This window comes from Convolutriloba macropyga, chromosome 10 (assembly GCF_964194025.1).
Source record: "Convolutriloba macropyga chromosome 10, txConMacr16.3, whole genome shotgun sequence".
NCBI classification, from domain to species: domain Eukaryota; kingdom Metazoa; phylum Xenacoelomorpha; order Acoela; family Convolutidae; genus Convolutriloba; species Convolutriloba macropyga.
The window spans coordinates 32,555,265-32,627,353 of record NC_134477.1 but is presented as its reverse complement, the minus strand read 5'-3'; the positions used below and the strand labels follow the sequence as shown (position 1 = coordinate 32,627,353).

Below are 72,089 nucleotides of genomic sequence, written 5' to 3'. Positions count from 1 at the left end.
ATCCAATTTGTTTAGAAATGAATAAGTCCACTTTTCTTCTAAATATCTGTAGATTATATTTTTCAAAGAGCGTATATTTCTTTCCGCAAAAGCAGACTTTTTCTCACTGAATGTACTGTATAAATGAATTCCGCGTTCAGTGAATAGGGCTTTGAAGGCACCTAGGAACTCTGTACCATCATCAACCCAAACTTTCTCAGGTTGTTTATGCTGATCATCTTTTTGGAGACCTGTGCTGTCTCTGTGGCATATTTTGTTTTCAGTGGCTCAAACCTGAGATATCTTGACAAACAGTTAACAGCCACAAGCAGATATTTTACACCACCGTGGTATTTTCCAAGTTTATCAACATATGCTAGATCTACGGACCAGATCTCATTTATGTCGTTAACAACAACTTTAAGCCTTGGAAACCTGAGGCGACGTGATCGGTATTTGTTAAAAGATGGTTTCGTTTCCAGATACATTTTAATTTTCTTCATTGATAATTTACTCAAATTTTGCAATCTCTTTGCGCTTCCAAATGACGCAGGACCGTTTAAATAGAGCTTGTCAAGTTTTCGCACATCGTCAATAGATATCCCAGTCTTTTCTACGCGCCTCTTCCGCTGTCTTATCTTTACTTTCATCGACTCTTGGCTTTGCATGTTTCTTCGTTGGTTCAGATCGTCTTCCTTCCTGCTCTTTTTTTGTTTTTTGCTTTAGTTGTTTGGATGCAGTTTCCTTTTCATCTTCACTGTAAAACTGATCTATAACTTTTTTGCGTGAGTATTATAAACCAAGTCAGCTGATATATCAAGTTCACTCAAGATTTTGGTATACTTTGACAAGTCAATTTTTTTGTGGGTTGTTGTAAATTGTACAAAAAGCTTGTTACATCTACTCCTTGAGGCTCATCGTTAATGTGCAGAATGTTGGTCTCTTCACTAATAGAAACATTATTTGAATTAAAAATTTTATTTAGGATAATTGCAGCTCTTTTTATTTTGTTTTCATCCACTAGTTTCAGTTCTAGCATTATTGAGTCGAATGCTGAATCCCTCCCTTTTTTTCACTATTGGCTCTAATTCACTGTCATCGCTAAAAAACGATTCGCTTCTTACATCGTCTGCATCACTTGTCACATCACCGCTACTCTTTGTTCTCTTGATCGACCAATCAGTGTTAGTGTCCGCATCTTGTACTTTTTTCTCATTATTTAGTTCAAAATTGGGATTAGTCCTCTGTAGGAGTGCTAACTGAGTTGGTTTTTGCAGATGCATTGGATTATCAAATATTTCTTCCTTGGTTGGGTTTTTTGAAATGAACATTCTTTTAGGGATCAAAACAAACTCTCCTGCATGCATTATTCTGCCTTCAAGTAAATATAGCACGACAATCCCAACGCTCGAATGAGTTCTGGTTTTTTGGCTAAAACGTTTAGCTTTTTCTCCAAAGTTGTTTTCTTTGATAATATTTGTTGAAATGATTTCTCCTGATTTTTAAGTAACTGCCTGTTCACTGGAACGTTGCCATTGATCACATTGAGCAAACACTCACAGAGAAAGTTTATAAAGCTATTTGGTGCTTGTTTGAGGAACTTTCTGAAATTGCTCTCGGGCAGCTCGAGCATTTGCTTTAGCATACATAACTCTTTCTCTCTCATCTGTCAAAGTAGTGATAACCGCTTTGGAGGACGGTAGATAAAAAATTGTTGGACCTGGTTGTACAATATTTGAACAATAACGCAAGGAGTCTGATGTTTTTGGATCTAAGTCAATGAGTAAGTGTCCAAAAGGTTGTTTTGTTGCAAGTTCATAGCTTTCCTTCAAAAAATTTGTATTGTTCAACTGTTTTCCGACATAGGTGATCTGCTGTATGTCTCTAGGTGATTTGAACAAAATGATATGGGTTGTGTTCAGATCAATCGTTCGCGACCATTTACTCTGTTGAAATAAGTTATGCTTAACATAAATCACACTAATATTTCTATGGCGTCCCGCAGTTGCAAGTTTTGAAAATTCTTTGTCATTGAAAATTTCTTCACACGAATCGTCAAACACAAGCAGACAATTTTCCAGCTGAGAAATGAATTCGAATCCAGAAAACTTAGTGAAAAAAATGTTCACTTTACGCTCTATTGTGCTGAACTTTGGCTGCTCGTGTTGATAGAAAAAGTAAATAGAACTAAAGGTTGGATAGAAAGTGTTTCTCAATAAAATTTGGAATATAAGTTCTGTTTTTCCAGAACACGACGGACCACAAACAGCCTTAAAAAGCCTATCGCTAGTGGATATTATTTTGTTCATAGCTTTGGATTTGGAAGAGCGTAGCCAACTGTGCACGAAAGCAATGAAAACCAAAATGTTGATTCCTCACAATCAAGTTGGGAAAACACAAGCTTGGTTAAAGACACTACAATAAGAAAAAGTATTATCAAAATTTGAGTAAAATAGACGACTTTGGAACGTGGTTGCCGAGAATTTAAAAACTTCCACGAACGCCTCTCATGATTTTCCTCATCAAAAACTAAAGCATTCAAACCCCCTACATTAGCGGAGTCTATCTGGACTTCTTTAACACACATTTGAAAATAAGTTATTTGGAAAAATGAATTTACACTCTGTTTTTTAGTTTAAATTGCATTTTTGTTAGTCTCTCTTTCAATCCAAAAGAATTCATAAGTAGTATATCTAGAGTCTTTGTCGTCTTTTTTGTAAGTCACTTTATAGTTTGCCTGCATTCCGTAACCACTTCCATAGTAGACAATAGACTCTACGTTGCCTTCACTGACCAACATTTTAATTTCATCAGGGAGATTGTCATCGTCCACAGGTACTTGAACTGGTGCTGGCCACTTGGGCGTAGGTAAAGGGGTTAGTTTCAGTTTTCTCATTTTCTGTTGTAACGACATGATACATTTGAAAATATTCAAGTAAAGAAAGATATTTCTTCAGCGTCTCAATTTCTTCAGTGTTGCAGAGAATCTGTTGTTTTTGCAGAATATTCTGTCCCCGTGGTTCTATTTTTTCTTCTTTTAAAAAAGTCAATGTGAACTGATTATCATTCGTTATGTAACTGCGTACTGTCAAACTTGGAGATAAATTCACTTGAAGAACTGACGGAGCTGCTTTCTCCACTCGACGGCTCATTGGATGGCAGAGAGATCCAATAGAAATACAGCTGTGCTTTCCTTTTAGCACAATGTTTCCTCTTTTGCTTTTCCGGTAGGTAGAAAGAGTGGAGAGCACAAGTGATATTATCAATTGGCGATTTAATATCTTCAACTTTCGGACATAGAAGAGTTTCCAAATCTATTACCTCTTTCTGCAAGAGAGTTTGGAGTGATTCTGTTTTCTCTTTCCCTTTGGCATAAAATTTCCCTAACGGAAACCGAAGTTTAATGGCGACAAAAATTTGTGATAGAAACCAATAAGGATAAGTACCGCTGTTCCAAGACAAACCATGTAAAAATTTAGTAACCCACTTATGAGATCTCCTGTCACTAGCGGAAAGTGAGTTGTAGGAAACTGGCGGAAGAAAAAGAATTGAGTCCGAATAATTATTTGAACAAAGCGATAACTCTTTTATTATAAAACCAGTTTTCTTGTAACGAAAACCTTCAAAATCCAATATCACTATTTCTTGTTTCAGCATTCCAACAAAGTGAACAATTTGTTTTTGAACGTCTTCACAAACAAACAAAAAGCCAATCCCGTGATGTGACCCAAATACTCGTTCGTAATTGGACAAGGTAACACATAGAAGTATCCAGGGCCTTTACGACTGTACTCTGCTATAAAACCTGACGCATCGTGGAGTATTGCATGAAGTCGAAGTATTTTGGACGATTTGAAGTAGTTGTCCAGCGACGAATTATCAGTTCCAATTAGACCTCCATACGGTCTCAGCTTCAATGTTGCCTCGAAATCAATATCAGGGTCAAGGTATTGGCAAGCAGCTAGAAAATACAGAAACCTTTCACCGTTTTTTGGATAATTGTTCTTTATCTCCAGGTAAATTTCATGAATGTTTTTTAGATCAATGGTTGCTATCGTTTTGGCCATCCTTTTCAACAAATATTATTCTGGCAAAATGAATCCTAATCGTACCTCATAGGATTGACCACTCCCAACCAAAGTATATTCACACAAATACATGTAGCAAAAAAACCGCTAACATGAGGGATCTTCCCTCACACTCGCGAAGTATATATACCAACAATAAGCCGCCAGACAGATACATGTAGCGCAATTACCACTTTCTTAACATAAAAGATCTCCCCTAAGGTGTTAGTGATTCCCCTCTGCCGATAGGATCTCGAAGGATCTCCCCTAAGGAATCAGTGATCCCCCTCTGCCGAACGGATCTCCAAAGGATCTCCCCCCCCCCCCCCGATCTTCCTGTATATATACGATACTACTAACAAATATGTTCAATAAAATATACAGTGAAACAAATAATAAAATATTAGAAACGTAAAACAATTTTTCCTTTGTTGCAACCTATGCATGTGCTCTTTTTCTGACTGCAATAATCTTCTTCTCTTTAAAAATGTTTCTAAACGAAGTTAATCTGAATGCCAGCAGAAAACTAAAATCGAAAGACCTAAAACTTTTTTTAAAATTTGTTTATATGACAACAAACCGTTTTGTTTCAACATCTCAATTAAAACAAAAAAATTAGTTACTTTTATTTATTATGGAACAATTTAAAAATTGTTATATTCTATAAAAATCATAGAAACAATACTTGTCTAAATAAAATTGCTCTATTGCCTTGCAGGCCGTTTTTGAATTTGAGGTTTTTAATTGACTATTTTAAGAAAAGTATTAAAAATGCGGATAATCAAGAAACATTCCTTGATTTGTCTTTCTGATAATATACACTCAAACACACAATATTTGAAGCTAGCGATCTGCAGCGACCCAAATTTAACCAACTGGCAATTTCCTCTGATTCAAAAAACAGCAAATTACTCAGTTTCAGATGAGATCAGAAGTGCTTTAAAATTTTTAACTCTTTGCTTTCTTATCTTTCATAAATAAAAAAATTTTTGAAAGATGAACGCCAACACTTGACAGCTCTTCTCTTGATCTCGGTGTGGATGCGGAGACGTTCTTTCACAAACTGAGAGACGATTGGCTTGGGTTTCGTTTTCCAAAGACAATTTGGGGTTTAGCTTTCATAGAACACACATGAAATAGCAGTTGGGTTTCCAATGTCCCAGAACCACTTCCAGACAAAAAAATCAGCAGCAGGAGGAAACAAGGTAATGTATCAAAATTTGTTTTCGTTCGTGCATCTGATCAAATGTGGTTCCCAGATCCTGCAGAAGACAATATACGAATGTGCCAGATTAATTTAGAGAGACTTTATACCCTGTAGATTTTGTGTGTAAACACAGAACCGATTTTGAAATGTTCCGGAATATTCCTCGCTTATACCGAAAATTTGAGAGAAACAACAAATTAAAATAAATTAGTTGCTTTGAAAATTGCGCTTTTTACGTTTCTTTTTAATAGAAACGATTTAAGTCTATAAAAATTAAAAGCTCCTTTTTAGCCCTTTGCCACGCTTGGAGATAGTGCGAAAAGTAATTTCATTACATCTTTCAATTTGGAATTCACTAAAAACAGAAACATAGTAGGCATCAGCAAAAACATACTTTTGGTCGTTTTTCTTTATGAACTTTTGGGTCAAAAACAACATATGTCTTATTGTTTGTGTTCTGGACTTTTATGGAATTAAAATATTAGATCACAAAAACCTTAATAAAAACTAGATAGCAATTTTTTATTTTATTATCCAGCTGAATACTATAAGATGGACCTGCTTTTTATTCTTGATTTCTCTTTATGGAACCTTAAAAAACTACTCTTTGTTAAAATTAATTTTCATCTTTTCTAGTCGAATCTTTTGTTTATCTTTTTATGTTTCCGAGTTTCTCTGTAGAGTTCATTTGGAAAAACCCACAACATTTACGCCTCACCCCAACATATTTTGGATTTCCACAACATCTTTTCGAACTTCACGCAAGATCTCTGATTCTCTAAGAACCACATTGCCGCTTTCAAGGTCTTTGATAGATCTTTCCTTGTTTGCTATGTCATCGTTTGTGTTTGAAGAGGCAGAAAACAATCAACGAGCAGTTCAACTAGAAAAAAAACCTAAAAAGTTTTGTTGCTTGGATGCAAACACCTCAACGATTAATTTTTGTTACATACTCACTACAAGATTTATCACATCTTGGCTTGGCCTTTCGTGTCTTTTTCACAATCAACCAACACATTTCTGATGTCCACTTCTCCTGGTTCACTTCTAACTTGCCAGAGATACATCAAAACTTGCAATTGTTTGTCAACAAGATGTTCAAAATTTTGCGAAGTTTATTGCTTGAGAACCCAAAAAAGTCATACTAAAGACTGTCTGTGGTCCTCACAGAAACAGTTGGATTCACACAATGTCTTTTCTCAAATAATAGAAACCCACGTAGAGCAGTTCCAAATTTGTGTCGTCCTTTCTTTGCCCTTCCTTGTCAAGTTCTGGCAAAACTTGAGTTGGATCTTTCCGAAAACATGAAAGTCTTTGCGAGGGTCTCCGTATTGTGGTGAAACACCGTAACAAACTATCTGATTGTCTGTTCTTGCTATTTGAGTTCTATTCTTAAAAATAAGGTCAATTTTATTTGACTGAATTTTTGTGGTCTTTTAATTCTCCTGAATATCTAAGCTTTTTGGTCCAATCGAAATTTTTTGCACTTCCCCAATACTTGGAATAACACATTGTAGCTGAAATTGAATTTGCTGAGAATTTAAAAAACTTGGAAAAACACTCAACTGTCCTTCAGCTGTTTCCCCCCAATTCTAGAGTTTTTTCCAAAAGATTTTTTTCATAGGTCACGAAAAAGAAACAAATCATGTCTTGCAAAACTTTTTGATTGTAAATTTTTGTAGAACAGTTAGCAGTTTTTGAAAACATTTAATGGTTTAATGTTAAAAATTTCGTTTAAAGCTGAAATGTGTTCAAACGTCTGGAATGTTAAAAATGGACTTTTTTAAAAAAAATTGTTACTGTAAGGTTTTTGCAGTTTCTTCGATTAATTTTTTAATTAGGCCTAATATGTCACCAGTTATCCTAAAAACTGATGAGAACATAATTTCCACCAGTTTGACATTCATATAATTCATTCATATCTAGCACTTTTAATATTTGTTTCATTGATAAGAAAAAAACTCGTAGTAAAATCTTCTCCTGTTAATTTTTCATACAAATATTATTGATTTTTAAATTATAACTTGAAACTGAAAACCAAACCCTCTCATTTTTTGAAATTAATGAAACATCCAATACATGATCGCCACAATAAATCAATCTCACCATTCAGAGATTGCATCAATTAAAACCGTATCTAATAACGCCAATTGCAGCATGACGGCAAGATCGTTGCAACAGCGCAAAAATTCAAAGAATTAATGGTTAAAGAATACACTATTCTCTTTTATGAAAATTGAAGGTTGATCTGAAATGTATAGTTGCTGAAAGTGACTCGAACATTTTGGAAATATATGAAACTGGACTGCTTTTTGATGAAACAGAAGTCCGAGAGACGTCTACATAACGTTTTCATGCGTTTGAGCTTAAAACTGAAATTAATATTTCACATTTGTGGACAAATGACAACTCGAAGCATTTAAAACAGAAAACCACGTTTCTCTGTGAATTAATTAAACATCAACACTTAGGTGCCTTGAAATTATGTTTTATCAGCAACATAATGGTATCTTTCGCTAATAAATTTATTTCGCCCAGGTCTGGGTGCAGACTCATGAAAAGAATTTGGATGCCTAGTGGTGGGGATGAATATTGCGTAAAATTACACGGTCAGTCTATCAACTACCTGAAGTCAACCTAAGGTCTTTTGACGGGCCCAATTGAAGGCTTTTCATACCCAATTAGAGTCGAGCAACGTCTTCTCATGGGTCCACCATTAGTCATCACATAAGTCTGTTTTTCTGAGCTTTCGGAATTCTAAATTTTTTTCTGCTTATGTACATACAGAAGCAGCACCGGGGTAATACTGACCTGGGCGGATACCCATTTTCCAAGACAGCATTACCAACCGTTTCAATCAAGACGCAGAGTACTGGGTAAGGCAGCACCTGTAAATAACTCTTAATTTTTTCAATTTTTCAGTCCAATGGTTTTATAATCTGTGTTTTTGGTTGATTCTCATTATTCATTTTTTTCAGTCACTTTGTTGAATCATGTTTTGGTAGATAAATTTCCAATAATTCTCATCTACGAAACACGCTATTCCTCATAAACGCTTTTTGTAAAAATCATTGTGATAAAAAAATTCCTGTAGAATAATTGAAAATGACCAAATTTTGTTTTGGCAGAGCCCTAAACTAGTGGATCAAAAGAATGGCTCTGATAAAAGCACTGGAACATTCGTTTGAATTTTATATTTTGAAAAATTTTGAGCAATTGATTTTACTTATAATAAAACGTTCGGCAGTACTTGTTGTTGAGAAGTACTGGCGAACGTTTGCACATCTTGTCAAACCGATGGAACACAAAAAAAATCCAAAAAAGGTTCAATGTTTTTTTCAAACAGAATGAATCTGCTCCCGGTACAGCTAATAAATCCTCAAGACAACGCCTGTTCGAACTTATCTTCTGCATAAATGGACAGCCCTTATGAAAAACACTTAACTTAATTTTAATCACCGGTTTCTGAAACATATAAGCGTAAGAGAAAAAGTAAGGAGAGTTCAAAAAATTATAAGCACCTACAGAAAGTTGTCATTAGATTTCACGCACTCAATGTAAATGTATTTAGAGTATTTGAAGTAATAACTTGTCACACACTTAGTATTAAAAATCCACCCTCAAGGTAATTGTAATTTACGCTTAGTATAAGTAAAATGCATGCCTTTGATATTTACAGCCTTTATGTATCCGGATATCTACAAATTAAGGAAATTAAATTTCAATCTCTTTGATTTTTTCACAACTATACCTCGGCTGTGAAATTTTGATACACAAATTATTAAAACTACTTACAAAGCTACGTTTTAATTTGTTCAGCTAACAATTGTAAATAGACTTCACGTAATTTCTCTTTGAAAAAGAGAGCAAGTAAGTTTCACAAATTCGTAGGCGTTGTCCACGATCCCCATAGGTCAACATAGTTCGCTTAGGGTCAAACAACTCAAAATTAGGGATATTTAGGAAAAGTTCGCATACTCAGCTTGATGATTTAAGTTTTGGAGAATTTTTAGAGCCAATACTTTGAGAAAAACCATCCAGTTTTAACTTAAACTGATTAAATGAATTCTTACTTAGTAATCATTTAACTCTTTTTTATTCATCTATCCGATAGAATTGCAATTTTAACCGAGTTCATTTTCCTACAGAAATTGAATTCAATTATAAATTTTAGACATCATTTTTTAGTAGATCCGAGCAAAACTTTATGAGTTAAACTTTACAAGGAACATAGTTGCAGCTGATATGCTTGCTTCCTACGGCTATTACAATTATATTAGCAAATAAACTTTTAATCCATTTAATCAAAATTATCGATTCTACAACTGCTATTGGTATTATCAGCACTTTGCAGAGCCAGTATCGAATCTCAAAGTGAGAATTCGTCCTCCAAAGTAATATTTCTAATACATGGGAAAAATTCTGTGAAATTTACTTACTTTCAAAATTTAGTCTATTTTTAAACAAGAGTTGGCGCGGATAATTGTAGGTGGTTTTCGCAATCACTGAGTTCATAAATTGCAAAATGTACTGATAAAGATTTGAATGTTTCATCGGTCATTATTGTTCCGACCCCACTTGTGGGGGGAGGAACTATATACTCAAATGGGTTTTTTTGTTCAGACAATTTTGGCCGATTGATATATTAGAGAAATGTGAGTGGTATCAATAAAAAGCTCGTCCAGCGTAGAATTCGAAATTGAAAGAGTTTTTTTGAAATTCGTTTTTTTTTTTTCGAGGAATTATCGGGAATTAAAGTTTCATGTGAACACGGGATATTTGGTTCACTTTTGTTCACTTTCGGCGTAGTTTTTGTTCGAATTAACATCTTTTCTATAAAATTATTAATTCAAAATTACATTTGACTCTTTGAAATGCATCAATTTGGTGTTCTTAAAAAATGAAAGGCGATTAAAAGGACTAGTTCTGATCTTATAAGGAAATTTACTACCAAAAAAAATCGAATTCTTTTTGAGAGCTGTTTTTTAGAAAAATTTTTGTTATTCTTTGTTTTTTTAAGTCACTAAGAGAATAGTCACCTTTCATATCTAGGTTCCGTTTATGAAAAACCTCGTTTTCAGGTCAATGGAAAGAAAACTAGCTTTCAAGGAACCGCTCAAATTTTGTTTTGGCTTCGACACTTAGTGTTAGTAAATTTTAATGAAATTTTGATTTTATTCTTGAGACTTTACTGAATTTTTGAAGACCTATGCAATAGACACGTTGACTAAAAGTGCAAGTGTCTTCCTAATGAATGTAAAGTTACCTTATCTAGTGCTTTGAGTGATCAGCTAATGGCTGTTAAGAATTTAGAAATAATTTTTGGAAAAATTATTTTTGAATGTTAGCCAATCCTAAACTGATATTTTTGATCTCTATTTCAGTCTCAGTAATGACAGCCGACGTTTTTTTACTGCAACAAATAATAATCCGGTTAGCTTTTTAATCTTTAATTATGGGCCGTATGACTTCGATGCGACGAGTTTTCAGGTAATTTTTTAAAAATTTTTGGATAATTTTTTTAAGTAATTTTTGTTTTCTTTTGGAAATTTATCACATTTTCCTAAGTTTGATAGTTCTCATTGGCTCAGAGAAGACATGAAGAGTACCATTTTTTTCAGAGAAAAACTTGAAGATTAAGTGGCTTCGACACTTTCTTCCCGCACTTTTCTTCCCGCACCCTAATGAATTATTTGTTAATGTTTTCATAGTCATAAGACTTATTCTGATGTCTTATTGCAGAATGGTACACAACAAAAAACATTTTGTTTCCTACCTAGGCATAATTTAGCGTATTGGCTGACTTCCGTTGAAGGCTATTGAATTTATGTCGTTGATACTACGGGTTTTCTCAAAGATTTCGTAGTTTTAAAATATTTGTTCATATTTGTTGATTTTTTGAACTCTTATGTTAAGGAAAAAAATCCTATTGATGCCAAAAAACTATTTATAGGTAGGAAACTTTGTTCTAAAAAATTCCTTTATTTAATGGTTTCGAGAGTTTTGTCTAATTTTTTAGAACTTGCTGTTTCTTTTATTCTTTATGTAGTCGTAATTTGCTGAGAGGTCTTGAAAGCTTCCAATTGAGGATTGAATGAATGATATTGCTCTATGCAGACAGTTCACAGCAAGTAGTCTTACAGTTCAAATTTTCATTCGTTTTCAAATTAAGTTTTATTTTTTCGTTTTTTTTGTCATTTGTAAAGTTTCTTGTATGGATTTTGTTGTTCTTTTCGTCGATATTTAAATTTTTCTCATCATTGAGAGGTCCCATTAAACTCCTTGTAATTCAAAATTAACACTTTTGGTTGATATTATGTCGTAACTGATTATTTTTTGTGGGACATTATGCGTTTTCATAAATGCTATGTGAGTGGTCATTATTTGTATTTTTTCTCTTCTTTTACCACATTCGCGTAATAACAGAGCCCAATTATTTTCAAATGAGGTCCAAGTAAATTTTTTAAATTGTTCAGTATAATTTCAGTTCAATTAGTTTAGATAGCAATTGAAATAAAAAAACAATGATAAGATAATAGCTAAGGATTTTAATGGCTTCAATAATTTATGTCTTCGCAGACTGTTTGTTTTTTCTTGAGTTTTTCTGTATCTTTAGTCCATTTCTTAGTCTAACCAAAGACAAGTTTTATCAGTTTTGTACTGACTTTTTAGTGAATTTATCGAGAATTATTTTGTGAAAAGCTAATGATTTTTAAGACGTTTGAAATTAATTGGTTTAAAAAATGTTGATAGATTTTAGAGTTTCGCCTCTTTTTTTTATTTTACTTGTTACCTAGTCTCATTAAGGACGAATCCATTTTGCTGTATAGTTGAAATAAAAGAAATACTGTGCAGTTAAGATTTTATCTGATTGCATTTTGACGTTGTGTACTAGGTGCTTTTACATTTAGATATTGAGTTTTTGCCGTTTGTTTTTTAGTTTTGTTTATTTTGTTTGTTTCATCCCGTAGTTTTCTTATTGGCAGGTCTCGTAAGCGCTGTAATGAGGCATGGCATTATGTACTTCAATTAGTAGTTTGGGTGTGAAACGATTTTTTAAAACTCAATTATTTACTGTTGGTTATCTCTTGATTTGGTTGACAAATAAGTCGAAAATGTAGATCAGCTCGGGTCGGAACTTCATGTGCGAACACACAATAACGAGCCCTCTTGTATGAATATAATTCTATGTAGTCACATTTCGCGTTTTACAAAAGATGGTTGTTTTCTTATTCGCTTATTCTTAATGGCATATTTTAGGTAATTTTCACGTAATTTTTGGTAATTTTCTAGTCCTCAAAATCACAAATTTTCTAATTTGGTATCGATTTTGTGGTGATATGTTGTTCTTTTGCCTTTCAGTTTTCAATATTTCTATATTTCCAAAATATTACGTTGAATTAATTTTAACACGAGTACTCAATTTTTCACGCGAAAGATGACAGTTGCCGCGATATTGATTTCCACAAAATAAGCTGAAATTATATATAAGTAGAAAACTGTTTGACGTGTGCCTTCATTGACTTCCAGAGTTACAAATGAAGCTCAAGGAAATCATCAATATTTTGGGTGAAAAATTTCTGGTACTGGCAGCTATCAGTGGGCACAAATGTGAAATTATGGATAATCTTGCTATAAAAGCAAAAGTTTCTCTCAAATTTTTCATTATTCAAGCGAAATTCAGTTTCAGCTATCTGGTTAAATTTAGGCGAAGCTCAGCAAAAATGCTTAAACTTTCAATCTTTGCCATTTTGGCAATGGCTGTCCTGGCCAGATATCATCAGGAAGTTCTTCAAGGAAAAGACGAAGGCATGGTTATCCCAGAACCAAAGGAAGCAGACGAAGAGGACGATTTCATTCGACCAGAACCAAAAGAATCGGAACTTGATCAACCTGAACCAAAGACGTTCAAATGTGGCCAGGCACCTTTGTATGAAAATCAGAGAATCATAAACGGGACTTACGTGCCAGCTAGAGGATCCTTTCCATTTATGGTCAACATTAAAATTGGATGGCAGCATTGGTGTGGAGGAGCAGTCTATGACAAGTTCACTGTCATCTCAGCCGCACACTGTTTCTGGCATGGTCAGAACATGCACGATCTCAAACTGTTCTTCGCTGACTTCAACCAGAAAGTAGGATACAATTACGAAATCGGGCAAGAATTGAGGAAAGTGAAAAGCATTACAAAACACCCTCAGTACGATCAATACTGGCAGAACAATGATATCGCTATTTTGAAGATGACAGAGGAGTTGCCCTTCACTAATAAGATCCAACCGATCTGCATGCCCACAGTAGAGGTCACAGGGGGCGAAGATACAATCACCATGGGCTGGGGTTACACCTACGGAACCAGTGATGACAACAAACTCACCTACGTCCACGTTCCTGTGATTCCTCGAGAAACCTGCAGAAAAAGGGACTGGTACTCTGTGGCAGTTAATGAGCACATGATATGCGCTGGATACGAAGAGGGAATGATCGATAGTTGCCAGGGTGACTCCGGTGGTCCTCTGGCTCTGAAGAACTCAGAAGGCGCCTTTGAGTTGATTGGGGTGGTCTCTTGGGGTTCCGGATGTGCCAAGAAAAAGAACCCTGGAGTGTACACTGATGTTTATGACTATCGTGACTGGATTAGAGAAGTCGCTGGGGAGCCCAAGTACTAAAAATACTTCAGCTGTAAGTTCGGCAATAACCCTAGGCAAAACAAAAAAAGTTTGGTTGTGGTCAGAGGTCGGTGTTGGGAACTAGTGAAAAAAAATTCAAATAAACAGAAACATTATGTGAATTTCCCCTCTTCATTGAATTAAAATAAAAAACTATAAATAAATGATTCTAAGCTTCTGTTTTCACTTCTGAAAAGCCCGGAGAAGGCGATTAGTTACTTGTTCAAATTAACAATTTTTCAAGAGTTAAAACAACAAGGATAAGTGCTCTGCTCTTCATAATCATAAATAATTTGCATGTGGAATTAATGACAACTAATAATGACTCATAGGTAAAGAATAATAACTGATCTTGATGAAACTTTTTGGGTACTCTGATTTAGATGTGTGCATTGTCTAGACCGATTTGCTAGAGTAATATGACAAGTGAGGGGGGGGGGGGGGGGGGGTTGTAGACAACACAAAATTAATGGGTTGACAAAAAGTTTTAATCGTAGAACTTTCATATTATGGAGCATCAATTTCATACATTCAAAAAGTCCTAATAAATTGGCAGGGCTAAGGCTTTGTCATAAATGAAAGTTCTAAGAAATAAAACTTTTTTCAGAAGTGGAAGTTCTATGACTCGGGTTAAGATTTCACGGAATATCAAAATGCGAGATGGATGCAAGCTCAATTGCTTGACCATGTTCATCTCATGACATCGTGCAAGGCCTCCTAACATCAAATCCAAAAAAAAATATTTAAATTTGACAGACAAGAGAGGTGTGAAAAAAAGTAGCAAAGAAAATCCTAAAAACCACGATAGAACCTATAAGCGACAGTTGTGTCACTGTTTATTTATTGAAAATGATGCCAATACAGCACTAGTAATTTTTCCTAATACAGGCTTAGAACCTCTGATTAATGTTTGAGTCAGATGATTTTAAAAAAAAATCATAACATGATACGTTCCAATCTGTTTGATTGGCCGATAGCTTAAAGAGCTAAATACCGGCCAAAACGGGCTATTGCCATCTTTAATTTTCCGCAATTCTACACTTCACGAGATCAACGCTACTGGCCAAAAAGTTGGAAAAATTACCAGTCAAAAATTCATTGACATTTTTTTCAAAAGTCCAAAAATTTTGTGGTTTCGGACTTCCAATTAATTTTTTTTGCAACTCTTCAAATTTATTTGGGAACTGAAGAAACTGTATAAGCCCGCTTTTCTTTGTGTCAATTTTGGCCGAATCTTCTCCAGAGGATAAAATTAGAGTGATAAAAAAATTCTGAGAACCAGCATTGATCCTTAATGATATATACATTTTCTTCATCTTCAGTTTCCTCAAGCTTTCTGTAATCTTGAGGAAAAAGATGAAGCGCACTTCGTTCAACCTGTAGTTTTTTCCTTTGAAGATTTTCCTGAAAAATTATTTGTAAAAACGATTCATGATTAACTCTGTTCTCTATAGCGATTAAATATCTGAGGAAAAATTTCTGCACAAATGATTCAAAAAAAAATATACCAACTGAGATTTCAGTTCTCAGAGGAAACGCATAACGTTTATGATTTTTTTTTTCAGTTTTGAACTTTTTATGATGTTTTTCATTATAATTTAGGTCAGAATATATCAAAATGGATATCATGAGATCCTCGACAATTTAAACAAAAAAAACGGTGGTGGCCTTAATGAGGTGTAGAATTTTGTTGAAGACTGCAAACATATTTTTCACTATATTCAACATATTTTTTAAAATGCTGAAATTTCTTTGTAACTATCACTTTTCTCACTTTGAAAATGAAATTTATAACTGCCTCAAAAATAGCGTTGGATCATTTTCTCTCAAGAAAATGGTTAAAGCACCATTATTATCACTCGTGCCTTTCTGTACTGCGGCTCTGTTTCGTTTTTGTATCTTAATTGGCGCATCAACAAGTCGTCGTCGTAATCAAGATAGTCAGTTGCCGATCACTAAAGTGCTTGGGATTTTTACCAAAACTTTGATGGTTTAAACAAAAAATTTTCTCTCACTTAAATTATTAAACCGAAAAGTTTTCTAGGATCTCTAATAATGTGAGCTATTGTGGTCTTAAAATAATTGTAGAATTGTTATCATCACAACCGCACAGTTTTCAAACTTTTGTTTAACTAATTTTGGAAAATAGTTATTGGATGCTTTTTCACGAAAGAGTGACACTTTGTCTTCATAAGTTACCTTCATCATAACTCGCATGCATTGTTTCGATTTAGTATCTCTACGTCAAAAACTCGTTAGTTATCAAATTAGACTTTACTAGGAAATTTTCAATGAAGGCAGTTTCAAATAGTCGGGAACCCGGATCGAGGTTTTTGGGTAAATTTTTGTAGGAAATGCGGTGAATTTTCGTAAGAAATGCTGTGATTGCGGTGAATGCGGTGACAAAAAATATTTCACAGCATTTCTTACAAAAATTCACCGCATAAACTTTTGTGGCAAATTAATGTAAGAAAAGCGCTGAAAGCGATGAATGCGGTGAAAAAAAATTAATTCACCGCATTTCACCGCATTTCTTTCAAAAATTCACCGCTTTTGTTTTCCAACGTTTACTCAATCTACTTTAAGTTCTTTAAAAAAATAGCAGCGATGTAAGTGACAGTTGGCGCAGTGGAATAAGCAGTGGAAGGCATGCAGGAGGTCAGAGGTTCGAACCCTTGTAGGGCAGCTGCCTTTGAGTAAGAATACTGAGAAGGCGGTGAAAATCAATAATTCACGCATTCACCGCAGGAAGATGTAAGAAATACGCGGTGAAAATTTTTTTCTTTCACCGCACTTCACCACAATTCTTACAAAATTTCACCGCCAAACCTCGACCCGGGAAAAATGAAAAAAAAAATACTGGCAGTTTTTAAGTTAATTTTTTAGCCTGACCGGTGGCAAATAGTGGAAAAACAAAGCAACCGCAGTAGTTAGCACATATATACTTCAGAGGAATAATTTCTGTCCATTGTTGCTCTGATGGAATTCACCGTTGAATACTCATCATTGTATGAATAAAAAGCAAACAGCTTTAACTTGCTGATGTAATAATAATTTGAGAATCATATTTCAAAAATAATCTTATATTTGATTTCTGGATTCTGTTCTTTTTTATATAACAGTAAAAGCGCTTTTTCAAGCCTTTTTTATGATCGAGAAATGAGTTTGCAGTGCTGATAATGATCTGCTTTAAAATAAATTGGACTTATTCTGTTTCACCAGTGTTTTTTCGCTCCAAGTTTAAAATTACAAATATTTTTCTGTTATTGAGCAGGCTATTTTGTAAATCTTTGGCACGTGCACATGAAGCGAGGGGTGAGACTGATATAGCCAATAACCTGGATATGGACAAAACAAAATAGATCCAATAAAGTAATAACAATTCGACTAGTCAGAGAGCATTCACGTTTATCAAAAACAGAAGTTTTGGTTAACTGTTATAATGTCCGTCCTATTGATTTGTAATTTTTTTTATCTTCGGTAAAAAAAATAAACTATATTATTCGGACCCGTAGATCATTAAATGGTGGAAGAAACAAATATGCATCTTTTTCTCAACTTAAAAAGTTCTATATTTAATCATTAAAGATCAATTTCGTTCTCGAAAAAACGGAACGTTCCGGTGGCCAAAAATATTTAAAGCAGGTTTTGTCCCGATTTAAATTTTTTGGAGCGAAAGATAACCGAGAGATTTGCCTTGTTAGCATAGCACAAATTGTCGAAAAAATACTCTCTCTGGAAGAAGTTCCAGCATGCCAAAGCAATAAAAAAATCACATTTCGACATAATTTTTTGGCTGATTCTTTAACTTAAAAACTTTACCGTTTAAGAATCTAAACAATTTAACAAAAAATAAGACTGTATGAGAGAGTAAAAGTCCTTTTTCAATCTGTGCAGCCGTATTTCTATTTTACAGGAGATCAAAGGATAAGTTTTATAAAAGAGAAGGCATGAAAAGATCAAAAAAGTAATGAGATGTATTTTCTCTGTTTAAGTAGTTACTAAATGAATTGTGACCCTTCACAGTTAGGTGCTAATTAAATGCAAATAAAACAAATAAAACTTGAAACCAAAAATTTGTTTGGCGTGTTCATTGAAACAGCACCTAGTCCGAAACCATTTTTAACCGATTCCCCAATTAAAACAGGTTAAATTCTTCCAGAAAATGTTTAAAAAATCGGCCAGAAACCATTAGTATATGTTGGACTGTGATTTTACACAATATTCATACTTAAGTCTAGCAAAATCATAAGGTTGGCAACTCAATTTTTTCAGTTCGATAGAAAGTAACACCGTCAGCAGGATCAACAAATTGAAAAAAATATAAAATTTGAATTTCATATTTTTGGCTGCTATTTATCACATCTCAAAACTTATGGCATAGTGATGTCTCTTTCAATTATCACAAAAATTACGCAGCTCTATTCGTGGAAGAATAGTCAAATTTGTTAAAATTTTTGGAAAACATTGAAAACAGAATTTAAAGGCTTTTTCAACAACTCAGTAGACTTTTTTACTTAGCATCATTAATCTATAAACTTAATTGACGTTTTTTCTGCTAAGATTGCAGCATTGACAATTTTTAAAAATTTTTTGCAACGAGAAATAAAGAAATTAAAGGAGAAGCTATAAAAATTGTTTAGAGATGTCCGAGGTATTGGTAAAACAAATGAAATATCTAGAGCAACATTTGATATACGTAACAAGAGAACTAAATATATCCGAATAGAGAAATAACGGATGATTATGGCAACCTAAAATCATTTTGTTTTCACAGTTTATCATAGGGGTCGACACTTGCAGTGTGTTAGAGTTCAATGTACTGCCAAAGGCACGTTACTTGACATAACGATTTTCTTTTTTGATACTTTTATTTGCTCTTGTTTTACTTTAAGTTTATGTAAAACGCCCTATTTTATGCCAATACAGCATGTTTTTACATCGGGAACCTTATATCGAGATGAAGTTCCTCAACTTTTCGATTTCCATTTTAAATTAATTTGTACTCAAAGTTGCTCCCATACAATTGCCTAAGGATTAATTTCGCAAAACTAATAAACAACGATGCTTTTCAATACGCTTTTTGACAAACTTCAGACCCACCCATTTTGGCACTTCCTGTGCTTTAAGATGCCAGTCAGACAGACAGCCTGGATTTAGCTTTGAAAGTTGATATTAGTTGGCGAACATTTACCTCTTGTTCGGCAACATGATTTGAATTTAGTGATAGTATCGTAATACGCAGGGAAGCACGTTCAGTTAAAATTTTTCAGTAATAGAATCGGCTGTCCAAACTTCACATTCTGATTAATAAGTTTACATTTACAAATTTCTGAAGTCACCTAGAAGTGACCAAAAGCAATCATTTAAAGGCACATAAGCAGCAGAGGTTCAAGTTGAGAAAACAATTAGCAGGAAATGAACGTATGGATTTCAGTTTTATGCCTAAGATTAAAGTTGCCAATTTTTTCACTCTGTTGAGAATTATTTGAGTAAATTTACATAAATTATACTTCAAATCTTTGAGGTCTTCTGAAGCACAATTCCCCAACGCTAATAAGTATTGTTCATTCAATTACCTACAGTTCAGATCATTCTAGCGAATGTTTTCCCGCATCAAAAACCGAAATGGTTTTCAGAATAATTTGTTTTTGACTTCATTTTTGAGCATGGTTTGAGCATAGTTTATGAGCTCAAAAATTTATATGCTTTCCTGTTATTTTGCCTTCCTCTCAGAATGGTAATCAGAATAACAATTTGACAGCACGTTGATACATAAGTTTAGTTACGTAAAGCTTACTCGCTTGGCAAACCAATATTTAAAAGTAACATACCAAAAAAGATCTCTACTTGTTTTTGATAATTTTTGACATGGTGCAGTCAGGATCTCACCAATGCAATTGCAAAATCATAAAACAGCTCACAAACGCAACTCAGAACTCAACTGTTTTGCAAAATGCACATGACTGAATTGTTCAACTGGAAAAATAGTTGGTTCAATTGCAATGGGCACTAATTACCCAGGAAACTGTCTTAACTGTATCACTCGCTTAGGACGACAGTCTGATCAAATTTTATTACCACTCTAATTTATTTAAGAGGATACGATATTTGTGGTACCTGCAGGGTCTGATCGTGTAATGAACACCAAGAGCGCACAGCTACGCCTGAACTGGTCAATTAAATGTCAAAAGCAGATGAAAGTGGGGGATAGGTGCGTTGAAAAACAGTGGACACCAGAATTTCGCCGCACATGCTCAATAATTTATCCTAACAAGAGAAATCAAAGACGGCGAACTGTATCTAGTGAGAGCGCACCAATTGCGATAGAAATGTTCAGTTCAATCGAACCCTGGCGTCTCAAGCAGGAAGTCTTCATTCGATCATGAACTCATCTGCAAAAGATTGATTGTTTTTATGAGAAAACAAACAAAGGGGGAAACAATGAAACACTTTCACGTTAAATTAAAGAAATTTTCTAAATAAAATAGGAATTTAAGCATTCAAAAAGAAAAGACACAGGAAATCGTATTGTTTACAACGCAACTGAGCAAGATATTGAAATCAAGAAATCAGCACACTTGCACCTACGAAACAAAGAAAAGTTTCCGACCCAAGTATTTTGCCAACGAACAACAGATTCGTTACCTGAATCGTTAGCAAATTTATTACAATTTTCCAACAATGCTATATTTCGCGGACAAATTTAGCAGCTGCACCGGAGATGTTGAAATTGTTTGTTGAACTCAAAAAAACAGAGGTCGATATTTTACGGATAACTGTTTTGATAGCCTCAAATAAATAGAGATTGACTTTTCACGCATAAAAAAATTTCCAAAATTTACTTTTGCGAATTCAGACAAAATTTCGCTAGGCTACAAGATATCACAAAAAATCAAATACCAACTCAAATACAAAACTTAATTAAATCTCTTTTTCGGCTCTAAATTAGGAAAAAAATTTGTTGTCTTTAGGATAAGATCATCATTTAAGCATTAAAAAACAAATCTAACAAGTTTTGTTACTCTTTTAATTAGTTGGAACGTCCCAAAAAATTCATGTAGTCAAATGTTTATAAAACACACTGAACATCAATTGAAATTGGCGTAACAAAAGCAAATAAAAACTCTCTTGACAACCGGAAACTCAATGCTAGAGTATTGTGTGAAGCTTCACGCGGCTGTCTCGGGGGCAGCATTTAAAAAACTTATGTTCTTCTTGATTTTTGAAAACTCAAACACTTTGCCTCCATTTTGCCTCCCATAGATGTTCACAATACACTCTTTGCCAAGCGCAAAAACAGGTCAAGTAGGTTTTTTCTGGAAACTGCTATTAAGCGGTACAAAAACTTTACGATAAGGAAATGTTCGTCCCCAAATTATAACACCTCAAACTGTCATTCCTGAAGTCAACTTGACAATGGTGGAAGCGCTTGCACCATCCTAGACTAGTACACCGCAAAATGCCCTGACTAAGTAATCTGGACTTTGTAGTTCAATAAAAGCGATCTCAAAAAACTTGTCAATGTCGAGACAAGCGAAACAATTCACTTTCTTAAAGCCATTAAAAATTAGTGAATCGACGTTTCGGAAGTTGTTGTCATCCGAGAGGGACTAAAGCCTCTCATTGGCACAGGTCTCCTCTTTGAACATCTAGGGATTGTTGTAACTCAATCACTGCTTTCCGCAGAAGGATTTTCAATGAAGCCAAATCTTTTTCGGTGTCCCAATAAAATCAGCACAGCAAACATTTCTCTGTATTAATCTCATGGATTGGGGTTCAGGTATTCAGATTGTTCGTTCTAAATTTCAGCGCCAATTTTGATCTAAACGTCAAACAGATAGACCAAATCTAATCAATTTATAATATAGATTAGATATCAAAGGAAACAACTCTTGCAAAATGCACATATGACTGAATTGTTCAACTGGAAAAATAGTTGGTTCATTTGCAATGGGCACTAATTACCCAGGAAACTGTCTTAACTGTATCACTCGCTTAGGACCACAGCCTGATCAAATTCTATTACCACTACAATTTATTTAAGAGGATACGATATTTGTGGTAGCTGCAGGGTCTGATCGAGTAAGGAACACCAAGAGCGCACAGCTACGCCTGAACTGGTCAATTAAATGTCAAAAGCAGATGAAAGTGGGGAATACGTGCGTTGAAAAACAGTGGACAACAGAATTTCGCCGCACATGCTCAATATTTTATCCTAACAAGAGAAATCAAAGACGGCGAACTGTATCTAGTGAGAGCGCACCAATTGCGATAGAAATGTTCAGTTCAATCGAAGCCTGGCGTCTCAAACAGGAAGTCTTCATTCGATCATGAACTCATCTGCAAAAGATTGATTGTTGTTATGAGAAAACAAACAAAGGGGGAAACAATGAAACAATTTCAAGTTAAATTAAAGAAATTTTCTAAATAAAATAGGAACTTAAGCATTCAAAAAGAAAAGACACAGTAAGTTGTATTGTTTCCAACGCAACTGAGCAAGATATTGAAATCAAGAAATCAGCACACTTGCACCTACGAAACAAAGAAAAGTTTCCGACCCAAGTATTTTGCCAAAGAACAACAGATTCGTTACATGAGTCGTTAGCAAATTTACAACAATTTTCAAGCAATGCTATATTTCGCAGACAAATTTAGCAGCTGCGCCGGAGATGTTGAAATTGTTTGTTGAACTCAAAAAAACAGAGGTCGATATTTTACGGATAACTGTTTTGATAGCCTCAAATAAATAGAGATTGACTTTTTACGCATAATAAAATTTCGAAAATTTACTTTTGCGAATTCGGACAAAATTTCGCTAGGCTACAAGATATCACAAAAACTCAAATACCAACTCAAATACAAAACTTAATTAAATCTCATTTTCGGCTCTAAATTTGGAAAAAATTTTGCTGTCTTTAGGATAAGATCATCATTTAAGCATTAAAAAACAAATCTAACGAGTTTTGTTACTCTTTTAATTAGTTGGAACGTCCCAAAAAATTCATGTAGTCAAATGTTCATAAATTACATTGAACATCAATTGAAATTGGCATAACAAAAGCAAATAAAAACTCTCTTGACAACCGGAAACTCAATGCTAGAGTATTGTCTGAAGCTTCATGCGGCTGTCTCGGGGGCAGCATTTAAAAAACTTATGTTCTTCTTGATTTTTGAAAACTCAAACACTTTGCCTCCATTTTGCCTCCCATAGATGTTCACAATACACTCTTTGCCAAGCGCAAAAATAGGTCAAGTAGGTTTTTTCTGGAAACTGCTATTGAGCGGTACAAAAATTTTACGATAAGGAAATGTTCGTCCCCAAATTATAACACCTCAAACTGTCATTATTGAAGTCAACTTGACGATGGTGGAAGCGCTTGCACCATCCTAGACTAGTACACCGCAAAATGCCCTGACTAAGTAATCTGGACTTCGTATTTCAACAAAAGCGATCTCAAAAAACTTGCCAATGTCGAGACAAGCGAAACAATTCACTTTCTTAAAGCCATTAAAAATTAGCCAATCGAAGTTTCGTAAGTTGTTGTCATCCAAGAGGGACTAAAACCTCTCATTGGCACAGGTCTCTTCGAACATCTAGGGATTGTTGTAACTCAATCACTGATTTCCGCAGAAGGATTTTCAATGAAGCCAAATCTTCTTCGGTGTCCCAATAAAATCAGCACAGCAAACCTTTCTCTGTATTAATCTCACGGATCGGGGTTCAGGTATCCAGATTGTTCATTCTAAATTTCAGCGCCAATTTTGATCTAAACATCAAACAGATAGACCAAATCCAATCAACTTATAATATAGATTAGATATCAAAGGAAACAACTCATGAAAGAAGCCCTTTTGTAAAAACCTGACAACACTTTTTGTCCATATTTTGTTCCCTCAATTTTAACTGCTGAACCAAATTATACAGACACCCAATACTGACATTTTAGAGAACTCTTTCTCCTAAACAATAAGTGATTAAAAGAACCCACAGGAGAATCCATATCAATTCTGAACAATCAATTTGATGTAACAGTATTGCAGCTAGAACTTCAACAAGATGACGCGAAGCTAATTATTTTTACTGTCTCTTGGTGGCGACATGACAAGCAGATCTCTAGTTTAAACGGTTTCTATGGGAGCACCACAGCCGTGGCCTTAGAAGTTGAGAAAGCAAAAGATTGTCTACACATTGAACTAAAAGTTTTTTTTTGTTTCAAACGAAACTTTAGTTGTCAATAGGGTCAGCGAAGATGGTATTTGATTGCCTCAAGAAAACAGACTGGGATGATTTCTTCGTGAATTTGAGAAAATTTTATCGTAAGAAGTCTGAAAAAAGTTGCTGCTTTAAGAGATATCACCAACAAGCAGTTGCCTACTAATAAGCCAAAAATGTCCGAAAATCTTTCTCTTCAACCAGTTGAAACACTCATCGAATGAACAACTGTATTTCAATTCTGGCACAATAATTTTTGTCAACCACTTCTTCCATTATTATAACATCCGAAATATTTACTTAAACCATTTTTTTAAACTTTATTTTATTTTGAAATGGCATAGCGGAAGCAACTGAAAACAGTCTTTACAAACTGCATTTCTAAATGAGAGTACCAAATGCCAACTGTCTAGATGGTGGACCGTGAGTATCAGAGGAATTCACAATCAACAATTTGCCGGACAAAAATTTGATTTCGTTTATTGTATTTATGGATACCCTAATGAACTGGTAATTTCTCTATGTGGCATTTTGTTTAAATAATTACTAAACCAATTTTGACCTTTCACAATTAGATGCATTATTTAAGCAAATGAAGAAACTGTGATTGAAAATCAACAGCTATTTCGGCGTTTGCATCGAAACAGCAACTAATCCGCAACATGGCCGAATCCGCAATGAAAAGAGGATTTCTACTACAAAAATTCCAAATATCAACAGGAAACTGTTTGAATAGTTGTATAATAATTAGGTTAACTGTCTAAATTTTGCAATTCAAGATCAGTAATACAGTCAGCTGGATCGACAGATTGAAAACTAAAAAGTTTTATACTTTTTATATCTGGCTGCTATTTATCACAACGCAAAATTTATTGCATAATGATTTATCTTTCTTTTAGCACAAAAATTTCAACTAGACCTACGCGAATATAAATGCACATGGTTAAATTTTATGATACAAAACAGAAACAACTTTGGACTCAATGATTTCACGTAAGAGCAATTCTAATAATCAGAGAGCATTTACTTTTAAAAAATTAAAGATGTTTAGTTTAACTGTTATAATATTCACCGCATTGATATGTGGTTTTTCTTTATTGTGTTTTTAAAAAAATATGATTCAGACCCGTTGACTGTTTAATTGGGAACAAGTCGATGGAAGTAAAAGAATAAGCATCTTTTTCAGCCTCTAAGGTTCTACTTCCAATTATTAAAGATCAATTTCTTTCTCGAAAAAAACAAACGTTGAGTTGACCAAAAAATTTTCAATCCAGGTTTCGAAACCGAGAGATCCGCTTTTTCAACATAGCAGAAATTATCAAAAGATTGCTCTCTTTGGAATATGTTCAAGCATTCTAAAGCAAAAAAAAATGACGTTATGTTTTGGCTAACTCTTGAAAAAAACAGATATTTTTTGTGAAAAGCACACATTATGAAGGAAAAAAAGTTATTCCCACTGTGTTAGCAAAAAAACGGGATATCTCATTCTCTCTGCTCAGAAATAACCATCACAAACTCTGAAAAAAAGAAAAACGAGAAAATTGACAAATTTTGACGTCTTTCTTCAGAGTTTTAATTATTTTTTGTAATCCCAATCAACATTCTTTATCTTCTGTCTACAAAAACATCTGTCCGAACTCAATTATTAGCTACAACTTTCCGAGGTATGGAGAATTCCAAAAATTTGTCATTTTTGAAATTTCCTGCAAAATGCACTTTTCAGATTCTAGATTAACCACTCAACCATTCGAAATAGTTTTGCTGAGAATACGTCAGGAGGTGGCAACTGCGAGTTTAAGTAGTTACTCGACCAGTTTCTATTTATCTACAGAACAAAAAGATAAAAAGTTTTGCTCCAATCATCTTTCCATCTCTCTCGATTAAATTATTACTGTCTAAGAATCTAAATAAATTAAGAAAAGAATCAGACTTTAAGATAAAGTAAAAATCCTTTCTCAATCTGTATGGCCATATTTACATTTTACAGCATAACTTTTAAAGGATAATTTAAAAAACAGAAAGTATAAAGAGGTCAAAAACGATTTCACAAAGGACAACTAATGTAATAAGTATTATTTTCTCTGTTAAAGTAGTTACTGAATGAAGTATGAACTCTCACAATTGAATTCATTTTAAATGCATATCAAATAACAAAGATTGGAAACCAAAAATTCTATGCGTAATTTTCATTGTAACAGCAACTGATCCGCAACAAAGTTTGACCAAATCTGCAATGAAAATTGGTTTTTTCCTCCAAGAAAAAATTCTGAAAATCAACATCCAAAAGTTTCTATTGGTTCAACTGCAAATTTACGCAGTAATCATACTGAAGTCGTTAAAATATAATAATGTTATCTATCCAATTTCTTCAATTCGATATACATTAATACCGTCAACAAAAACAGCAAATTGAAAAAAAATATTAAGGAAGAAAATCTTTGTTAAGGCTGCTATTTTCACATCTCAAAACTTATGGCACAATGATGTCTATTTCTTTTATCGATTCACAGAAATAATTTCAAGGGACATTGAAAAGAAAATTTCTGTGAATCGACTTTTTTAATAACTCTGTTAGGATTTAAAAACTTTAATAAAGACTTAAGAAAATAAAAAAGGTTTTCCAACCAGTCTGCTGAGAACAACAAAATTTTTAAGTTAACATCATTAATCTACAAACTTTCTCGACATTTTTTCTCCTTAAAATTTAAGACAATAGAAAAGCAAACTTGCCATCATAGCAGCTCTAACAACCGAATATCCTGCTACCTTCGGCCCCTACCTTTAAAAACTTTCCTTTTCCTGTTCACAAGGTGGAAATAGTTTTTATTTCTTCACAAATTGCCTCACTACTTTTTTCAATTTGTACGCTTGCGATAAAAACGTTTTTGTTGAAAAGATCTCAACAGTAGAAAAAACTGTAAAAAAATTAAACTCAACAGCATCATTTGATATACATAACAAAAACAAATTAAAAATAGGCAAAAAGAAAACAAAAGCGTGGCTTTTGGCAAGCTAAAATCAGTTTTTTCTCAGTTGATCAAAGGGGTTGACATTTGCAGTGTGCTAGAGTTAATTGTGTTGCCAAGGAGACATTATTTGACATAACCGATCTCTTTTTCGATATTTTGTTTTGTTTGTTTATGCGTTTTCAGAAAATTTTTCAACTGTATCTTAGGCCAATATGACTAATGAAAATTTCTTTACCCCTCAGAAAACACAAAAGTGAATGCATCCATTCCAAAACATTGCTTCCAAATTAATTTTGTAAAACTAAAAGTCAAAGTAGCTCTTTCTGGCTGAATAAAAATAAGCTTTTCGACAAACTTTAGACATATGCTGGCACTTTCTTTGCGGTAAAATGTCTGGAACAAGCAATCCGAGAATTACGTTCAGATAGTTGAAGGCAATTTTTTGGTAGTGGAACGGTGATGCAAAATTCACATTCTGAATAATAAATTTAAAATGAAACGTTATTGTCAATAAAAAATCATGTCGGGAGGATTTCAAAAAATCACCCAGCCGAGGCCAAAAACAATAATTTAACGACATGTAGGCAGCAGATGTTCCAGTTGAAAATAAATTACTTTACCGCAAAAGAATTGTACGGTTTTCAATTTTATAACTGACATAAATGTTCCCATATTATCATTTTGATAAGAATTAGTTGGGTAATGTTACATAAATTATACTTTGTGGTCGTTGTTTGAGGTCGTTCGTAGCACAATTCCCCAAAGCTAAGCATTACCTGCAGTTCAGGTAACTCTAGTGACTATTCTCCCGCAACAAAAAACATTTTTTGTTCCAAACGGAAAGTTTTTGTTATCCTTTTTTTGCGATCGTTCTTACACTCAAAAATTTTTCTGTTTTCCTGCTCTACTGATTTACACTCAGAATCGTAACCAAAGTGAGAAATCGCTCATCAAATCATTATATGTTTAACTTCGTTAAGGGTATTCGCTGAATAAAATCAATATTTAAATGTTACAGCGCTTACTTACCAAAAAGATCTCTTCTCGTTTGTGATAGTGTTTGAGATGGCGCTGTTAGGATCTCACAGACGGAATCGTAGAATCGTAAACACAGCTCACAAATGCAGCTTAGTACTGATCCGTTGTTCCAAATGAGCACAAAGAATTCACTTGAAAAATGGGAGAAATAGCAGTTCAATTACGATTGCCACCCTTTGCCATGAAAAGTCTTAACTAAGACCGTCCTAGGACCACAGCAAGGTCATTTTCTTAAACCACCTGAACTTTAACCCATTTAACAGGATAGGAAATTTAGGGCAGTTGCAGAGTCTGAACGTGTGAGAAATGCTCAGAACGCACAAATCCGGCTGATCTGAAGAATTAAATGTCAAAAAGCAGATGGAAGTGCTGAATATGTGCGTCGAAAAACCGTGGAAAAAAATCAAGCACGTCGCCTTATCTAGACATCAGTATGATAATTCTTTTTATTTTTTAGTCGCTTCCGCAAGCAGACAAGTCAACTAACAAAGCAGTACATAAACTATTTTTTCAAATTCCTATTTATGAAAATGTGCTACTGTCTAGATGATTTGTCTATTGTCATCTCACTAAACTTACTGTACAGTTGACGGCCGCTTAAAGGACCCCGTTGAGCTCTCCAGCTTCTTTTTTTAGTGGGTATGTTAACATAAATCTCCAGGACTTATTTGAAACCAAAGCCGTACACAGTCTATATAGTGTACTGAAATTGAGGTCCGGATCACTGTCAGTCTATCAGTTTGGTAGTTTCGCACAGCGCGTACACTTAGCTCAATATCGAAGTAGGATTCGTTTAGCGAATTAAATATCTCACATTTGTGGACTAGACTGGATAAGAAAAACAGTGTAGAATAATTACTTGAATTTTGCAAGTGAACACGTGATGCAAAATAAAGAGAATGCGTTTCGAAAGAGTCATATAATATGTGAACAAAGAAGTCCCTGATGCGGAAATGAGAGCAACAGACATACATTTGAAAGTATGAATAACTTGGAATGCTAATTGAACTTATCCTGAATTCTAAAAATCGTCTTTCAAATCAAGTACAACAGTAAATAAGGTCATCGTATATGAATTTCCCTGCACTAAATTAAAAATAGTTTACTATGTACAATAATTCCCCGTTTTTGACGAAATTAAAATAGCACCGTTGAAAAGATTTTCTAAATAACTATATTGATAACCTAATAATACTTATTCACCGATTATATAACAATTACCTATATATATATATATATATATATATATATATATATATATATATATATATATATATACATATATATATATATATATATATATATATATATATATATATATATATATGTAGATATAGATATATATATATATATATATATATATATATATATATATATGTAGATATATATGTATATATATATATATATATATATATATATATATACATATATATATATATATATATATATATATATATATATAACGATAGCTAGTGATAATGACTACATTAAATGAAGTTTAAGATTTCAAAGTTTTATTCCATATGGAAATCTGCCTCATCAATAATGAAATTATCATCGGGGCTGTAATCGGCTGGTCGAAACCGTGGGTCCGTAGGGGATACAATACCATTGATTTACAAAATATATGGATTTGGTATCGGATCAACTTTCGCTGCGGTATCGATTGTGGATTGTATTACAGAAGGCTAGATAGATTCGGGTATTTGGGGCTCTTTTAAAGAACCTTGTTAAAGAACCTCTCTACGAGGTGAAGTCGATGGAATCTGCAATTCATGAGTCACAGGCGACAATGGCTGGAAAGCCTCTCGAGGAGCTGACGCTGATAGGATTTGCACTTCGTGAGATGTGGGCGGTAATTATTGAATGGTATTTGTTGGTTTAGATGTGATAATCGGTTGAGAGACTGTAAATTGCGAAGCGAGATTCATCTGAACTTTTGGCATCCTCATAGCGCAAGCGATGTTAGACATAGTCGATGATTTTCTGCTTGCAGTATCTCGTTTTCCGTCCTTCTTCTTTCAATTTTCTTTTTTGATACGTGTAGTTTCTTTTGTGTGTTGTAATATCTTGGCTTCTACGGACTTGGCCTTCTCAAGGAGACGAGGACTTCGTCTGGTGATGTAATCTTGGAGTTTCGTCTTTCTTTCGTTTCTAGTAGCAAATTTTGCAATATCGCTATTGTGGACCGTTACATCTAGTTTTCCAGGTTCACAAATGACAGAGGTGAAATGATCTGTCTTCTGTACTATAGATCCAATGGCCAGTACCTTGTAAAGTCCATCTGAGTTCTTTTTAGATCTTTGTTAGGGCGACGTTTTTGAGCTATATTGATTTGAACTGCGGATTCATTCAACGGGATTGCGCGGTTTGAAGAGCGAAGAAAAAGGGGTTTATTGTCTGGGAGTTCCTTGGGGGTTACCGTTTCCTCGTCTAAATGGTGATTTAAGATTTCATCATAACATAAAACAGAATATTTAGCTGCGGTGCTAATATTGCTAAGCGGAGTGTTAGCACGGCGACCAAAGTTGAATTCGAAGGGCGTAATCCCAATAGTTTTGTGGTTGCATTTGAGAAGCTGTTTTAGTATTGTTTTAAGCGCTGCTTTAATGGTGAAGGAATTTGTTTTTCTATGAGTGTGGTACCTTAAATCGTAAGGTAGGTAATTGAAGAGCTAATGCTGGTCTGAATTTCCCACACCGAAATGGAGGTGCGATTCCAATAGAAATTACGTTGTTTGAAATTGTAGCTTTCAAGATTATTGGGTGAAAAGGTTAAGATTGTAACTCAATTCTCGAATTGGGGAATACTGACTCAATTCCACTGACAAACTATTCTCAGTCCAAAACAGGAGAGACTGACAATCAACTGGATTTAAGATTCGGAAAAGAATGAAATTATGAGAAATGAAAATAAAAGAATGAAATTATGAGATCTGGAAAAGAATGAAGGAGCAACAAAAGTGGGACGTATAGACATATTTGAACTTTTGAATTTTAGTCGGAAGTAAAACTTACCTCAGTGAATAACTAGAAGATAACGAATGAACTGAATGATTTTGTGACAAGTAATAAATTAGTGCATCTTTTGATTCTTCCATATGTATATAACACATATCCGCGACTTCCACACTGCAAGTTATCAAATTTTTACATATAAATAACATATTTACTGGTTACTATAAATAATATTTTACGGTTAAATTTTATGACAATGGTTCTGAGTTCGAAACAACAACACAAAATATTGGAACCGCGATGCCAAATTGATAAAGTGAGAGTGCGAATGAACAGCATATAAAGAATATTTTAAACAAATTGTTAAGTTTGAACAGAAAATGTGACACGAATGTAGTCGTTTTTATGAAATGAACAAAAGAATTGGGTTAACATGAAAACTGCCTTAAAATAAATTATCATGATAGCAAAATTATCACAATGAATGACAATTTAAAACATTGACAAAAAATAAAATTATATGAAATTAGAATTAAAAGAAACAAGTAAATGGAACTGATTTGAGTGTTTCATTTGTATTAAATTTGATTTTCAGCATCAAATACGCTCATGCTAACCTGTCTTTCGTGATAATGACTACATTAAATGAAGTTTAAGATTTCAAAGTTTTATTCCATATGGAAATCTGCCTCATCAATAATGAAATTATCATCGGGGCTGTAATCGGCTGGTCGAAACCGTGGGTCCGTAGGGGATACAATACCATTGATTTACAAAATATATGGATCTGGTATCGGATCAACTTTCGCTGCGGTATCGATTGTGGATTGTATTACAGAAGGCTAGATAGATTCGGGTATTAGGGGCTCTTTTAAAGAACCTTGTTAAAGAACATCTCTACGAGGTGAAGTCGATGGAATCTGCAATTCATGAGACACAGGTGGCAATGGTTGGAAAGCCTCTCGAGGAGCTGACGTTGATAGGATTTGCACTTCGTGAGATAGGGCGGTAATTATTGAATGGTATTTGTTGGTTAAGATGTGATAATCGGTTGAGAGACTGTAAATTGCGAAGCGAGACTCATCTGAACTTTTGGCATCCTTATAGCGCAAGCGATATTAGACATAGTCGATGATTTTTGGCTTGCAGTATCTCGTTTGCCGTCCTTCATCTTTCAATTTTCTTTTTGGATACGTGTAGTTTTTTTTGTGTGGTGCAATATCTTGGCTTCTGTGGACTTGGCCTTCTCAAGGAGACGAGGACTTCGTCTGGTAATGTAATCTTGGAATTTCTTCTTTCTTTCATTTCCAGTAGCAAATTTTGCAATATCGCTATTGTGGACCGTTACATCTAGTTTTCCAGGTTCACAAATGACAGAGGTGAAATGATCTCTCTTCTGTACTATAGATCCAGTGGCCAGTACCTTGTAAAGTCCATCTGAGTTCTTTTTAGATCTTTGTTAGGGCGACGTTTTTGAGCTATATTGAATTGAACTGCGGATTCATTCAACGGGATTGCGCGGTTTGAAGAGCGAAGAAAAAGGGGTTTATTGTCTGGGAGTTCCTTGGGGGTTACCGTTTCCTCGTCTACATGGTGATTTAAGATTTCATCCTAACATAAAACAGAATATTTAGCTGCGGTGCTAATATTGCTAAGCGGAGTGTTAGCACGGCGACCAAAGCTGAATTCGAAGGGCGTAATCCCAATAGTTTTGTGGTTGCATTTGAGAACCTGTTTTAGTATTGTTTAAAGCGCTGCTTTAATGTTGAAGGAATTTGTTTTTCTATGAGTGTGGTACCTTAGATCGTAAGGTACGTAATTGAAGAGCTAATGCTGGTCTGAATTTCCGACCTTGAATTGGAGGTGCGATTCCAATAGAAATTACGTTGTTTGAAATTGTAGCTTTCAAGATTATTGGGTGAAAAGGTTAAGATTGTAACTCAATTCTCGAATTGGGGAATACTGACTCAATTCCACTGACAAACTATTCTCAGTCCAAAACAGGAGAGACTGACAATCAACTGGATTTAAGATTCGGAAAAGAATGAAATTATGAGAAATGAAAATAAAAGAATGAAATTATGAGATCTGGAAAAGAATGAGGGAGCAACAAAAGTGGGACGTATAGAAATATTTGAACTTTTGAATTTTAGTCGGAAGTAAAACTTACCTCAGTGAATAACTAGAAGATAACGAATGAACTGAATGATTTTGTGACAAGTAATAAATTAGTACATCTTTTGATTCTTCGATATGTATATAACACATATCCGCGGCTTCCACACTGCAAGTTATCAAATTTTTACATATAAATAACATATTTTACTGGTTACTATAAAAAATATTTTACGGTTAAAGTTTATGACAATGGTTCTGAGTTCGAAAGAACAACTTAAAATATTGGAACCGCGATGCCAAATTGATAAAGTGAGAGTGCGAATGATTAGCATATAAAGAAAATTTTAATCAAATTGTTAAGTTTGAACAGAAAATGTGACACGAATGTAGTCGTGTTTATGAAATGAACAAAAGAATTGCGTTAACATAAAAACTGCCTTAAAATAAATTATCATGATAGCAAAAGTATCACAATGAATGACAATTTAAAACATTGACAAAAATTAAAATTTTATGAAATTAGAATTAAATGAAACAAGTAAATGGAATTGATTTGAGTGTTTTAATTGTATTAAATTTGATTTTCAGCATCAAATACGCTCATGCTAACCTGTCTTTCGTATTCAGCATAAACTTACTCATAGTCCTGAGGGGAGTTTGTAAGTGGTTGCATTGGCGGATCCTGTGGCTGTCTACTGGATGTTCGAAGGAGGTTTCTACTAAAGGAGATTGTAAAGCTTCCTCTCGATGACAGAATTAGTGGTCCTCGCCCATTTAGGCATTGGTACAGCTTCTTGATTGCTCACCAAACAGACTGCACTTTCAAACCTTTATTAATGCGGGGCTCGACGATTGCGCTTTCTTTTCGAAGCTTTGGGGCTGAAAATGGTTAATGCTGTCAAAGTATTCGGTGTTGCTGACGATTTTTGGATTCAGCTTGTAGAAGGCTGATGCTTGGTCAGTTTGCTCGTACTCATGGCTCTGGAAACGATACTATTAGCCGAATACACTCCCGAGGTATTGTCCACCTGTCAATTGCAAAACTTTACATCGCCCCTGTACTTCGACATCAACTCCTTTTAGTGCAATAAAATATTCACCTCTGTAATTTCATCGTACTGAAGAGGGCGTCTTTGTGCATATTGCCAAAGTTCTGTGTTGCGTTCGGCGTTTGTACCAAGCTTTGCGATATCACAATTTCGTACTTTCGAAGGTCTCACCTAGATCTTTTAGTTACTTTCCTTACCAATTTTATTTCCAGTGAATTTTCGGTTAGTAGGATCGGGTTGGAAAGTTTCGTGTGAAGTATGAAACGAGATACCGCTTTGTTCTATGAATTTGTCACTTCATTTCCCGTCACCCAACCGTTATCGTCGAGATAATCACTACAGGAACCGTATCAGCTACTAAATATTGACTTAGAATATTTTCATATGAAAGATTTTAATATTTTGGGACTGTATTTATATTACTAAGTTGTGTTTTTGGTTTCGTTCCAAAGTGTGCTTGAAATGGTGTCACATTTTTTCCCTTTTGTTTGCATATATGTAATTGGTGTACAATTGACTTTATAGCATCTTTAAATGTGAATTTATTATTTCTCTTGGCTAATTTCAAGCAACTTTATCGACTTTTAGTTGTTTGTATCAAACTCTGCACTAATCCAATAGCTCTAGGATTGTTTGCAGGTGCTTTGACAATGTTAATAGTATTGTGTTTACCGAAATTTTTAACTTTATTACCTTTAAGGCAACGTGCTTGGTTTAGTCTAACATTTCCAGGAACTCGGTCCACCAAAGTCCAATTGAATTTCTTCATTAGGTTCAGAACAGCTTACATGAGGATGCCATTTCGAAGCGGGTTTTATTGGTTTAGGATTCTTGCCAATCTTCGTACACGATTTGCATTTTGCAGCATTGATCAACATCTCCCGATGCATATTTAACCAACATGCATTCTGTCCCAGTGTTATCATGCCTCAGTTTCTTGGCTGGGTCAGATCCAGAGACTCGAATACTGCATCTTGAATGGAGATGGGAATCGCTACCCGTTCGTCAACGCACACACAACCCGATCTGAGGGCCTTCGTTGGACGACCGCGTAGAGTTTGCCCCAGAGTCATGTGTGGACTGGAAATTTACCCGTCCAGTTGATGATGCACAGGTAATTTGGGGGGTTGTATTCGATGCGATCTTTTTGAAACTATTTATAGTTTGGTTTTGTGGTTCGTGTACATCGGTAGTATAAAGCATCAGACCTGTGCGAGTATTTGAAGCAAAAACCATTTTGAATTTGTCTGTTTTTTGAGCATTTGAGGAATGTGGTGTCATTTACTGTGTTGAAGTGCTGTGATTGACAACTTAGTGGCGTTGAAGTTATACAAAAACGCTGCAATTGTTTCAAAAATGAGGGAACTTGTTGCAATTGCAAATTCTCAATCATATTTGTTTCTAGCTTTTGTTTTTTGATTTGTTAAGAGAGAAATGTAATCTACCAGGCCCATTTTTGGGCCTGGTATATGTTCAATGTTAAAATCAAAGGGTAATAAGCTATCTACCCAGCGACTCAATCGACTGTTGTAATATTTGTTGGATCTAGGTTCCTTCATGATTGATAATAATGCTCTAGGATCAGTGATGATGGTGAATGATTTTCCAAACAGATAGTTTTTAAGATATTCAATAGACCACACCGCTCCTAAAAATTCTTAGTTCGTTAATAGTTCTTACTATACGGTTCTTCATTTGAATTAAGGAGTCAAGTCACAAATGCAATTGTGTGCCAAACTGTTGGTAAGCGTTGTTCTATTGCAGCCACTAATCCAGCTCTCGAAGCATCGCATTTGATTTGCGTTTCCATGTGTGGATATAGTGTGTGTGTTTTCTGTAGCGTTCGCTACTTTTACTCTATGTGTTGCAAGTGATAATCAAGTTCAATAAACCATTTGAATTTAGTATTCTTCTAAAGAGTGGTCAGAGTGAATGACAGAGTTGAGTTAGGTTGGGATTTAATTCACCTAAGTAGTGCACAGACCCTAAAAACAAACGTATCTGCTTTAAGTTTTTAGGTGCTGTTAGGTTTAAAATAGTCGATGTTTTAGTCTCAAGTGGCGCAATTTCACATTGAGTAAACTTAAAACCCAACCGGTCTATTTCGGTTCTTGCTTGGCCACCAATATTGTTGAGCCATACAAACAATTCCCCAGCTGCCCGGCTGACTATCTTGAAGATCCTCAATGAGGGCTTCCTTGAGCTCGTTGGGGATAGCCACCTTCTCGGCCATACACCCAGTCTATTTCTGTCTTAGTGAAGTGGCACTTAGGTAGATTTTTGCTCCAATTGTCTGCATCTTGTTTTTTCAAACATTTATAGGCTAACTTTAATTGACCTTCTATAGATCCTCGAATGACAACGTTGATATCGTTCAAAAAGCAATGTTTATTATCAAGTCCAACTAAAGTAAAATCCATTGCCTTTGGGATGATGCCGGCATGACGGTTAAACCATAAAATCCGGTATTAAAACGATACGTGCCTGTGCATTCACTACTAACTATATTAGAGCTACATTGGCGGGAGTTTTAATTTACTGTATGCGTACGTCAAATCCAGTATTGAAAAGCGTGCTGTTTCCTTCGATGCATTTGTATGTAAATTTTGTGGAGTTGTATCAATTAAGTTATTTATATTAGGCATTTGAAAGTTGTTTTTATTAATTGATTTATTCAATATTTTTGAACCTAATGCTAATTTAACAGTTTTATCTCTCTTAACAGTTATGACAATTGGAGACATGAAGTTTTTGTCAGAACAACTATTCATTTTTATTATATGTTTTTCCTCTAAAAAGCTTTCTGTTCAGCAATCACTAAAGGTTGAAGATTTATAGGGACTCGTCGTCCTTTTTGATGTGTTGGTGTGAAGCGTTTGTGAAATGTAGGTTTAACTGCGTGTTTTAAATATTTACTCATTCTAGAAATGAGGCCTGGGAAATCAGGGGCTATTTGTTTCTTGATTAAACATTGATTTTGACTGACGATCAATAGTTATTTAGATTCTATTAGTGAAAATCTAAGTTGTGGGAACAAATCCCGGTCGATTATAGATCTGTAGCCATCTTCTACGACGGTAACGTTCACATTCGTAGCTAACCAATCGTTACCCTTCACTGTAGTATTTTTACAGGAATTGGTATTTACAGGAATTTTGACAATGACTAGCCGTCCAAGCGTATCCACAGTTTGTACAAATTACCAAATTGTAGGTTTAGATTTATTCGTTGCCGATCTAGGTCTATTCCACGAGTTTTGTATGCTGTATATAGAAGTGTTTGCAATTTGAGTAGAAACAGTATATGCCGCCGTTCCCGATTCTTTCAACTGGATTTGAATGCCCATTTCAATGTTTACTGCCAGTTCCTCGGCCGTCCCTGTCTCTTTCAACAGCTCTCTTTGTGTTTCTCCAGTTTGCTTGTTGGCGATATATACAACCGTAAAATTTCTCTACTGTCACCTCTTTGAGTTGTTTTTCTGTGAGGAATGTATAACGATCAAATGTTATTTTGTGAAAACATTGTCAAAGCTAGCCCAGAAGTCCTTCGTAGAAATTTAATCAATCTGTGCTGTTGGTTCTTGAGATCCAAAAACCCGTCGGTCTTCCGTGCCTAGACTAATGTTTGTAAGTGAGACGGCTTTGTTATAACAAAATATCCGAGGCCTAATGCCACACAAGATTCCCGCTGCTTCAATTTTTTGGCATTTATTGAGCCACGCCATTTTTGAGTTCTTCGTTACGAAATTTTCTATCTCTCTCAATTTGGGCGGTGCTGTTGTCCACAAAATCCTCTTAAATCGGTTCGCTCTTTTTGAAAGTGACTTTGTCCGGGGGTGCCTCTCGTAATAATTTGATTGGATGCCTTCTTCTGCGAGTATTGCCAGCTTCAGGATGAATTTACATTGTTCCCATCTCAATGGGGGTTCTAGTGTTTGTAGTTCCCAAAATGGTTCTATCTAAAGATGGGCTCGTTCTTTAATTGCTGGCTGCGCCAAGTGATAACTTAGAACGTAAGGTAATTAATTGAAGAGCGGATGCTTGTCTCAATTTTCGACACTGGATTCGAGGTGCAAATCCAAAACAATTTAAGTAGTTTGAAGTTTTAGCGTTGAAATTTATTGTGTGAACGTGTTACGATTGTAACTCTATTCTTAAATTAGGGAATACTGACTCAATTCCACTAACAAACTGTTTTCAGTCCAAAACAGGAGAGAGTGACAAGCAACTCAATTTATGGTTTAACTGACAAAGAATGAAACTAGAAGGAAAAACAAAAGTGGGACATATGAACATATTTGAACACTTGCCTTTTTAGTCGGAGATAAATCCTACCTCAGTTAATAACTAGAAGTTAACGACTGAACTGATTGATTATATGAGTAATAGTTCAGCACATTTTTTGATCTTTTGATATGTATATAGCGCAGTGTGCTTCTTTAATACATGCAAAGGCGTTCTCTTATAGTACTTAAGAGTCTTTCTACTAAACCAACTGCCCGGAGTGACCATTTGCTCGGAAATAAATTTATTTATTTTTTACACAAAATTTGTTTTTACTTGGTTACCTATAAGACAGCGAGCTTGGTCTGTGGAGTTTTATATAATTGTCGAAAAATTTTATTACATTAGAAGCACTTGCAATTTCCAAAATTTCTGCGGATGAATACTTAGAAAATCAGTCAATAAATGTTAAATTAAAAATTTCATTTGTTAATATTTGTTGATAGTTCTTTTCTATTGTTAATAGATCTAAGAAAACAATTTCTATTTCTTGGTTAGGGACGAAACATGGTTTATGCGATTGATATTGATTAGTAATATAACTGATTTAGAGTTTTTACCAATTGCAGTGCAGGATTTATACTCTATTGAAAAGACAAGGAGATCGCGTTTCATGTTTGGCCACCAATATTGTTGAGCCATACAAACATTTCTCCATCTGCCCGGGTGACTAGTTTGAAGATCCTCAATGAGGGCTTCCTTGGGCTCGTTGGTGATAGCCACCTTCTCGTCCATACACACACAACTACTACTAACGTGGAGGTCACACCAATATGTGTGTAGATAGGGGTGTAATTGTTTCAACCTGTCCTCGTCCGGGGATGCCTCTCGTAATAATTTGATTGGATGCCTTCTTCTGCGAGTATTGCCAGCTTCAGGACGAATTTACATTGCTCCCATCTCAATGGGGGTTCTAGTGTTGGTAGTTCCCAAAATGGTTCTATCTAAAGATGAGCTCGTTCTTTAATTGCTGGCTGCGCCAAGTGATAACTTAGAACAAATTTTTTGTTCAGCAATCACTAAAGGTTGAAGATTTATAGGGACTCGTCGTCCTTTTTGATGTGTTGGTGTGAAGTGTTTGTGAAATGTAGGTTTAAATGCGTGTTTTAGATATTTACTCATTCTAGAGTTGAGGCCTGGAAAATCAGGGGTTATTTGTTTCTTGATTAAACATTGATTTTGACTGACAATCAGTAGTTATTTAGATTCTGTTAGTGAATATCCAAGTTGTGGGAACAAATCCCAGCCGATTATAGGTCTGTGGCCGTCTCCTACGAAGGTAACGTTCACATTCGTAGCTAACCAATCGTTACATTTCACTGTATTATTTTTTACACGAAATGTCTTGATTAACTCATTGGAGAATGTCTTTAGATCGTGAAATTCTGGTGTCTGTGTCCGGTAGATTTCTATACTATTCAGTACTACTGCGTTTCCTAGACTCTTATTAATAGTAGTGCAAACGCTCCACCAATCCACTAAGGCCTTTCTTTCAGTGTTTTCGAAATGAATATGCATGTTGACGGGCTCCACTTCTCCGAGACTGTCACTAGTTGGCATCTTACATTCTGTGTTTCTGTATCATCGCATCAATTTGATTCACTTCTTCCTCCACCGTTGCAGATGTGACAATGGTAGCAGCTTCTGAAGACGCATCGTCAACATTGTTGACGCGTTGTTTCGGCATCATTTGATTCTTTGCTTTTTGCAAAGTGATTTGTGATCCCACAATTTATGCAGTTCTTTTTCCATGCAGGGAAATTTTGACGATGACTAGCCCAACAAGCGTATCCACAGTTTGGACAAATTGTCAAAATGCAAGTTTAGAGTTATTCGTTGTCGATCTAAGTCTATTCCACGAGTTTTGTATGCTGTATATAGAAGTGTTTGCATTTTGAGTAGAAATAGTATATGCCGCCGTTCCCGATTCTTTCAATTAGATTTGAATGCCCATTTCAACGTTTACTGCCAGTTCCAAAACTTCCATGGCCGTCCCTGTCTCTTTCAACAGCTCTCTTTGTGTTTCTCCAGTTTGCTTGTTGGCAATATATACAACCGTAAAACTTCTCTACTGTCACCCCTTTGAGTTGTTTTTGTGTGAGGAATGTATAACGATCAAATGTTATTTTGTTAAAACATTGTCCAAGCTAGCCCAGAGGTCCTTCGTAGAAATTTGATCAATCTGTGCCGTTGGTTCTTGAGATCCAAAAATCCGTCGGTCTTCCGTGCCTAGACTAATGTATGTAAGTGAGACGGCTTTGGTATAACAAAATATCCAAGGCCTAATGCCACACAAGATTCCTGCTGCATCAATTTTTTCGCATTTATTGAGCCACGCCTTTTCTGAAATCTTTATTACGAAATTTTCTATATCTCTCAATTTGGGCGGTGCTGTTGTCCACAAAATCCTCTTAAATCGGTTCGCTCTTTTTGAAAGTGACTTTGTCCGGGGGTGCCTCTCGTAATAATTTGATTGGATGCCTTCTTCTGCGAGTATTGCCAGCTTCAGGATGAATTTACATTGTTCCCATCTCAATGGGGGTTCTAGTGTTGGTAGTTCCCAAAATGGTTTTATCTAAAGATGGGCTCGTTCTTTAATTGCTGGCCGCGCCAAGTGATAACTTAGAACGTAAGGTAATTAATTGAAGAGCGAATGCTTGTCTCAATTTTCGACACTGGATTCGAGGTGAAAATCCAATACAATTTAAGTAGTTTGAAATTTTAGCGTTCAAGATTATTGTGTGCACGTGTTACGATTGTAACTCTATTCTTAAATTAGAGAATACTGACTCAATTCCACTAACGAACTGTTTTCAGTCCAAAACAGGAGAGAGTGACAAGCAACTCAATTTATGGTTTAACTGACAAAGATTGAAACTAGAAGGAAAAACAAAAGTGGGACATATGAACATATTTGAACACTTGCCTTTTTAGTCGGAGATAAATCCTACCTCATTTAATAACTAGAAGTTAACGACTGAACTGATTGATTATATGAGTAATAGTTCAGCACATTTTTTGATCTTTTGATATGTATATAGCGCAGTGTGCTTCTTTAATACATGCGAAGGCGTTCTCTTATAGTACTTATGAGTCTTTCTACTAAACCAACTGCCCGGAGTGACCATTTGCTCGGAAATAAATTTATTTATTTTTTACACAAAGTTTGTTTTTACTTGGTTACCTATAAGACAGCGAGCTTGGTCTGTGGAGTTTTATATAATTGTCGAAAAATTTTATTACATTAGAAGCACTTGCAATTTCCAAAATTTCTGCGGATGAATACTTAGAAAATCAGTCAATAAATGTTAAATTAAAAATTTCATTTGTTAATATTTGTTGATAGTTCTTTTCTATTGTTAATAGATCTAAGAAAACAATTTCTATTTCTTGGTTAGGGACGAAACATGGTTTATGCGATTGATATTGATTAGTAATATAACTGATTTAGAGTTTTTACCAATTGCAGTGCAGGATTTATACTCTATTGAAAAGACAAGGAGATCGCGTTTCATGTTTGGCCACCAATATTGTTGAGCCATACAAACATTTCTCCAGCTGCTCGGGTGACTAGTTTGAAGATCCTCAATGAGGGTTTCCTTGGGCTCGTTGGTGATAGCCACCTTCTCGTCCATACACACACAACTACTACTAACGTGGAGGTCACCCCAATAGCTGTGTAGATAGGGGTTTAATTGTTTCATTGTTTCAACCTGTCCTCGTCCGGGGGTGCTTCTCGTAATAATTTGATTGGATGCCTTCTTCTGCGAATATTGCCAGCTTCAGGATGAATTTACCTTTTTCCCATCTCAATGGGGGTTCTAGTGTTGCTAGTTCCCAAAATGGTTCTATCTAAAGATGGGCTCGTTCTTTAATTGCTGGCTGCGCCATGTGATAACTTAGAATGTAAGGTAATTAATTGCTTGTCTCAATTTTCGACAATGGATTCGAAGTGCGAATCCAATAAATTTACGTAGCGTGAAATTTTAGCGTTCAAGATTATTGTGTGAACGTGTTACGATTGTAACTCTATTCCTAAATTAGGGAATACTGACTCAATTCCACTAGCAAACTGTTTTCAGACCAAAACAGGAGAGATTGACAAGCAACTTAATTTATGGTTTAACTGACAAAGAATTAAATTAGACGGAAAAACAAAACTGGGACATATGAACATATTTGAACACTTGAATTTTTAGTCGGAGATATGACCTACCTCATTGAATAACTAGAAGTTAACGAATGAACTGATTGATTATATGAGTAATAGTTCAGCACATTATTTGATCGTTTGATATGTATATATCACAATGTGCTTCTTTAATACATGCAAAGGCGTTGTCTTATAGTACTTATAAGTCTTTCTACTAAACCAACTGCCCGGTGTAACCATTTGCTTGGAATTAAATTTATTTATTTATTATAGAAAATTTGTTTTTACTTGGTTACCTATAAGACAGCGAGCTTGGTCTGTGGAGTTTTATATAATTGTCAAAAAACTTTATCACATTTGAAGCACTTGCAATTTTCGAAATTACTGCGGATGAATATTTAGAAAATCTGTCAATACATGTTAATGAAAAATTTCATTTGTTAATAGTTGTTAATAGATTTTTTTCTATTGCTAATAGATCTGCGAAAACTATTTCTATTTCTTTTTTAGGGACGAAAAGTGATTTAAGCGATTGATATTGATTAGCAAGTATAACTGATATAGAGTTTTTACCAATTGCAATGCAGGATTTACACTCTATTGAACAGACAAGGAGATCGCGGTTCATGTTTGGCCACCAATATTGTTGAGCCATACAAACCATTTCCCTGCTGCCCGCGTGACTAGCTTGAAGATCCTCAATGAGGGCTTCCTTGGACTCGTTGGTGATAGCCACCTTCTCGCCCATACACACACAACCACTACTAACGTGGAGGTCACCCCAATAGCTGTGTAGATAGGGGTTTAATTGTTTCAACCTGTCCTCGTCCGATCGGGCGATACAGTCATTCATTTCCTTGAGTTCTGCGTCCTTTCTCGTCAAGGATGCTATTGGATTCATGTTGAACACTTCTTCGACCACTTTCTCGAATGACAAGACTTGAGGTCTATCTGTTATGGGGGTGCTTAGATTAGAATTTAACGGTGATTGGCGGGGCGTATTCGGTATGGTAACCGTCGTAAATGATACGCAAAGCAAAGCCCGGTATGAAGTTTTGGGTGCAGATTTTCATTTCATTGATGAGATTTGACTAATTTTGAGAATTTTGAGGTAAAAAAATTTGAACAATTGTACAACTGTTTTGTAGAGATAGAAGGGGCAAAAAGCAATTGTTTATTGTTTACAATTGAGCACCTGAAATATTTTAATAATTTGAATTTTTTGTGTTAGTTAGGAAAAAAATGAGTGACTTGAGCTTAATTGACAGATCAGAGTGGTTTATTCGTTAAATTGTAGTAGATTTTGGTAGGTGAGAGATGATTGATTTTTCTTGTGCGACGCAAAACTCGGTATTCGAGGAGTATTTGCTAGTGTAGAATGAATAGTATTTGTAGTATGCGCTGCAAGTGAAGGGTTATGTATTCTTGACGTTATATGAGGTATAATTGACTAGAATTTTTGCTGGGCAATTGTTAATTTATTTTGACTTTAGCGTACTCGCAGTGCATAATAGGTATTTAAATAGGAGTGGTAAGTTGTAGTTATTTTGAAGTAGTATTCAGCCGGGCGGGCGCTAAATTATTTTCATGTAATTTAATACTTGCCAAGCACGATTAACCTTCGAATGATGAGAAAGCTTCATGGACATTTTATGCGTAGTGATTTGGTTTGCGGGTAATTTCGGTATTTAAGTTATATGTACGGGCGGTGCAGGATCGATGTTTAAAATTTTATTATCATTTGTAGGTTGTTATGTAGTGTGAATTTGCAAATCAGATATATTTTCTCAAAGAATTTAATTGAGATGAAAAGCGGAAATTTTGTGTGCTTTTTAGTAAATTAGTATCTGATTGAACTTTTGATAAAGTAGCGACTAAAAAATTTTTTGTCAAATTTCGAAAAATTTTTTGCTGGTTGATGTGGGTAACCAGATATATAATCTACTAGGTTCATTTTTGCTCCATTTAAATGCTCAATTTGAAATTGGCATGGTAAAAAATGAATTAGCTATCGTGACAAAGGACTATTATAAGGTTTCCTAGAATGATGTTCTTTTAAAATTGAAAGAAGAGCTCGATGTTCGGTTACAATTGACAATTCTGTTCTAAAAAATTAATTTTCAATATTTTTCGATAGACAAGACTACTCCCAGTAATTCTTACTCATTAAAACTGTATAGTTCTTCTTAACCATTTTAAAGTCTAGAGGCAAATGTTATTGGTTTCCAGCCATCAACTGTCAGCTGATCCAGTGCTGCTCCGAGGCCGGAAGGGGAGCGTCATATTCGACGCGTGTTTCGTGTTGCGGTTTGTACTGAGTGATCTCAGTGTGATTTGCCATGCGGGTTTTAATAGCATTTAAATCAACTGTATCTTCTTCAGTCAACATATGCTTAGTTGATTCTCGAAGAAATTATCTTAAAGGGTGGGAGAGATTATCTAGGTTGTAGGTTTACTGATATAATGTACGGAGCCGAGAAGAGAACGAAGTTTTTTAAGTGTATTAGGAGTATTAAGTGCAAGAATGGCAGCGGTTTCAGATTCGAGAGGAGATATTCCTGATTGAGTAATATTGTAGCCTAACCACGAAGCTTCTTGTTTGGCGAAATGGTCATATAGTAAATTTATACGAAGGTTATCTGCATCTAATTTTTTAAAACAATCTGCGACTAAAAAGATGTTCTTCGGAACTTTTGCTTAGTATGTGGTCAAGCGGAAAAGAATGTTTTTGGAGGCCGATGACACTATAGTCAATAGTTTTTTGGCAGGCAAATTGCTGAGTCCATAAAAACCAGTTTTGAATCGATACGTGCAGTTCTGTAGTCTGTAAATAGTTGAGATAAAGAGTTGATCAGTGTTTCAATGTTTGGCATCTAAAACTTGTTGTTGTGGATAAATTGATTAAGAGTTTTGGAATTGAGAGCTAATTTTGTAGTTTGTTTTCGGTTGACAGTAATAACATCGGGAGAATCAAAATATTGATCAGAACAGTTATTAATGTTTCCTATATGTCCTTCTTTAAGTATTTTTTTAATTGCAGTATTAATTTTGTCTTGTAAATTGATTGGAACTATTTTGCCTTTTTGATGTTTTGGTTGACCATGTTTCTGAAATTTTGATTTGTTACTATGTATTTTAGATCATCCTATAAGTGAAACCAGTTTTGAAAATTGATTTGCTCTTCTGATTTTAAATGGACACTGAATAATGATTCTGTTGATGATATTACTTTCGCTTCAGAATGAAGTTTGGGTAACTGATATGCCGAGTGCATCAAACAGATCTTTTCCAATGAGTGGTTTTAGGCCGTCTCTGACTACAACAAAATCTGCTTCTTCAATTCGACAACCATTACTTTCCACTGGTGTCTGTATCGAGCCAATTACAGGAATGGGCTCCTTCGCGAAAGTTGAGATCTCTAGGGGGTGCAGTTGCCAGCCATCGTGCAAGAGATGAGTTGTTAATAATTTCTGTAGCAAGTGATTCGTTTAGAAAGCCTCAGACACTTCCACAGTAATTTAGAAGACCCACTTTTGTATTTCCAGTTTGTAGAATCTTGAAGGGTGTTGCTTGCAATGCTGGCCACTATATTGTCATCAGAGCTATTGTAATCAGATTCACATTCTCTGTTATAATTCTTGTGTAAAACAGCAATAACAGAGTTGTCGGTTGTAATATAATCAATTGAGTTCACATTGGGGCGGGCAGCTTTTGTAAAGGTGGATCTTGGTTTGCGACACACCCATGCAAAGTGGTTTTGGAGACCTCAGTTGTTACAAGTTTTGCCATTAGCGATATATTAGTCCTTGTGATTGGCTGACCAAGCCAGGCCACAATTTCGACACAGTTGATTCGCCGGTCGAGTTACTACTTGAAAATTTTAACGTTGATTCGAGCTACGAAATTGGCGTTGTGTTATTGTAGCATTCACTTGTAGATTAGACTGACTGTTAGTGACTTGAATTTGGTTTCGATGACCAAGTTCAACAAAAATTGCCGAACGTAATGCTGGGGCAGGTTCGACTGTTCCTTCAATATCTATTTCTGAATTTCAGAATCTTCCATGTTGGCAATAAAAAGGTGTCTGAATGAGGTGTCTTCTTGGTTTCCAAGTTCACATTTTTTTGCAAATTTTGTCAAATTTCCATAAAAATTTTCAATGCATTCTCCTATTAATTGTTTTGTTATAAGAAGCATATGTCTATCAAATGTGCTATGCCTTGGTCGAATGAAATCCTCCAACATGATTCGCCAAAGTTCTATATTAGTCAACGTATCCCTCTTGAAGTGCTAGTTGCGGCTACATACAATCCTCCTTCTTTCTGTTATAAGGCTAATTTATATCACATAGTCGAATTTTCGGTCTGCTTTTTTCCAAGGTTTATCGCCACATATGATCCCAATTTCTAATTGTCGTGGAAAAAGCGATTTTCTCACTTCGTTTTTAGCTCAGCAATCCTAGCTAGTCCCCTAGGTTCTGATTGAGTAGATTTTACTTGAATAGTATCTTCGTCGTTCGATTCGAGCGAGAGTTTTACTTGTTCTGGTTGAGGGCCAAGTAGAATGTCTAAAGTGATCTTCTCTTTAGCTAGGAGGGCCAACTTCGCTTGTATCTGCCACTTATCCCTTTGGAGACGAGGTTTCGAGCTTGGTTTCTCCCAAAAAGGCTTCATTCTTAATGATGCTTGTTATCGAGCAGCTGGCTGCGCCATGTCGAACATAGTCAATATTGTGTACCAATCATGAGGCCCATATCATTGTCAGTCCATCAGTTTAGTTGTTTCGCACAGCGCGTACACTAAACGCAAAATCGAAATAGGATTTGCTTAGCGAACTAAATATCTCACTTGTGTCGACTAGACTCGATAAGAATTATGTTGGTGATTAATTACTTGAATTTGGCAACTGAATAAGAGATGCAATATAAAGAGAAGGATTATCGAATAACACGAGTGAAACAGTATGGGAACAAATAAGTTCCCGATGCGAGAATGAGAGCAACAGACTTACATATGGAAACATAAATAATTGAGGGAACTAACTGAATATAACCTGACTTCTGAAAATCGTCCTTCAAAATAAGTACAAAATTAAGTTAAATACATCGTATATATTTTACTGCACTATTTTAAAATGAGCTTACTATCTACAACAAGCGAAAAAATTGCATCGTTTTTTCCTTACCGTGCATCGTTTATGGGATTAAAAGAATTTATATGCTCTTTCGGTTGTATCACTTCACTGGTGGATGTCGAGTATGAATGGAAACACACAATTTCGGTAAACAAACGTCACAAGTTCCTTAAACCGTTACTGTGACTAACACACAAGACAAATTATCATCAGGGCATCAATTACTTGCACTCAAAAGTTAAGGAAGGTAAAGCCATCCCTTAACTGCACTTCTCACTAAACTATATTAAGTAAAACTGCGTCTTTTGAAGAAAGTGCTGTACAGCAACCGTTCCACCGGTCATGGTTGCCTTACAGAGCATTCTGCAAAAGACGCAATTTTACTTGATTATCTTCTGCTACCATCAGAAAAGCGGCGTTAATTACATTGGCCCATTAAACGTTACAAATTGCTGAACTACAGAGAAGATATACGGAATTCTCTTCATTAGTGGTGTTGTCATTGTTGAATTTGTTCCCTACGTGGAAACTGGTTCTTTGTAAATGGGTGTTCAGCGGTTGGCCACCCGCCGGTTTGTGCCTGCTATGATTTTGGTCAGGTAATAGTATGAACTTCACTGCAGCCAAAAAGTCTGTAACAAATGATCCGTGAGAGTATTGAACAGTGGATTATCATTAGCAAAGCCGTGGAACTTGTGCAAGAAGCCATTAAGTGGAGGTTCAGTCCACCCTGCGCACCGCACCAAGGGGTCATATGAGGATGGTTCATTGTTCAGGAGACAATTTTAAACCATCCTCGGTGCACGTCTCTTTATTGATGAGGTTTTCAACACCAAATATTGTCCAGTTAAATACGATTAGATTGCACTTCCGCTAAAGCCCGTTCGAGTTAGACCCCATAACAAGTATTTAATTTCTACCCGATAATCTTTCCCCGTCAATGGTTAGAGCCGACAAGTTGAATCATCTTAAGCGGTAGGCACGTGCGCGGTTGGACCTACGCCCAGGCTAATTGGAAACGTTGGATCAAGGAGATTTTACCTGCTCGTAACTTTTGATCAAAATGCTGTACGTAAGCCCGGCAGCACCTTGAAACCAGTAAAGTGGTTTTAGATAGTCGAGGAAGGCAACCCTAGGTGTTACTATCCGACGTTCGGTTTGGAGAAATCTTGTATGTTTCCAACTGTGGGGAACGCTCCGCCGTCCTACGCACGTTTTCCAGATCGTTTGTCCCACCAATTATGTTTGTCCCATTGCTCCAAACAAATGGTTCTCGGCGTTGGAAGATCTCATCGAGTAAAAGAATTGACTCGATTTTATAATTAGATAGAGAATTTGAGTTCATTTTGCAAGAAAACTTCGGCTTATATTTTCTCTTTTTAACGCATAATACGTTCTATTCTGGTGGAATGCCAAAACCGAGTTCCCACTAAAAATCGTTTCTGAACATTTTTTGCTTAGCCTACTGAATTTTGGTTCCGAGATGAACTAAATTGAATCTTTTACCTCTCTTAAAGCTAGCCAAAGATTTGCCAAACTGATTCTAGCTAAATTTTCCGCGTATATGCGGTTGACTTCCACCGTAATGTATTAAAAATTTGCTTGCCTTGAAGACGCATAGAGCGTTTGAGCGAGAGACTTGAAAATTTATTCAGATGTCTAATTTGTCGGCTTTTTGCTTTTTTCTAATAGATTCAGCACAAAAAATTTTTTAAAAACTTCTCTTATATGTTTGTTCCGACCCCACTTGTGGGGGGAGGAACAATATACTCAATTGGTTTTTTTGTTCAGACCATTTTGATCGATCGATATATTGATCGTAGAGAAATGTCAATGGTATCATTAGAAGCTCCAGCGTAGAAATCAAAATAAAAAAGATTTTGTTTCAAATTTCGTTGTTCGAGGAGTTATCGAGGATTGAAATTTTATGTGGGATACTTGTTATGATTTTGTAAACTTTAATAGTAATTTTTCTTCAAAATAAGAAATTTTCTATTAAAAAAGGTATTTGGAGATTACATTTCACGCCACAAAATGAATCAATTTTGTCTTCCTAATAGTCTAACGGCGATAAAACGTCCAGTTCTTTTCTCATAGGGAAATTCACTATTAAAAAATTCGTTTTCTATTTATGAGCTTTTTTAGAGTACTTTTCAACTTTTTTTAGTTTTTTAAGTTACTTAGAAATTGGTACTTTTCATATCGAGATTCCGTTTATCACAAACTTCATTTACAGTCAAAGGAAGCCCAATGAACAAAAAGTTGGTTTTCAAGGAATGCTCATATTTTTTGTCTTGGATTCTGGCTTTTTGTCATTTTAATTGACATTTTGATTTTCTTTTTGAGTTTTTACTAATTCTTTGAATTCCTATAGCATAAACTGATTGACTAAATGTGCGATTTGTTCCGTAATGAGCATTAAGTGAACCTATGTATTGCTTTGAGTGGACAGATAATGACTGTTAAGACTTCAAGAATAAATTTCCCAAAAAAGTTTTTAACATTAACCAATCATAAGCTAATTTTCGTGGACTGTGAGTCAGTGTCATTTGTGACAGGACCCCCATCCTTCCTAGGGCAACGAAAGGCATTACTCTGGTTAGCGGTTTTATCATCTAACAATTGGTTATTTGTTTTCAATGCAACAAGATTTCGAAAAAAATTTTTAAAAATTTTCGATTTTTTCGTATTACTGGCTCCTTTTGACATCATATCGCATTGTCCTGATATTGGTAACCCCAATGGCTAAGATAAGACGTTCAATGGATTATAGATTAAGTTGTCAGCGAATAGCTTCTTCTACTGTGTTTTTTGTTTTTGCCTGCTTTTGTTGTTGTTTTTATAGTCATAAAACTTATTGTAATGTCAAACTGATTACATATGAATAATAAACATCGTGGTACTCTCATCAGGGCATATCTGAGCGTATTTATTGACTTCTGTTGAAATCTAATGAAGCTAAGACTTTAAAGAGATTTTTTCATATTTTGAACATTAACCAATCTTAAACTTTTTTAATGAATTGTTAGTCAGTGCCAGTATTGACACGCTCCCTTTTTTTCTGCTGCAACCAAACAGTATTTGGGTCAGTGGTTTTATCTTCCACCTGTTAGCTGTACGACTTCAATGCCAAAAGATTTCGTAGTTTTTGTGTTAATTTTTGGATGTTTCTTTCTTATTTCAGGTTCCTTTTCAAATCTTATCACATTATCCTAATACTAAGAGTTCCCATTGTCATATGAAAGACGTTCAACGGATCATAGATAAAGTTTTCAGAGAAGAGCTAATGGTTTAAATTGCTTCGACACTTTCTCGCACTTATCTGCTGAATTTTTGATTTTGTCTGTAATTGCTGTTGTTTTTATAGTCAATGATTTGTTGTATTGTCTTTTTAAAAACTTGTGAATAATAAATATCCATGTTGTCCAATCGTGGCATAATTAAGCGTATTTACTGGTTTCCGTTGTAAGCTATTGATTTTAATGTTGTTGATACTACGAGTTTCCTCAAACTATTGGTGGTTTTAATATATTTGTTCATATTTGTGGATTTTTTGAAATCATATTGTCAAAAAAGAAGATTTCTAATGCTGTTAAAAAATTAATTGAAAAAAACTTCTACAGAAAATTTATTTTTTGATGCCTTTGAATTTTTTCTCGCTCAATTTTTTTTCTTGAATTTGCTATTATTGCCTTTTTTGTTCTTTACGTAGCCGTAATTTGTGGAAACGGTCTCATAAGCTTGTAATTGAGGAATGAATAAGAGATGTTAAAAATAGCAGTCAGTTTATAGCCAATAGTCTCAAAGTTTGTGATAATACACATTTTCAAATATTCTGCAAACTTTTCTGTTTTTGTTGTCCTTCTCGTCAACTTGTAACTTATTTTCATCAATGTGAGGTCCCATACAATTTCTTGTTTTCTAAACAATAACATATCTTCTGATGTTATGTTGTCACTGATAATTTGTTGTTGGAAAAATTGCGTTTTCAAAAACGTTTTTTGAGAGGTCAATTTTTGTGTTTCTTCAATACTTTCAGCACAATTGCAGAATAGCAGATCCCAATGTTTTTCAAATGTGGCCCCGGTGAACTTATTTAATCTCTCGGAATAAATCGTTTAGCTGAATCAGTGTAAGTAACAATTGAATTAGAAATACAATATTCAGACAATAGCTAAAGATTTTTTGGTATCAATAATTTGTGTTTTCGCAAATCGTCTGTAATTTTTTGAGTTTTTCTACAACTTTAGACCATTTTTTTGGCCGAGTCTAACTAAACAGGTCCTCTTGGTTTTGTGATGACTTTTTAATAAATTATCATTGATTTTTTCGTTAGGAGCTAATTTCTTGCTTTAAAAATGTTGATAATTTGAGTTCGTCTCATCATCCGTTCTCTTTGTCGACTTGTTACCTAGTCTCATTCAGGACAATTTCCATCTGCTGTATAGTTAGGAAAAAATTGTGTTTGGTCAAGGTTTTATTTGACTGCATTTTGACGTTGTTACTAGGTCCATTAAATTTTAGATTTTGAGTTTTTGCCGTGAAACTTTTGTTTTTGCTTATTTTATTGTTTTTTCTCGCAGTCTCTTTAATTGCAGATCTCAGATCTCCTTGTCGCGGTAATGAGGCCTGGCATTATGCAATTCAATAAGCAGTTAATTTGTGTAACGATTTTTTTAAACTCAAACATCTGTTTTTTTATTATATCTCCATTTGATTGACAACTAAGTCAAAAAAGTAGATGAGCTCGGGTCGGAACATCATGCGCGAACGAACATTAACGAGTCTCATTGTTCTCTTTAGGAATTAATAGAATCGCTAAAAGAGCCTAATTACGTAATTTGTCTTAATAGCCGGACATAATCTTGGCCAAAACTTTTGCAATTCTATATGCTAAACAAACAGACTCTTGCGATTTAGATTTTGTATTACGCAATTTTATTCCCGAACTTCTATATGACAATAAAAATTGTCATATATAAGCAAAGACAACCTGATTTATGCAACAATTCCAAAGATAACCTTTTACTCACATTTTGCTGCGGGAAATCAACTTTGTTGTTCCATTCGAGCTCTGCTTGCGTTTTTTTTCCATGTTAAATTAACTTTCAGTCTGCTGGGATTGTCCAAAATTATAGTTTCGCGTATTTAAGGAGATAGTTTGGAAAACCTATATATAATATTTAATATCTGGTTTCTTGTAAAAATGACAACCGTTCATGCTTTTGAGAGTGAGAGCGGTTTTTAATGTAGCGGTTTGCGTATTGGTGTTTATAATCACCTATAGGCAAACTGCTACTTTACAATTGGAAACTTCTCAAAACTTTTATTTTGTGTTGCCTGTTTCACGGGATGAATTTAAAAATAAGATAACATTTAAAAATACGTGGTTTCAATACCACGAGTTTTCGTTTTTTTTTTAATTTTTGGATATTTTTTTCTTAATTTTGGTTCTTTTTCAAATCCTATCTTATTATCCTAATACTGAGAGTTCCCATTGTCATATGAAAGACGTTCAACGGATCTCAGATAAAATTTTCAGAGAAGAGCTAATGTTTTAAATTGCTTCGACACTTTCTCGCACTTATCTGCTGAATTTTGTTTTTTTTTTGTCTGTAATTGCTCTTGTTTTTATAGTGAATGATTTGTTGTAATGTCTTTTTGAAAACTTGTGAATGATAAACATCTATGTTGTCCCATCGTGGCATAATTAAGCGTATTTACTGGTTTCCGTTGAAAGCTATTGATTTTAATGGTGTTGATACTACGAGTTTCCTCAAAAAATTGCTGATTCTAATAAATTTGTTCCTATTTGTTGATTTTTTGAAATCATATTGTCAAAAAAGAGCAAAACCTATTGCTGTTGAAAAATTAATTGAAAATAGAAAAGCTGCCACTGAATTTTTTTTCTAATGCCTTCAGCACTATCCTTGCTCAATTTTTTCTTGATTTTGCTATTATTGCCTTTTTTGTTCTTTACGTAGCCCTAAATTGCAGAAACGGTCTCATAAGCTTGTAATTGACGATGGAATGAGTGATGTTAACCATAGCATTCAGTTTATAGCCAATAGTCTCAAAGTTTGTGATAATATACATTTTCAAATGTTCCCCAAACTTTTCAGTTTTTGCTGTTCTTTTCGTCAACTTGTAATTTATTTTCATCAATCAGAGGTCCATTAAAATTTCTTGTTTTCCAAACAATAACATATCTTATCTGATATTATGTTGTCATTGATGTTTTGTTGTTGAACAAAATACGTTTTCAAAAACGTTTTTTAACAGGTCAATTTTTGTGTTTCTTCTTTTCTTTCAGCACAATCGCAGACTAACAGATCCCAATGTTTTTCAAATTTGGTCCAAGTCAACTTATTTAATCTCTCGGCATAAATCGTTTAGCTGAATTAGTGTAAACAACAATTGAATTAAAAATACAATATTCAGATAATAGCTAAAGATTTTTTTGGTATCAATAATTTGTGTTTTCGCAAATCGTCTGTAGTTTTTTGAGTTTTTCTACATCTTTCTAACTAAAGAGATCCTCTAAAGAGATCCTCTTTCTAACTAAAGAGATCCTCCAGTCTAACTAAAGAGATCCTCTTGGTTTTTTGTTGACTTTTTAGTAAATTATCAATGATTTTTTCGTTAGGAGCTAATTTCTTGGCTTAAAAAATGTTGATGTTTTGAGTTTCGTCTCATTATCCGTTCTCTTTGTCGACTTGTTACCTAGTCGCATTCAGGAAAATTTCCATCCGCTCTATAGTTAGGAAAAAAAATGTGTGTAGTTAAGGTTTTATTTGACTGCATTTTGACGTTGTTACTAGGTCCATTAAATTTTAGATTTTGAGTTTTTGCCGTGAAACTCTTGTTTTTGCTTATTTTGTTGTTTTTTTTCTCGTAGTCTCTTTAATGGCAGATCTCGGATCTCGTTGTCGATGTAGTGAGGCCTGGCTTTGTGTAACTCAATTAGTAATTAGTTTGTGTAACTATTTTTGTAAACTCAAACATCTATTTTTGTTATCTCTTCATTTGGTTGACAATTAAGTCAAAATTGTAGATGAGCTCGGGATGGAACATCATGTGCCAACGAACATTAACGAGTCTCCTTGTTCTCTTTAGGAATTAATAGAATCGCTAAAAAGGAGCCTAATTACCTAGTTTGTATTAATAGCCGGCCATAATCTTGGCCAAAAATTTTGCAATTCCATATGCTAAACAAACAGACTCTTGCGAGTTAGATTTTGTATTACGCACTTTTATTCCAGAAAATTCTATATGACAATAAAAATTGTCATATATAAGCAAAGACAATCTGATTTATGCAGCGATTCCAAAGATAACCTTTTACACTAGTTTTGCTGCAGGAAATCAACTTTGTTGTTCCATTCGAGCTCTGCTTGCGTTATTTTTTCCATGTTAAATTAAATTTCATGCTGCTGGGATTGTCCGAAGTCATAGTTTTGCGTGTTTAAGATAATTTGGAAAAGTTATATATAATATTTGATATCAGAATTCTTGCAAAAATGAAAACCATTCATGCTTTTAAGAGCTTAAGAGCGGTTTGTAATGTAGCAGTTTGCGTATAGGTAATTATAATCACCTATACGCAAATTGCTACTTTACAATTGGAAACTTCTCAAAACTTTTTTGTGTTGCGTGTTTCAAGGGATACATTTAAAAATAAGATAACAATTGATATCTGATTTTTGCCAAAATTCGCCGTTCTCATATTATTTTGACCCTATATTAGCACGTTCTTATGATTCTCATATTTGTAAAATGAAGGTTGTCTGGCACAATCTTGAGTGAATGATCTTCAGTTGCAGTTGGAGTGCGCTCGAAATTTCATATATACTAATTTCATAGTAGATTCTCAATAAATTGTTGTTAAAAGAAAAGAAGTTTTTGATAAATGATCAAATTAGGCTCTACGTATTTAACAAATTTGCATAAGCAACAACTGAATCAGTTTTAAAAGAAAACTACATCTGGTTTGAATCGAATTTGAGAGATAGAGGAGAGAAAGAAAGATAGAGCAAGTTCAAAATAAAACTATAATCTAAACAAAAGCAACGAATGAGAGAATGAATACAAAATTTATGACTAAATTTAAAGCCCAAAAACCGAAAATCCTTTTTCATTGGAAAGCGCTTTCGGGGGGAAAGTTTTGTGAAATGGCAGTATCGAAAATAACAATCAATGAGCAACTGCAAATTTAATAAAACATTTTCATAATAAACAAACAGTTTGTATTTAGTTTTTACTTAATAAACAATGATAGATATTATAGCCGAAAATATAATAATTGTAGGTAGTAATAATAGTAGTATATACGTGGTTGTTTAAAAAAAAGTTTCGAATAAAGTCAATTTGAGAAATTTAAATAATTTTAGCACCATTTTGTATTTGGTTGTCGGTGAATACATTTGTCACATGGATGTAAGTTTTCGCCGACAGTCAAGTTTCTTCGTTTTAGTCTTTGTCACCGTTCTGCCAATTAGTATACCGATTGAGAACTATGAATGAATTGAGTCCATCACGTGTGTAGCCATAGGGTCCATTAAAGCCTAAATCAAACAATGCCGAAAATATACAAAAATTTAAAGTAAACAATTTTTTAACGAATTTGGGGTTGTAATTAAATCTAGAAATCTGATTTTAAAAGTGATGTTCAGTTTAATTAACATTTGGATCTAGCGGGACTCGAACCACCGTCCGCTAAACACTGCGTAACAACGCACCTGTTGCTGATAATGCTGGTGGTGGAGTGCTGCCGCTGCATGTGGGGGCATCATCATAGCGGCATGGGGGTGTCCTGGGATGAGCATAGCCGCCTGGGAGGGGTGATGGTGGAATCCGGAGGCGGCGGCTGCTGCTGCTCCAGGATATCCGGCTGCAAAGCCAGAGGCTGCTGCCATGTCAGCTCCAGGGTTTCCTCCGTGTGCTAGGGTCGCAGCTGCGTGCATCACTAAAATAACCCAAAACAAATTTAGACAGTTTAGAGCATTAATTGTTCACTGGAATAGTGGTTAAGCTAGGTTTAAATTCGTCTCTTGATAACATATTGGTTGGACCAGCTTCGCTAGTTTTTGTACCCACTTGTTCTCGCAATGAAATGCGATGTAAATTTATGCACAAGGTTCAAACCCGTCAAATTTCATCTACCAGGGTTAAAGAGTTTCCAAAGTGAATTTATTTCATATGGTTAATTTTTGTATTCTTTTTTATACAATTTTGGTTAAATCTGAAACCGGAAGAAACTCATAGATGTACGCATCAAAAATAAGTTTTGTTACGCTTGCTATTTGAGCTAAAGTGAGAGATCGGATAATTTCTGCTTACTGGGATGGTGTCTGAGATAGGGCGCCTGCTGTCCATCTAACATGAATGCTCCCATCTGAGAAGCATCTGCCGCGTACGCTGCTGGCATACCTAAAAATAAACAGAACATGTTTTCTCAAAGCAACTCTAATTTGCTGTAAACACAAATCTTTAAGGTTCAGATCTTGAGAACCGCACAAATCGAAAAGAATCCCTTCCTTTTTCTGAAAAAAGTGATCCATATTATTATACAAAAATGAACAAAAAAAATCAAGATAAATAAATTTGTTGATATGACTCTGCTAAGCTTGTCGCTCTGGAAAACCCTATAAAAAGGGTTAATTCATCTTACAAACCAACCCAAAAATGGGCACAAAGTGACCAAATTAGCATACTGTTCTGGCTATTCCAGTTATAGGTAAGACTTTGGGAAAGAGGGAGCAGAAATTGGGTAAAAATAGGTTGAAAACAGGGCACGGGTGGTGTGGGGTGTTCAGAAGGGCGCAGAGAAAGCGAAAGAAGGAGAGAGGGAGAGCGTTGGCGCCGTCAATCACATAATTGAGGTATTAAAAGGCTTTTCGGGGGGCGAAATTGAAATAGAATTGAACAAGAGGGGAATTTTGTAAAGAAAGGATTTGTAATTAGATTTGCGTAATATGACAAGGGCCAATACGTTGCCCGTATCCTAAATAATTATCACCAATAATCGGATTCATTATCGTATAGCGCCATTTGATACCGCCACAGCTCTACCTACTGTTAAGACACAATCACACACACACACACACACACACACACACACACACACACACACACACACACACACACACACACACACACACACACACACACACACACACACACACACACACAGACCCACGCACACACTCCAATAGCAGATTAGAGGAGGTACTGTAAAAAAACCTTGCGAGCATATGATTGCCCAAAGACCCAAAAATCCGGAGTAAGTTTTATAATTTTCATCGGTAACTAAACCACTGTGCATTGAAATGCATAGATTTTAATGACATATTAGACTTCAAATTTAATATTGTGTGCTCAATTTTTCTTTAAAAATTGCGAACTGCGGAATTTAGTGGAAAAATCTAATCGAAATAAGATCCAGCGAGGATTACATTAGCTATCAATTCAACTCTAAAAATTTATACAAAATCAAAAGCTAAATTTTCCTTTTTAAAAAATTACTTCTATCTTTTTAGATCTAGCGCAAACATTTTTATTATACATAGAAAGTCCATATTTATAATTTTCATACGATTATTTATGGATATTTAGAATAATTTCTATAATTTCGAGAAATTTAAGAAATATATCTGTTCGTTTGTTTGTTTAGGAAGCCCACAACTGGACTAATTTTCAATTAGATCTGAACAAATTATGTATAATTATTCGCCCTTTTCCATGATTTTCGGGCGAAGCGTGACTTTGGCGACGCAATGACGTGAATAACGTGTGTACACTTTCATGGGGTATGTAAGTACATAATAACCCTCTTACTCGCCCAATTATCTAAGCATGAATAAATTAAGCAGGAACTTTTGTATGGATATGAACCCAAGATATCTCGGTGATCGCCCAGTTTTCCTGGATTCCCCCTTTTTCAAAATGTTCGCCCTTGTTTCTCCCTAGCTGGGAAGCCGTGAGATGTTAATGCAGAAAGGAGGGCTCTATTAAAATTCTATTTTTAAGTATTCAATTAAAATTCACGAGGGGACTTTTGGAGGTTATCGTCGGAAAGGGAAAGAATCTTCAAAATGTCAATCAAAATTACTGCACAGCCAGCAATCCAAAAATCTCCCAAACACGTTAAAATCCACAAAATTGTGTTAACCAGCAACGAAAATTAAAACGAAAAATGCATTTTCACCAAATACTTCCCACTTCCAAAAAGATGCATACTTGTTTGGGAGCGTTAATCGGGTATAAATTATATTAAATAAATAAGATTTGTGGCACGAAAAAACCACAAAAAAAAAATGCGGAATATTTGTTTTTACAGAAATCTTTGACACTATCTATGTTAATATATCAATATCAAGTGCGGTTTCGAAAGAACAACATTAACCCATGCATTTTAGGTGTCTTTCAAGCCACAAAAAAACTGGGACTTTGAAACATGACTTTGTCAATTTGAAGAAAAACCAAGTTATGATTATTAACCTGCTCTGTTAGATTGGTCGATCATGGGTTGAACAATCCTGCGTCTGGCGTTGATAAACCTGCAAACAAACAGAAAAGAGATTAAACAACAAAGAAAAAGAAACAAGACATATTACAATCTAATTACTCTCTCTTGATTATTTTCATCAATTTTTGCCAATTTTTCGGTCTTACAGCCGCGAAAAGCATGTTTTAACTTTGTGTGACGATCGTAGATCACTTAAGTAGCAGACCAGAGGTCGCCTAATAGAAAACAAAAGAGACCAAATTACTCTTGGTTTAAAAAGTATGTTAATAATAGTATAGTAATGGTAGTAACTATGGTCTTCTCAATTTTAAGCGTCAAAAAACAAACTGCGTTTAACTGCATGAAAAGTGATGTAATTAGAAAAGAAACACTTAAGCGTAGCCCCGCCCGTGGAAGATGATTTTTGTAGTTTCATGACTATTTGTTATGCGTAGTTTTTGTCGTTTTTATTTTACTTTCTCTATCGTTTGAGCCAAGGTAGCGCTGCTATTAAATTGGTATTAAGTGAAGTTTTCGCATAAAACCAGTAAAAAGATGAAGTGAGAATGTAACACCACTTGAGGCTATAATAATTCAAACAAAATCGCCGCAGCTCTTCACTTTTCTCAGAGAGTTTAAGATGAGTTTCAACAGTGCTCAATTGAACATTGTTGAATGCCTTTTGCACCACTGCGATACAAGACGCCCGATGACAAGTTGTAGAGAAAACAATGTTTTACAATCGCTCAAGATGATTACTAAGTCATAAAATTGGTTATAACTCTGGTTATAACAACTGGGCTGGAAACAGCACCAGTCGAACGAGAAGAGAGAGAAAGTTAAAGTAGTTATAACTTATTATAACCATAACTAGTACACTCACCAGTTGTTCACTTGAAGAATTGTCAAGCCAGTGTCTTGAGCCAGCTGTTTTTTCTGCTCTTCGGAGGGGTAGGGGTGCTAAAACACACAAATATAAAACAATCAACAACCATCAACATCACGCTGCTAGACCATTGTCATTATTATTCATAAAAACTTAGCTAATATCAATATCAATGTCATGACCAACTAACAAGTGCTAGCAAAATGGGTGGTCACTTCACATTGTGACAGTCTGTGAATTCGAGAGAATAAAAACAAGGCATCAAAGTCTTCTTATGGAAACCAAGGCATCAAATCAAAACTTACATCTATCCGTAAAATTATTCCTCGATTAGTTTTGGTTAGGAAATGCGCAATTATAGCAAAAAGATTCAATAGCGACTTCATCGCATAAAACAAAATAAATACAACTAATGAGCAAACCGGGCCTGAAGTTCCTAGCAACCCAACACGAGCCTTCCCTTCAGTGATCACATACTACTGTGAACAAAAACTCTACGACACGAAGAGCTAAAAATATGGAATAAAAAGTGCATAATTTATTTTCAAATATTCACACTATGAAGACAGGTTTTCATTACAATAGCTCAACTTCCCTTATTATATCTTTAATAAAATTAGGGCACTGATTTTGTCCACGGTGTTCTCCTTGTTATTACAAAAATTTAAGTGAAATTTGGTTCACTGAATCGCTAAAAACAAAGCAAAGGACAAGTCTGGTTAATTGTGAAGCTCTCAAATAAACAAATGTAGTGAAAATCAGTTGAAAAAATGGATTAATTAAACTAATAATTTCTGTTAAATGAACATTATCTGGATTAAAAAAAGAAACATAACCGACTAACGTCGGGCGAATTGCTCTCAAACGACCGGCGAGCGGTTGGCTTGGTCAGTAGCTAGCCACGGGGGGGGGGGGGGGTGCACCGGGGGCTGATGGGGGCAGCATTGGGTGGGGGGCAAAAGCGCGGTGAGGGGGGAGCCAATAGTGGGGGTGGGGGGTCAACAAAGGGGGGGGGGGGGTGTCAACCTCTAAGAACCGCCCCTCACACCATAAGTATAAGTCTCCAAGACAGTTTGAGCTGAAACAGACCTGAAAGGCTCTAAGAGCACATAATGCCCGCTGGGCGCTACCTGTTTATCCCGTTTTTGAGGACGAAAAGTCAAAAGCGTCAGACGAAAAATCGGTCAAGCGAAAAATCGCATAAAAAAAAAGACCGACAGGACTAATATAATTGCTACAAACTTCGTTTGAGAGCAATTAAAAACTGAAAAACTCAAGATTGTTTTTCTTGAAATCACAAAACTTAACAGCGAAATTAAAACAAATGTTACTATTTTAAATTTTCACCAATTACAAATTTTGCAATCACAGCTTAATAATCAAATTCGATTTTGTTTGCTGTCAGCACAAAAATTTACCGTTTAATAAGCGAAAGGCTTCAAATTGGTTTCATATCCTAAATTCACTAGAAACGGTTATACGTCACAATCGAAAATTTGTTTCTACGCTAACTATATTAGTTTTGTCAAATTTTTTGTCAAAAAAATACGTTCTACATGTGGCAAAAATTATTGCCCAGATTTTGATTATATAATTCTATACGCATTTATTGTCAAAATCTTTTTTAGCTAAACTCATTTAGCAATTAATTGAAATTTCGCGAAGATTATTAATAATCTCCACAAAATATCAATTAATTGCTAAAAAGAGTTCTGCTAAAAGATTTTGAAAAATAAATGCTTATAGAATTATATAATCAAAATCTAGGCAATAAATTTTGCCACATGTAGAACATAATTTTCTATTGACACGTCTTCTTAAATCACAGTATGGGTTTTTTTTGAATAAGTTGTAATACATTTTCATTTTCCTACAGAAAAAAAAACAGACATTTCATAGCAAATTGACAGTTGATTATTTTACAGTTCAAGTGAAATTGCGTCCAGATATAAAAAGTTACAGATGCTGCATCAAAATCGGCCATGTTTGCAGTTTATAACTTAAAAGCATAGCAGAACAAATGCCTAATGACCCATAGGTGTTTTCTAGGGTGACTTAAGGAGGAAACCTCTTGAAAGCTGGGAGCGGACTGGGAAGAGGGGGCTGAAAAGAAAACAAAAACAAAGAAACAAAGAGATGAAAACATGTTAATAACATAAGTGTTGATGACTGGGCTGTGGTGTTGTAAATTGATGAAAGTTACAATTGCTCAGGGCTCCGATTTTTACACAGTGTTTGATTGCGCAATGAGCTATGCAAATCACTCACAGCTATGCTACTATTAACCGAACGATCACATTTTTTAACATGCTCCTTTTAAATAAAGCCTGGTAAAAAAATTGTTTTCAATCCTTTTTCAGGAAAAAAAAACTTTTAAATTTTTAACTTGGCAAAAAATTTATAACAGTTAACATCTATCTATATTAAGTCAAAATTTTCTATTTTATACCGGACGCCTATTAATTAAACTTTATTTTGAATAAATGTTCAATGATAATTGGTATGAGTGTTTTCATTTGGCCATCTAAACAATTGCTTTTTTCCATAAAGCATGCATCTGTATATCTATTAAGCGCATCCAAAATGCGTCGCTCCTAACTGGGAAAATATGTCGGCCCCTTTTTCGGCTAAATTAACTGTCGGCTAGGATAGAGAGCATGGATCAAGGTGTGCGTGAAAAGAAGTTGCGACTTCCGTGATGAGTTACGAGCATCGTTCACTTGACAGAAATCAGCACTTAGCAAAACGGAAATTTATCCCATTTCCTCGGAGACAGCAAGACGCTATAGCCCTCACATCATCAAAGCAGCACAGGCACATTAACACACTGGGTGATTTTCAGGGGATAAAGCTCATTTATTGTATCGGGTAAAACAACCTGCCTTATTGTGTCGAGGAGAGAAAGACAGAGGGTGAGCGGGGGAGTGAAGTTCCCCAATTAACCAAATCACGCCCGCAAAGTTACGAAATTTTCCAAACAGTTTTTTTTCATTTAATCGTGTTCCACATTGAACAAAATCAATTTGATGAACAAAAATTGGGTTTTCAAACTTGGAAAATAAGCAATTTTAATACTTTCTCCTGTTTTTGAACAATACAATTGAAAAATTTGCAAAGTTGTTTATTACATAACTCTGGAAAAACCTGTCCATCAGATATTTCGGTGGGAACTGCCAAATTTTACACGTTTTTTGAAGCTAGTTATTATTTTGTTTATTTTAATTGTTTTATCTAAGAAAGAATAGATAGTATAGTTTAAATTGTAGTGTAATTCAAACTGTTTCCCCAAAAATAAAAAAGAAACAGTGAAATCGAGTTTATAGTTTGAGCTTTTTCTTTTGAATCCGAAAGAGAATGAGAAAACGTGCTCAAAATTGAACAGTAAAGTGTTTGACAATTCTTCCAAAACATAATTATTTTTCGTTCACAACAGCAAAACTGTTACTGTACTAGTAGAACAATGTGTGATTTTGATCGTAGTAAAAACATGTAAGTAGATTGTATAATCTGTTCAAGTCTAGGTACTAACAGTTAAATGTTGGAAGAGCCACGCCCTCATAATATTAGTGGCTGTTTTGGGAAAGATGCCTCTCTTCTTTTGGGGCTTCTTGGGGTCCTCGTCACTACCTGTGGGTGACGTCACTCCTCCATTCGAGTCTGGATTGTTCACGCCCCCGCCTGATCCAACATTTCCCGTTCCACCTACGCAGTTAGTGGAGTTGCTAGTTGGACTGAAGCTCTCTGAACGGTCGGAGATTTCTGAAACGAAAAAAACTACTCAATAAAAATTTATTTTATGAATTTTTATGGATTAAAATTTTCTATTTACAACTTTCGAGTGGCCTGGTCGTTAAAAGAACAATTACAATTGACTCTTAAAGTCCATAGCGAACCAAATAGAGCGTTCTATAAGTTAGCATGATATTGGCACAAAATTGTTATATTTGAGTTGACGCAAAAATCATGATATTTAAAGTACGGAGTTCTTGATTAGCTGTCAACTTGATACAACCTTAAATGCTTTTCATAAACTGCAGAAAAATTGCCTTAAATTATGTTTCAACATCATCTTTATATATGTCTATTATATTACGTCTTAAAGAATTACCCGCAATTATTTTGGACAATAACGGTCAATGTATTTTTGTTCATCATATCTTGAAACAACTTGCTAACATCGCAATGATGGGAGAGTTGTCTGCAATAAATACTTCAGTTAATATCTATTGAGCGTTGAGCGTGTATAATAAGGCTAGTTTAGTGGTGGGGTGGGGCTGGTGGGTGAAGTTTAGTTAGGGTATGTTCTTGTTAGGAGTGTTAGTATTTTGGGGTTAGGGGTAGTGTAGTAATCCGGCCTGTAATTGATCCAAAATAGAATTAGGGAATCCACTGCCGATTAGTGGGGGATAGGGGACGGGGGATTCATATAATGAAATACTTAATTCAAACTGACATTTCACGTCAACACTATGTGGAAAATTTTAATTAACTGTCAAACGTAATTCAACTCAAAACGATCTTCACATTACACGACCATTCCTGCTTTTATTTGTACCAATTGTGTGAACAACATTACATAACAAACAATTCACGTGTCGCATTACACAACCTAACTTGTAGTTAATTAGACGTCAGGCACTCAAGTTCAAACCCTAATGGGAAGCAAGGAAAGTTGTCATTTGAACACCTTGTATCAAGACACAACACCTGTTTGAAGAAATCTTTTCAGATGTCATGAAATCTGATCACATTTCCAGCAGATCCGAATTTGCAACCTATTTAGAAACCATATACAACTTATAAACACAAATACCACTCAACTCGCCATGACAATTTACTTCAACTTTGTCAATAATTCTTTCAATTTTGCCTCTTTGAATCAAGAATCCAGGTTTTCAGTCCCCAATTTTAAAATTATAAACAAAAGTTTTGAAGAAAAACAATTTTTACAATTTCCAGGCTATATCAAAACTTCAATTTACTTTAACTGACAACACAAAACTTGTCAAAACCACCAGAGAAAAACCACAAATTATCAGAAACCGTTACATTCTGTACCATAAAAACAAAAATGTTTACAGTTTTCCGATCTTTAATCATTTTAAAAGGAGAACAAGAGCTGAATTAGCCAAAAAAAATTGTCAATGGCAATGAAAAATTTCAATTTATTTAAAAATTGTAGACAAATGTTGAGTCTGTTTGCTGCGCATTGTTGAAAAATTTCAAACTTGGAGCTAAAAATTTTTTAGTAGCAGCGAAATTTGGAACTTGACTAATTACAGTAGAGACAAAATTAGGCAGAGTAGGAAATGATAGCAGAGTTAAGGAATGAAAAAGTTTTCTTCCTTCTCTTTTTGGCTCTCTGGAAAAGATTGCGGGCAACAAAGACCCGGGGAGGAGGTTAAGTTAAGATACATTACACAGGGGCTTTGGGGTATTGTGTGGACAACAAAAAGAGCTATTAAAGGACTTTCCAGCCAACAATGGCTTCTTCATAATAGCATCAGTTATCTTAATGAAAAAATTCGATCAGAGTGAACAATTTTACCCGTTTAACCTGCCAATTTCTGTTCACTCCCCCGTGCTTAATTATACTGAACGACAATTAGATTTTCACAACATTTCTTTTTTCATCGCGAAAGGCTGCAAATGAACAGATTTGACTTCGACGTAGATGACAGCATAAAAACAAATGGATGACTGAGAGTGACCAACTGTGTTAGATAATATTGTAGAGCCAAAAAAATGGACGGGATACTGGCATGAATAAGCTATAGTAAAAAAATCCTTGTTGTTACAGTCTTAGCAAGTTTTTTCAAATTAGTAAAAAAAAATTAATACAGAATCTCAGCTTTTACAGAACAAATAATGATGATAATGGTTAAAAAATAAACTTTCAAATTGGTTATTCATACTTTCTACGGTCAAGTTTTCACCATCCATTTTGCCAGCTTTTAGTTGTTTCATCAGAAAATGAAACAACTAAAAGGCAATTTTTCAAATAGTTTTTGACTGGTCTATAAAGTACAGGGTAATTTATCCACTACCTAAATACAATAAAAATCATCGGTAAGTTAGTTACAACTTGTGATTTCGGGTTCGCTATAATTGGTCCAATTTTGAGACTAGTTTCAAGTTTGTGAAACATGGATCAGTTGGGGTAAAAATAATTGGAAATAGATCTTAGAAAGTGAACAAGGAGAGTAAAGATCAATAGCGAAACTAATTTGTTCTCAGACTAGCCGGTGGCCTTTTCAAGTTTACGACATAATTCAAATGCAATCTGTCATCATTTAGACACAAAACTATATACTTCACCTCTATCTATCTTTATATCAAGGACCAGCCGACTATTGTTAACTGTAGGGAGTACAATATCATTAACAAAACATGTTTGTCTGATCAAAGCAAAAGCATCTTTTATGTCTGGGCGTTTAAACGGACATTTTATAGACCCCCATTAAGCCTCCCCTTTTTCTCTTCTTAAGTATACACTCTCCTATTACTAAAACTGCACTGGTTATTACGTACACTCATTGAGATATGGCGGTGTTAGTTACATAACTAGGAGTAGTAGTTATTACAAAACGTTATTGCGACCAGGCCTCTATTCAAATTTAATTGTGTGTCGCTGGTTTAGCTTCTTTTTTGAAAGCTAATTCAAAATCTCCGATCTAAAATCGATCCGTAGTTTTAGTAAAATTGAATTGCTCTAACTATAAGCATAGAGTAAAGGCTGGAGCTAGCTAGAAGCGAGAGAGAGCGAGAGAGAGAGAGAGAAAAGAAAGAGAGAGATTTTAGTTGCGTAAGATATATCCCCCTTCTTTGTTACTTAGTCAATGAATGGCGATTTAGCCGCGGCCGGCGCTCTAAAGAAAGCTTTTTGTGATCTTATCGAATTTATAAATTTATTGAAACTAAGGTTTGCCTTAACTAAAGCAAAACATGGATTACTTTTCCCAGTAATCACAACAGTAGAATGCAGTACTAAGAACAGTATGAGCGCTATTATTGTAGTAATTAATTGATGGTGCGCTAGGAAAAGATTAAGCGGGGAATAGCTTTCGTTAAGACCGTATTAATATAAATTGTGCTCGATATTAAAACCAAATTTCATAAAAAATGTCTACACTTTCAATCTACGGATTAACTGCACTAGGTGCTCAATCCCAACAAAACATCACCGCCGCCACCAAACAACCAAACCACCCCCACACCCCCCCCCCTCCCCCACCTCCTCCTCCCACTCGTTCACCCACAACCCTATTGCCCCGTCCCACCCAACCCCAATTCTTCAAATTCTGTTTTTCTTTCCTGGTAAATAGTGACCCCTCCTTTTAGAAAGAGATCTGAACATGTTTATCTGCACTTAATTCCTTACCAATGAATGCACAAATGTATAGTTAATTTCATCCCACCATTATAATTCAAAATTTTAGTGGATACAAATGGTTACTGGAAAAATTTTTTAAACAGTTTGGATATTATAGAGTTTGCATCTTATAAAAACATAGAAACAACTGAAATGAGTTTATTTAAGCAATTCTTCTACGAATTATTTTGTGATTCCTCAAATTTAATAATGTGATTCCTAACACTTAAATTTCGAGGTTATATGTATTTCTTATTTTGATTTTTTTTATAACTACCGAGAAACAAAAGATACTCAAATCAGTTTTCGAATTAAGATTCATTCAATCATTCATTGAAATCATTTTTGAACTCGCGTGCTCATATTTTTTCCACATTAAAAAAATAGAATCCTCAATTTACACTTCGCATCTGAAATTTTATTATTTTTATAGACGGCATTTTTCACAATGTCCAATCAAAACAAGAATGTCTGATTGAGAAAAATAGCATTAATTTATCGTTTTTTGGTAAACAGCAACAACAAAAACAAACAAAGACAAACAAAAAGCAGCAGTCCAGTCCTACTCCGTTACAATTCAGCAGTCAAGAGATGAAAGGGAAAGGAGGAAGGGAGGGAAAGGAGGGGGGGTGTGCGTGTGTGTATGTTTGTGATAGGGATGGGATGTGGGGTGGGGGTGAGTAGCGGTGAAACGTGAAATAAAAAAGTGGGAAGAATGAGAGAAGGGGGAAAGGGCCGGCTATTATTCAAATTGAGAAAAGCTAGGTGCTGCATTGAAATTATTGAATAGAGCTGTTGGATCGAAAGTGATTTTTGTGATATTTGGATATGGGGAACAATAAAAAACGTTATGGTTAATATTGTCATAACTGAAAAGGAGCCGGCCATATTAATTACAGCACCGTTGCACCCAATGTTAAAACCTCCAAAGGAGGGGCTTTGAAATTCTTTACAATTTCATCTCCCTGAAAGATGGCCGCAAAAACAAACCGGGCCGCTGACTTTTACACCCCGAATTGTGCTATAAATCGTAAGAACACTTTTCACGCTCGATTGGAGCCAAACAAGTTAATGCAAGACATTAATATCGCCTATTATTCACCGTTTGAGACAATTTAGCACGTTGGCAAGCGTCCGGACTTTCCACTGGCGCGTCATCCCGGCACCCGCCGGCGCAATTTTCCACAAATTAACACACAAATCCCAGACAAAATCTGGAAAATTGACTCTGCTTCGCTAATTTAAAAGGTGCCAAGTTACACACTCCGTTTCACACGATTAAAACTGACCTCCTCTTTATAGACCCACGATTACCCCCCACTCTTCCACACTCACTTCCCCAGAAAACAAGCAAAGTGTCGAGCCACTACCCCTCGAACACCCCACACACCTGTTCCCTCTAATCAACTAGTCAACTTCTGAAGATAGTGCCACTGATTCGAATTGACTACCTTGTCCAATTAAATTCACATTAAGTTTCAAAACTGAAAGACAAACCCGTTTCTTCTCAACAACAGCTTCCTAACCAGACAGAACCGTTTGATCATTCAGTTGACCAGAGCCTTCCAACAACTCAAACAGAATTACTAACCAGAGTTGAAAATAAATTTCCACATGGAACAAACAATTTTGGCCAAAAGAGGAGAGGAGATAAAATCAGAAATTCTTTTGAACTTTCTAAGCTATCACCAGCTACTTCCAATTACTCCATGCTTCACTTTTTCAATCCACACTTAATTTATCATAACTTTTTCCAGGCATAGAAGTCAAAAAATTAAATTTGTTCCACATAGTTAAAATAAACTTTAGAATTTGAAAAGACATTTTGACCAGTCATTTGTTCTGCACCCCCCCCCCCCCCCCCGCCTCCACCCACACAAATACATATGCACACAGAAACCAATAAACAAACACATGTACACATTAAAACATGAGCCTCACTGGTGGGCATAAAAAAGATGGACGAAAACGAAACTGAACAAATAAATGTTACAAAAAAGAGCAAAACATAGAACTGATTAAAAATGGTCACCTGGTGAAGAATTTTGGGACTGGGATTTCTTCGTGTTTCCATTTTTGTCCAAATTTTGCTTTCCCGACTTGCTCGATTCCTTTTGACTTCCATATAAGGAAGAGGAGTACTTTGACGAGTCGGATTTGGAATTGCTCATGCCGCTCACATTTCCATTTATGGAAGTGTGCGAGTTGCTGAGAGCTGAAGCGTTGTTTGACGAAATGTTGAGAATGCTGGAATTTGATTGGCTCATTTTGGTCGAAGCTGATTGGTTGTTGGGATTTGTCAGGTGGTGTACAGGTGGTAGTTGACTGTTAAGTGCACAGTTACCAACTGCTGAAATGGACGATTGTGATTGGTCGAGGGTAGACACCGAGAGGCCGAATGAGCTCGGCAGGAAGTCACCACCCGAGGAGGCCATGCCGTTAGATTTGCTGCCAACAGGGAGCTGAGAGGGAATCACAGTTGTTGTTGAGGTGGAGAAACCCGCCAGGGAAGGTGAGAGCACCTCCTGAAAAGAACGACAAAAATAAGCAAACGTAAACAAAATATAAACAACGTAGTTCTAAGGGTACAATTTTAAAAGCATTTATAAGATGAAAATTTTGGTTCGGATTGAAACAATTTTTTTAAATTGGACAATTTTTGAAAATTGAATTGATGAATTCGAACAAATAATCAACATTACCTGCTTTATCTTGAAATTGAACATTGCCATTTCAATTTTAAAAATTTAAATGACTGTAAAGAAACTTCTGAAATGGAAAAAGGAATTTTGAGTATCAGCAAATTTATAAATTATAATTCAAATTATATTATCAAGTTCTATATTTAAAAGTGATTTTGGTCAATTTGTACTTTTTGGCTGTTATGTTAATGAGTGGAAAATAATTGGGAATTGGAGTGAGCAACTGGAAAGAAAGAGCGAACAAAAAGAAAGTGAGTTGCTTTTGTTTGTTCAGAAGGGGAAGTTACGAGGCAATGGGGGAGGGGGTTGTCAGTTGGATCAGAGTTGAGGCTTGTTGCAAAGTTGTTGGAAAGTACTGGGCAACGGATTCAAAAGGGGTGAAAATGTGCACGTTATTGGGGGTGAATGGCGAAGGGGGAGGGGTGTTTTGAGGGGTCATATAGTTAGTACTTTGAGGCTATATCGGAAAGAATGAAAGAGAGAGAGAGAGAGAGAGAGAGAGAGAGAGAGAGAGAGAGGAAAGAAGAGTGGTGTGTAGCGTAAAGTAAGTGAGGGAAGTAGTACTAATTAAAAATAACGATTTCCAATCAAGAGGCTTCGACCATGGCCGGACAGGTGTGGTTACAATGGGGGCTAGCGTGGCCATAAGCATCCTGGGGCGAGGGAATGGGGCATTTTAATGAAACTCACTCATCAATAGAGACCCCGCTCAAAAGCCTAACCCAGCCTGTCAACCCCCCGTCAGAGCTCAATGCCGATTTTCCTAATTAACCAACCAAATACACACCGCCTCCGGACCCGCAACCGTACAGGTGCTAAGACTCTACCTCTTACACCGCTGCACTTTTCCCCTTTCCTTTCTGCTTAACCCCCCTCCGATAATCAATTCCCGATCTTGAAGGAACCAAACAACCCAACATATTCCACTCCGGCAACCATTTTTGGACATAAAAATTCACCAAATTATACTCATATTAGTATTTATTTTTTGCTAATTTTGAAATCGAAAGTGTGAAAAAATAAAATTAAAAATACGGAAATGTTTGAGAGCCGTGTGAAATGAAAAAAAACGGGATTGAATGAATGAAAACTCAAATCTTTTGATGTGAAAAGTAGTACTAGTTAGTTGACATCACAACTTCACTCTTGAAAGCAAGGTGTCAGATTTGATGAGCAATTGAAATGTTCTTATATTGCGAACAAGAGAATTATTCAACTGAATTTCAGACAACGCAAGGCATACATACTGTATATAATAGTAGACAGATTAGCAATTGATGTTATGTTTCAAAATGTCAAAAGGAGTCTGTATTGTCAACCTAAACAAGACACAGTTGACAACAAACTTATCATACAATTTCAAGAGCTTCTATCTTAACAACAGAAAAGAAAATGCATGTGGAAAAAAAATTCACTGGATTTTAGTGCAGTTGCAGAACTTCAATTGAACTCGACCGGTACTTAACTCGATAAATAATCTGCCGATAATTCATACAGAATTGGTCGCAATTGAAAATTTGAATGCTTAAAACCTACACCAAATAAAACAACTTCATATTTTAAGCACCACGTCAATCTTAGCACTATACTTATTAGTTTTGGGCGTTCATTATAAAATAAAAGTTTACGCAAAATTAAACTCAACAAAAACGTTTTTAAAAAAATAATTTTTTTTAAAATAACAAGGGCGAAAAGCAGCCCATTATAACAATATTGCACAAGAAAAACTCGTTCCAAGCGAAAACGGATGCAAAGACACACGAGATACACTGCAAAAACTTTAAC

The 72,089-nt window shown here is 35.1% G+C and overlaps 2 protein-coding genes across 2 annotated transcripts; one reads left to right on the top strand and one right to left on the bottom strand.

Annotated features, from left to right (window-relative positions):
- The first annotated feature begins 12,913 nt into the window (after nucleotides 1–12,913).
- On the top strand, nucleotides 12,914–14,100 carry LOC142348458 (trypsin-2-like). The gene has a single exon (XM_075399821.1). The coding sequence runs from the start codon at nucleotides 12,978–12,980 to the stop codon at nucleotides 13,920–13,922; it is 945 nt and encodes a 314-aa protein (XP_075255936.1). The 5' UTR covers nucleotides 12,914–12,977; the 3' UTR covers nucleotides 13,923–14,100.
- A 41,637-nt stretch (nucleotides 14,101–55,737) lies between these two features.
- Nucleotides 55,738–70,793, bottom strand: LOC142348457 (uncharacterized). The gene is made up of 8 exons (XM_075399820.1): nucleotides 70,305–70,793; nucleotides 69,635–70,127; nucleotides 63,760–63,989; nucleotides 60,228–60,304; nucleotides 59,338–59,396; nucleotides 57,178–57,267; nucleotides 56,577–56,803; nucleotides 55,738–56,402 (listed from the first exon to the last, which is right to left on the bottom strand). The coding sequence occupies exons 1-8, from the start codon at nucleotides 70,332–70,334 to the stop codon at nucleotides 56,352–56,354; spliced, it is 1,257 nt and encodes a 418-aa protein (XP_075255935.1). The 5' UTR covers nucleotides 70,335–70,793; the 3' UTR covers nucleotides 55,738–56,351.
- Between the last annotated feature and the right edge of the window lie 1,296 nt (nucleotides 70,794–72,089).

Bases quoted from the DNA above. Each gene is read 5' to 3' on its own strand.
- LOC142348457 (XM_075399820.1), bottom strand. From the start codon at position 70,334: ATGGCAATGTTCAATTTCAAGATAAAGCAG. The intron at 70,128-70,304 runs GTAATGTTGATT...CGTTCTTTTCAG, and splicing joins TCAATTTCAAGATAAAGCAG to GAGGTGCTCTCACCTTCCCT. The intron at 60,305-63,759 runs GTTAGTACCTAG...TGTGTGTTTTAG, and splicing joins GGCTCTTCCAACATTTAACT to CACCCCTACCCCTCCGAAGA.
- LOC142348458 (XM_075399821.1), top strand. From the start codon at position 12,978: ATGCTTAAACTTTCAATCTTTGCCATTTTGGCAATGGCTGTCCTGGCC.